This window comes from Camellia sinensis, chromosome 9, assembly GCF_055761805.1.
Source record: "Camellia sinensis isolate YWXY chromosome 9, ASM5576180v1, whole genome shotgun sequence".
Classification (NCBI taxonomy): Eukaryota; Viridiplantae; Streptophyta; class Magnoliopsida; order Ericales; family Theaceae; genus Camellia; species Camellia sinensis.
The window spans coordinates 158097261-158169349 of NC_138969.1; the positions used below are offsets into that span (position 1 = coordinate 158097261).

At 36.0% G+C, this 72089-nt stretch overlaps 3 protein-coding genes and 1 non-coding gene across 4 annotated transcripts in view; 1 reads left to right on the forward strand and 3 right to left on the reverse strand.

Moving 5' to 3' along the window:
* Positions 1-20020: 20020 nt before the first annotated feature.
* Positions 20021-20093, reverse strand: TRNAV-UAC (transfer RNA valine (anticodon UAC)). The gene has a single exon. It is a non-coding gene; the product is annotated as a tRNA-Val (tRNA).
* Positions 20094-21693: 1600 nt separating this feature from the next.
* On the forward strand, positions 21694-31084 carry LOC114318033 (tetraspanin-19). Its single transcript, XM_028264874.2, has 6 exons — positions 21694-22082; positions 26178-26277; positions 26767-26847; positions 27102-27206; positions 27300-27496; positions 30567-31084. The coding sequence occupies exons 1-6, from the start codon at positions 21916-21918 to the stop codon at positions 30664-30666; spliced, it is 750 nt and encodes a 249-aa protein (XP_028120675.1). The 5' UTR covers positions 21694-21915; the 3' UTR covers positions 30667-31084.
* On the reverse strand, positions 29134-32961 carry LOC114318032 (sphingolipid delta(4)-desaturase DES1-like). The gene is made up of 2 exons (XM_028264873.2): positions 32686-32961; positions 29134-30238 (listed from the first exon to the last, which is right to left on the reverse strand). The coding sequence occupies exons 1-2, from the start codon at positions 32836-32838 to the stop codon at positions 29405-29407; spliced, it is 987 nt and encodes a 328-aa protein (XP_028120674.1). The 5' UTR covers positions 32839-32961; the 3' UTR covers positions 29134-29404.
* A 35586-nt stretch (positions 32962-68547) lies between these two features.
* LOC114318034 (E3 ubiquitin-protein ligase AIRP2) overlaps positions 68548-72089 on the reverse strand; it is a 5379-nt gene continuing 1837 nt past the window's right edge. Inside the window, exons 2-5 of the mRNA XM_028264875.2 lie at positions 72011-72089; positions 71802-71868; positions 71480-71714; positions 68548-69129 (exon numbers count right to left, since the gene is read on the reverse strand). The exon at positions 72011-72089 is cut by the window's right edge and continues 72 nt beyond it. Coding sequence (XP_028120676.2) covers positions 68919-69129; positions 71480-71714; positions 71802-71868; positions 72011-72089 — 592 coding nt within the window. The 3' untranslated portion in view covers positions 68548-68918. The remainder of the gene's footprint in view (positions 69130-71479; positions 71715-71801; positions 71869-72010) is intronic.

Here is a 72089-nt window from a genome sequence, read left to right on the forward strand (position 1 = left end):
CTACAGCGGCAACAACTTGCCGATCACTTTCACCCTTTTTAAGTGCTGGAGCCTCTTCATGGAGAAACCGGGCCAAATTTAGAGTTGTAAGATAGAACAGCATCTTCTACTGTTATCTCTTAAACTCAGTACCGTTAAATTTTTTCCCTTTTTCTCCATAATTTATTAGTACTTGAACATGGTTTTGGATAGGGACCGATGTTGGTGTAACAATTGGAGTACCACTTCCAGTTGCAATTTCAGTTGTAGTAGCCATAATAACTGATTACAAAAAATCAAAAAAATAAATCACAAATTAATTTTCTAGTTACTAAAACTAGAAAATAAATTATAATAGCAAATAATTTTATTTTCCTTGTTACTAAAACCAGAAAAATAAAATACCACAATAATTTTCTGTAACACTAAATAATATTCTGCAATTGTTAATGACACCAGTATATTACTACTAGTTGTCAAAGAAAATAGACAGTATATTACTACTATCTGTCAAATAGTTTATAAATACTATTTGTATTTTCCAACCAGAATATCACTTTGTGAAAACAGAGAAAATTAAATACAATAAAGATACAACAAATGAGATGTCTTAAGATTGTATTGTTGGACAATCTTTACTGTATTTAAATAAATTAAATTTTGTTGTGTACTTAACAACAACTAGAATATAAAAGAAATAAAGGAAATGAGAGAATTTATTTGATTACAAAAATCAAACTAGAAATAAAAAAAAAATAAATAAATAACAGATTTTATTTTGTTACAAAAACAAAATTGAAATCTAATTTAAATAAATAATAATAACACCGAAAATAAATTAAATAACTTACTTGATTAATTCTTGAATAATAATTATGATCAAGTCCAATGCTCAACACTGTGTCCTTAAAACAGATTCGTCCTCTCCACGGTGCTTTTAGAATACGGACGTCTATCTCCCAAAATAAAATGATCAACAGCAAACAATAGCAGCACTACAAAATTGTTTTCCCAACGAACACACTATATGTTCAAACTCTTTCTCACAGAAATTAAATGCAACAAAATACAGAGAATTATAGCAAAGGAGAGACGTACGAAAATTGTTGAATCAAACATCAAATGAGGGCTGGTCTATTTATAGAAGTAATGGCACCCTTTAACTTTGAATGGAACAGGTAGCATACCTGTTTGAACAGGTACTGCACCTGTTGGGTTTGAATTGGATAGATAACCGAATCTGTTTGAATTTGAAAATTAAACAGATTTGAAATCTGTTCGGGTAGAATAGATACGGTTTGGACAGAAATTCTGAAGAGGTGCAATTACAAAATTTGAATTTAATTTCCAACCAGAATTTTGAAATAAAAACGGACAGATTTTATTTCAAAATAAATCAAATAAACTCAAATGTTTTTGGCCTAAAAAGATTAGTATTGGGTCGGACAAGCCCAACCCAGCCCGCTCGACCGACTGGACAAACGGACGGCGGCGGCGCGTGTGGTGATTTTTGGGTCCAATGGGTCTAGCCCACTTTGCCCATAACCTCTCCCTTCTACAAACTTGGGGTGCCCCTTAGGGCCCTCCCCAAGTTATAATTCCAACCTATATAAACCCATTCAAAACTTCCCACCAAATCAATGTGGGACAAGTCATTTACACAAACCTTAAGGAATTTCTACCAAAACTCCATTTCCATGGAGCACACTTTGGCTTCAATTTTCCATTCACTCGATAATGGTTTTGAGCAACCAAATATACCACGTGAATCACAATGCGGCATAGAACGCGTTTCCACTTTGATTCGCGAAAATCGACGCACGGATCCCACCTAAAAATTAAACCAAAGTCTAGAGAAAATCCTGTTTTCCAGAATTTCAAAACCAGTTTCTAACACTTTTTAGCTGGTTCCTTGTACATGAATGGTTAAATTCCAATTTTACCTGAAAATTCTTCATTTTTATTTTCATTAAACTGTGGCCGAGAAACTACTGTAAGGAACATTACATTTGTAATGAAACGTTTACTTTTACAACAACGATGTGGTTCTTCTTCTTCAGGAAGAAGGTAATACCTCTCTGCTTCTTTGGAGATATAAAACCACTTCTTATCAATGTGCACATAGTCATACATGGGTTTGAACATTGGCTGGCCTTGAAGACTATTAGTGTAACAACCCTCACACTGTTTACCGACTAAACACTGTTTACCGACTAATGACTGACTGATTACCGTTAAACTGAATTGATCATGGCTGATAATTGAGCTGATTAAAAGTACTGAACTGACTGACTGGAGTCTGGAATTAATTGACTGACTATATCTGTTTAAATGCATAACCTATCTGTTTGATTGTTTGATCTGTTCATGTTTTATGTTAAACTGCTAATTGAAGGCCTTATCGGCGGCCGAACCGGGAATTGGTTAGTGTATTATGATCCTCATAATTAATATGATTTTATGGTATATTTACCTGAAAACTGATTAGGTATGATTAAATTAGATTAGAATAAGCTAATTGAAGAGTTAGACTTATTTACCATCTTGCCATTGCTAGTGGGACCCTTATTATATCATACTAGAGCCTTGTACCCATTGAAACAAACATCTTCCTCAGCCTTCTTCTTGTTCTAGCCGACCATGAGAGGGAGAGAGTGAGAGAACTTGTCTTCCATCTTGAATTTTGCTTGCTAATTGAAGAACTTGAAGGTTGAGTGCATATTTGAACCTCTAAACTTGCATTCAAGGAACCTAGGTATGAATTTCATCCTTTTGATTTTGTGTTTGAACTAGTTCTTGCATGGTTCATGTCTAGTTGTAGAGCTAAGTCATGAATTGGTCCATTAATGGTGAATTGAAGCTCAATCTTTGCATGCATGTTGGTATTGTTGGATTTTGAGTTGAGTTCATGGCAAAATGTTACATGCATGTTCATAATTTTGTAATGGTCCATGTTTTCAACTTGTTTTTGGATCAATTGGCTCCCTAGAGCATCAAATTGAAGCTTTGAAAATGATTTAAGATCATGCATGTCATGTTTGAGGATTGTTCTTGGAAAATGGTTTGAAATTGGGTTTGAATAAAACACCCTTGGGCTTTGATTTTCTAAATTGAGTTTTGAAACATGGTATTCTATGTGTTTAAAAGAGTTTTCCAAAAAATTGGCCCAAGAGGATCGAAGTTTATGCATCTAAGCTTGGTTTTGAACCTGGAGCTCGAATCTGGGATTTCCAGATTTCAGTCGTCCGCTCGAGCGGGGGAAGTGCCGCTCGAGCGGGAAAATCGAGCTCCCAGCATCTTGCACTGTTTTACAGTCCGCTCGAGCGGAGTAATGTACGCTCGAGCGGAGACCTTTGTCAGCATGTCCGCTCGAGCGGGGAAACCCACGCTCGAGCGGGACCTCTAATTTTCTGAAAATGTTTTTTTGAGCGCATCTTTGTATCCTCATCCCATTCTAGGCATTCTTAGGCCTAGTTTAAGACATCTTAATGAGGATATAGATGTAGAACACACCGAGGCATTAGGGGTTAAGTTATTATCTTTCCCAACTGTGTAGCTTAGTGTGTGTTCGATCTGTTGACTGTGTAGGGTTGACTTCCGAGGAGACGCTCTAGCTTACTATAGCCCAGAACTCTGTGAGTAACATTTGTGTAAAGATATGTTCAAACTGATTATCTTCTGAACAATTAAACTGAACTGTTTCTGAACGGTATTGTTAACTGAATGAATGAATGTATGACCTATATTCTGAACTGTATTGTGGCATCCTTAGCAACTACTGTTATTGACAACTACTGTTACAGAGATCTCTGTCGGTTCCCATGTTAGAACCACTACTGTTTACTGATATGATGGCCATCATTCACTGTTTGGTCTATTAAGACCAGGTCTATTAAGACCTATTGTACTGTTTAGCTATTGGATGTACCACATATGACTGTTATAATCTGTGAAACTTGGAGCAAAGTGTTGCACGGAACTAAGTGCTACAAAGTGAGCCACCTCTAGAATCTGTGCGAGACACCTCTTGAGTCCATAAGAACTGTACTGTTACTGTACTGTCACTGTTACTGTTACTGTACTGTTACTGTTACTGCTACTGTACTGCTACTGTACTGTCACTGTTACTGCTACTGTACTGCTACTGTACTGTCACTGTTACTGCTACTGTACTGTCACTGTTACTGCTACTATACTGCTACTGTACTGTACTGTCACTGTTACTGCTACTATACTGCTACTGTACTGTCACTGTTACTGCTACTATACTGCTACTGTACTGTTACTGTTACTGTTACTGCTACTGTACTGTTACTGTACTGTTACTGTTACTGCTACTGTACTGCTACTGTACTGTCACTGTTACTGCTACTGTACTGCTATTGTACTGTCACTGTTACTGCTACTGTACTGCTACTGTACTGTTACTGTTACTGCTACTGTACTGTTACTATATTGTTACCGTTACTGCTACTGTACTGACACTGCTACTAGTACTGCTAACGGATGTGCCACGTACGATTACTATGATTTCTAAATGACTGTTACGGCATCAATATGAGCCACAAACTGACTGGCCGTTATACTGAATCAATGAACTGTTTAAATATTGAAAAGACATTCATCCTAAACCTCTTTACGTATTATGTTATTCACTGGGCTTTAGCTCACTGCTTATATATATATGTAGGTGTTCAGGCACTGGACCGCTGCTAGGAGCGTCAGGCAAGTTTTTGTTTTGTCAGCCAACCACTGTGCCTCACTGTGAGTTCTAAGCCGTTCAAGCTTCGGCTTTGGGGTGTTTTAATATTCCCTGTCCGTCCCTGTAACTGTTTTGTTTACTGTATAGACTGTATAGACTGTTACTGTACCGTTTAATAGGGATTAAATCCCTGTTCTGAATGATTGTGCATGTATGTGTAGACTGTCACAGCTCATTGGACATTGTTCATTTACTATATTGGCTTCCGCCAGGCCCTGTACTCTGTTTTACTGGTTTACTGTTAAGCAGGCCTTCGGTAATCTCGGATTACTGGCCGGTTACGGTGCTAAACCCATAGGGCCGGGTTTGGGTCGTGACAATTAGGCTCAAGCATTGAAAGACAAAATCGGAGTCTTGCTCTCTTATTCTCTTCAGATAGATACGGCTTCAATGCATTTGAATGCAGCATAATTTTGCCTTCTTTAATTCTCCTATGAACTGTTGATTTTGGAAAATTCAATGCCTTTGACAATGAGCGGATATTGGTTCGACAACGAAGAGGAATTTCAATGACTTTCCCAAAGTTGAGTTGAACTCGCTTGCAACCAGAATTTGTTAATTTGCTAGATACATTGACCATTAACCCATTTTCCATACAAGCTATTCCTCTCTGCCATATACAACAAACAGTTTTTATATGGACAGAGAACTTCGCAGCAACCTCAGTTTGACAACCCCTTTTCAATTTTCCATCCTTACTTTGTATTAGCAGAGTTTCAAAAATTGATTGGTGTAGATGATTTGTTAGATTTTTCTTTGTTCTATGATGAACACAAGAAAGAAAAACAAGGGAACTAGCAACAAAAGAAGTCTCAATTATAGAATCCATGATGGATTAAAATGGATCAACATTTAAAGATAAAAACATGAGACAATAAGCTGGAAGAGTTAATGAGATATAGAAAAGAAAAAGAAGCAGATTTGGTAATAAAGCAGAACAAAAGAGTTTGCCTTTGTGAGAAAGAATGGAGTAGTTTCTGTAGTAACATGGAATTTTAACTTGAAAAGGAAACTTTCAAATTTTATTTAGATACCCTACTCGCTTAAATTTGGTTTGATTCACAACAAATTGCCGCCAAAATTTTTGGACAAATTTTCTTATACACTATTAGTAGTACTTCTTTGACCTTAATTTTAAATCAAAGGGTATTTTTGGAAATTTAAAAATTTTGAAATGTAATAATTGTAGCATAAAAAAAAATTAGATTCCCCAAAAGGGACCAATATTTTGGGACGGAGGGAGTATATATATATATATATATATAAATAATAAATAAAATAAATAAGTTCGTTCCATGGAAGGCTCTCTATGGAAAGCTCTCTATCTCTCTCCATGGAAGGCTCTGCTGAAGAAAATTAAGGCTGGCAAGAAAATGAAGGCTCTTTCTCTCTCCATGGAAAGCTCTCTTTTCATTTTTCCTTTTGAAGATGCTTAGTTTGGTTTCCAAGGAAAATGAAGGCAGCAAGGGTCTGAAAGAAGATGGCCGGACGTTCGGCCGATCAACTAGTCAACTGTAATTTTTTTTTTCTACTTGAAGGGTCCAGACGTCTGAGGGACAATCGGTCAAACATCTGGCCAGGCGACCCCATGGTACTTCCCCACGTCTCCCTCTCTCTCTCTCGTTAGCTAAAACGGTAGCCACAGTTAACACACAATACTAACCACTGACACTAACACAGCATTTATCTAGTTCATTGTTGATGCTCTAATCCTGTCAACCGATACGCTGGACTGAATTTCCTTAGAGCCTGAGACCTTTCCCACTAATCAAACGAATGGCTGAGATCACTCCTCGCCAAATTGAAAAACAAAGAATCAAAAAATTCAAAAAAAAAAAAATCAAAAATTCACTTCATGTGTGACCTTATTGTTTAATAGGTTTTATGATAATTAATGACATCTTTTATCAACACTATCAAAAAAATTACTGATTATTAATTTTCAGCGGCAGTTTGAAAATTTTGTCACAAAAATTTTAGTAACAGTTTAAAAAAAGTCACAAAAAAAATCATTAATTTTTAACTTTCAACAAAAGTTTAAAAAATTCGATACAGAAAAACGTCACTAATTATAAAATTTAGCAACAATTTATAAAAAAAATGTGACCAACCATTTTTTTTTTGGTCACAAATTGGCAAGGAAAAACAAAACAAAAAAAAAACAACAAATTTACATATAGATCTTAATATGAATTTATCGTCTAATAAATTTTATGATAATTAATGATTTTTTTCATCAAATACTATTAAAAAATTACTAATTTTTAATTTTCAGTGACAGTTTAAAAATTGTCACAAAAAGTATCATTAATTATAAATTTTAGTAACAGTTTAAAAGAATAGTCACAAAATATTTATTAATTTTCAACTTTCAACGATAGTTTAAAAAATTCGTTAAAAAAAAGCCATTAATTGTAAAATTTAGCGATAATTTATAAATAAAAAAAAGATCGTGATAAAAAAAGTCACTAATTGTCAATTTTAACAACATCTGCAAAAAAAAAAATATCACAAAAAGTTATTTTTAGCGACAATTTTACTAAAGTCTTATTGAAATTAATTAAACTATTAAGACGTATTGGTAGTTTACCCGAAAATATTTTTGGTAGTGTTTGGTAGAATTTTAGAATTATGATTTGAAAATAGGTTCGTATTTTAAGTTTGTAAGTTTTGGAATTTTGATTTGAAAAGAGAAAATTTATTTGGTTATAATTTTTGAATTTTTGATGTGACATGTGAAATGAGAAAAGTTGTTTGGTTATGAGTTTTGGAAAGAGTTTTCTAAACTTAATTGAAGAACTTATAACTCATAACTAAACACACAACTCCAAACTCTATTGAAAATTTTATTTAAAACTCATAACCAAATTTTTTTTAAAACTCAATTAAAAAAAATAATTTGTCATTTTGGTCTAAAAAAATAATTTCGATGTTTAAAAAATATCAGAAATAAATATAATAATTTTTTTTCCCAAATAACAGGTAGCGATTGGCAATTGGGTGATTATTCAATATTTCCGGAATATGAACACGTGATGCTCCATAAGATTTTGATTGGTAGAGGGTTAGGGGCCCACAATTTATGTTGGGAGAGGGGAACAACGTGAGATTCAGTAATTGGTAATTGGTTTAGAATATGATCATATGATATTCCGAGATTATTCAATAATTTTCCTTGGCAATTACAAAAAGAATAAATAAATAAATTGTTAGAGAGGATGACCGGCTGGACATTCGAGAGGATGTCCGTGCGGATGACCATATTACTTTACCTAACATATTTCAAAATATATTTTGAAATCATAATTTGTAAACTCAAATCAAACATAACATTAGAATGTAAGGGTAAAATTAATTTTAAAAAACTCTACCAAACAAGGCCTTTGTTTTCCTTCGTTTCAGTCGGTGAAACACAACAGTGTGTGTGTGTGAGTGAGAGAGAGAGAGAGAAGACGAAGGAGTAAGAGGGAAGGGCCTGAACAAGGAGTTCACTGCATCGTCATTGCCGCCATCGACAAAGCCACCATCGTCGGTCGATGAAGCCATTGACGAAGAAAAAAGAGGATGAGAAGAATCTGACCTCTACCAAAACCCTTTTCTTTTACCCTCTTTCTCTCTCTCACCTAGATCTGGTTTTCAGAGCCCAGATCCGAACACTAGCATAGATCTGGAGATTTTACTCAAATACGTGAAGAAGAATATGTTGATGATGGAGAAAACACACTTGATGGCTTCAACTTTGGGTTCATGGAATCCTAACCCTAGAAAACTATGAATGAACATCTTGTTGAGGACAAAAGAAGAACACTTGCAGCCATTTTTTATCTCTTTCGATTATGCTCTCTCTCTCTCTCTCTCTCTCTCTCTCTCTCACACACACACACACACACACACACACTTCAACACTACTCAGACAAAGAAGAAGAAGAAGAAGAAGAAGAAGAAAAGGATGAGGAGGAGGAGATCTCTAAAATTTTCAATTTTTCTTGTTTCTTTCCCTTTTAGCTTTGCTTTTTGATCCATTTGAACTTTGAATTAGTGGTGTCTTCTCTGTTTTTTCCATTAATTTTTTTGAGGCACATGTTCGGTGATTTTAAAAATCTCTTATTTCTTCCTGTTCCCCAAGCTTTTGTTTTGAAAAATTGTTGCAGATTGGTTTGAAAAATTGTTGTAGATATTGGGCTTGAAGTGAAACGAAGGAAAACAAGTTTTAAATATTTTTTTTCTTCTTTACCAAAACGATGTCATTTTGACGAGGAGTGATCAAAGCTCTTCATTTCATGAGTAGGACAAGTGTCATTCCCTAAGCAATTCACTTCACCAGATACTTTATAGGATCTGAATGCGATTAAGTGAGGGGATAGTAAGGATTTTTTTTAAGATAAATTATCAAAAGGTTTTAATAGTTGGATTTAATTCTCATTAAAATTTTATTTCAGAGCAAGTTATTTTAATAATTTTTTTGTTAAAATATGAGATAAAAAAAATTATATGTTTAGAATGATTTTTTAATTTTTTAAGAAAAGATGTGCAAAAAATAGAGAGAAAAATAAATATTTGACTTTTTGGTATAGGTTATAGGCTTTTTGATTTTTTTTTAATAACTTTTTAAATTTTTAGTTAAAACTGTTGTATGGAAAACGAGGCCTAAGTCTTATTGAAAATAAGTCATAGTAAAATTATCGCTAAAAATAATTTTTTGTAACTTTTTTTTGCATATGTCGTTGAAAATTGACAATTAATAATTTTTTTGCCATGATTTTTCATAAATTATTACTACAACTTACAAGTAGTGACATTTTTCTGTGATAAATTTTTCAAACTATCATTGAAAGTTGAAAATTAGTGACTTTTTAAAACTAAAGCAGGTGGATTCTCAATTCTTGAAAATTCTGCCTTCTTCTTGACTAGAGAAGCTCTTTTATAAGCCAAGCAGATGACTGTGAGGCTTGTGACGAGCCTTGCAAATGACTGTGAGGCTTGTGACTTCAAAAGCTGGAAAATAGGAGGCACTGTGAGGCTTGTGACTTCAAAAGCTGGAAAGTAGAAGGCACATGGGTGCTATGGGCAACTTTCGGTGACTGATAGAAAGCTGTCTACTGTTAACTTCTTTTCTTTTTTTTTTCTCATGACTACTCAGTTGACTGATGGGGAATCAATATATATATCAGCAGTTTTTCTCAAAGTAAGAGTAGTAACTGAAACTGATGTATATATATGGAATCCAATGACTGTTTTAGGCATATGGGTCCTAAGCATCTTGAAATTGTGAACCATATGGATCATGACTAGTAGAGGCTTTAGATAAGACTGATCCATCTGAAGCATCATCTTCATCTTATGACTTAGTTTGGGCCAATAGTAACTTTGCAATCTGAATAATTTCTTCATTACTAGTCTTAGACTTTGGTTTTGACTTGGGCTTTGACTTGGATGACTTGGTTTTTGAAGGCCCAGAACTGGCTGTTGGGCTTCCAAGTCTGACTGTGGTAAGAGGAAGTAGACTTCCTTGAGTGACTGAAGCAGTTGGGTTCTGCTGAGAAGATTTAACCATTGCAGGAGTAAGAGCATGAATATTGATTGGAAATTCTTGCTGGACTTGTTCAATAATGCGTTGGACTTTGAAAGCATCCCACCATTTGACAAAATACTAGCGACTGACTAGGTTATTGAAAATATTGTATTGCCATTTAAATATCTAGGGACTTTAAATTTGGACATAAAATGGAGCAATATAGGGAATTGACTTTTATGTTGACTCATTTTACAAACTGAAGAGAAATAATTGACTTGTTCCATTAAATTAGTAGGAATAATTTCTGGAATGGCACCATGTTGAGACCACCATCTCAGAAACCATGAAGGAAATTCGGACTTGAATTTATGGTCAAAAGAGAAGAACCAGGAGTGACTGTAAGACTCATTTTGAAGAAGAAGGATCTTAAACTAGGCATCAATATAATCGTAGTAACTATATTGTATCTTGTGATTGGGAAGGTCGCGAAGGAGAAAAAGGAGACCCCATTCATCCATGCATACAATATTGTGTATGTATAAAGAATGGTAAATGATTTTACTAGCATTAACTCGGTCATAGATGGGTTTGATGACTATGAACTGGTGATGAAAGAGGATGTCTTTATAAAAAATAATTGACTTTTCTGGATGGGAAGGAATGAAATGCCATGTAGAAGGGAAATAGGATGTAACTAGTTCATTGACATTGTGAATATTTTTATGAACTGGTTCTTTGTAGAAAAGATGGACTACTTGGGGTTTAGGAACATAATCTGTTCTTGTAGTTCTGTATAAATCATTAGAAGGCATTGGAGTAATGGGCTGACAAGTAAAGGGATCTGAAGCAAGGGCAGAAATGTAATTAGGTTTAAGAATGTTACCAAAAATTTGGTATCTGTTGACTAGATCAATTGGAAGAGCAACAATAAGTTGACTGGTTGGAACAATGGCAAGTTTAAAAGGAAGCTTTTGACTTGACATATGTAGTTGAACAAACAAAAGCTGATTAGCATTCACTGAGGAGATCTAACTTATCAATATGGAAATTGAGAAGATTAGTGTAATGGGAAATCAAATTGTGTTGACTGCGAATTTGCAGGAATTGTAAATAAGGATCTTGGTCAATCATTTTTAAATAGGTTATTTTGAAGGAGCAACAACGAATCAATTTGCGATATCAGGTGACTGCTAACTTATGTGTAGAACAATAAAGAGTAGGCATGATGCACTATCCCCTCTGTAAAAATTCTCGGGTAAGGAAATCAGGGATAGAATTTTGACTACCAGGAATGTACTCAATATCAAAATCAAAAATACTTAAAATAGATTGCCAACGGGCAAAAATATGTTTACTAGCAATATTTTGAACATCTTTTTTTAAAACATATTTAGCACTTTTACAATTAACACGTAATAAAAAAAATTGATTTAAAATATCATCTTAAAATTTACTAATATATAATACAATAGATAAAATTTCTTTTTTAATAGTACTATAATTTTTCTGTGCTTTGATCCAAACACCAGAATGAAAATGAACAATTTGTTCAGATGACTTAGGAGTGACCTTCTAAAGGAGAATGCCACCAAAACCAACATTAGAGGCATCAGTTTGAATAATTTTGAATAAATTTTCAGTAGGAATACCAAGACAAGGCAAAGTTTTGACATATTTTTTGACTTGTTGCACAATAGCAATATGACTGGGAGACCAGGGAGGAGGATTATCTTTCAATCTATCAAAAAGGGGTTGACAAATTTTTCTAAGGTCTTTATGAAATTCAGCAATGTAATTGAGGGAACCTAGGAATCGATATAACTGGGTTTTGTCTAAGATTTCATCAGGAAACTTAGAAGCAAACTCAATAGATCGACTTATGGGGAGAATGGTACTTTGGTAAATATCATAGCCTAAAAATTGGACTTTGGTTTGAAATAACTTAATCTTAGGTACAGAGATAACTAAACCATTATGTTTAATAATCTCGATGAAGGAATGGAGATGTTTCCAATGTTCATCGATTGACCGGGAGAAAATAAGAATGTCATCAATGTATACGATAGAAAAGTGACTAAAGGGATTAAATATTTCATTCATGATGTTCTGAAATTCACTATGTGCATTTTTTAAACCGAAAGGCATGACATTCCATTTGTAATGACCAAATGGCGTAGTAAAAGCAGTTTTATATCTATCACTAGGATGAATTTGTATTTGTCAAAATCCACTTTTAAGATCAAATTTACTGAAGATGGCAGCTTGGCTTAGTCTTTTAATTAAATCTTTTTTGTTAGGGATTGGATATCGAATCCATTCTAAAACTTTGTTTAAAGGTTTATAATTGATGACTAATCGTGGAACACCTCGTTCAAGTTCAATATTTTTATTAACATAAAAGGCAGACAAGACTACGGTGACTTGCTTTTACTAATGATATTATTTTTAAGCAACTCAGTGATTTCTTTTTTACACATTTCTACTAATTCATTATTCATTTGAATTGGATGAAATTTAGTAGTAATTTGTCTTTCATTAAAGTTTTTAATATAAGGAAGTGTAACTACATGTTTTTTCCTATACTAGAAAGCACTAGGTAAAGTAGAACAGACTGTAGTCTCTAAATGGGTTATGAATTGGTCAATTTTAGAAACAAGAATTAGATTTGTTAATTGAGACTCAACTCGTTTATATTTGACTTTTTCCTTAAGAAACTTAAGTTGTTTGGTTAATCGATAGACAGATTAGGATATGGAACATTCTTTTAATTGATTTAATTCTTTGATTTCACGAGGAGACAAGAATTTAAAGGTTACTGTTTGACTAAAAGCTTATGTTGTTATTCCATGATTAGTGGTAGTGAATGGGTATAATAAGAAGATAAATGGAGTTCCTAAAATGACTTTGTCTGTCATATTTTGAACTAAAACAAATGATATTTTAAAACAAATATTATTTTGACAAATATGTACTTTAGGTAATTTATATTTAATATGCATTTGACTTCCATTAGTAGAACTTAATTGTTCACTAGTTTTATGATAATATTTTGTGGGGATTAAAACTTCTTGGATACAATTTAAATCAACACCGGTATCAATTAGGGCTATGACTTCTATTTCAAAATCATTAATAACTAGCTTGACTTTAGAATGTCATTTTTGAATATTAATTCTATTGATAATATTTAAACAATTACTATCGTCGTGATTAGTAGTGCTACTATGAGATTTAGTCGATCGATTATCAAAGATGACTCAGTTAGCATTGTGACTAGAATTAGATTCATCTAAGGAAGTATCATTATTATGTTGAAAATCATTAAGACTTTTATTGATTTTTAATCAATTTCGTCTTCTAATGATTTGTCTTTAGTTTTTATTTCTTTAACAGTTAATTTAATTTGGTTAATTTCTTTCTATAAATCTTGTAAGGTTACTTCTTGATGATGAGCTGTTTTGAATCTTTCTAAAGTAGAAGTGAAACTGATAATTGGTTTATCTTGATGCGGTTTTTTATCTTTATTTATTAGTAAAGATTTTAATTTATTAGTATATTTTCGTTTCAAGTCAGAATTGTCTAATTTACTAATTAATTTAATTAATGAATCTGCTTCTTGATGGGATTTACTAAGTACAGTGACTTGTTTGCAGCAAGTATCATTACATCCTAGTTCAATTGGATCATCACCAGTGTCATCAGTGGGAGAATAATAGTTAGAAGTACTACTAGATGGATTAGGATCACTTGATGAGGTACTAGATGGATGTGGAGAGTGATTCAGGGTATTAGTTAAGTTAAATATTTCAAATATTTGACGTTGATTTTCTTCAGTAATTTGTAATTGGTTAAGTTTGTCCTTTATGTGTCCTTTAGCTTTAGCTTTACATTTGTTAGAATAATGACCATTTTTACCACAATTGTAACAAGTAACATCTTGGGTAGATTTTGACTTCTTAAAGTTTTTAGTTTTCTTATGGTATTTCTTATTAGGTTTAGCATAATATTTGTCAGGTGATTTAAAAGGTAAATATTTTTTACGATATTTCTTATAGGGTTTTTGGGAGGTTTTATTTTTCTGATTTTTCCTATGCAACGGTGCTACAGGAGGTAGACCATATTGTTCGCAGAAGCTACCTAATTCGTATTTAACTTTATGTTTATCTCTAGAAGCTTTTTGACTAAGTGGTTGTTTGGAAAGTGGGTTTTTATGTAGGTTTTTTTTTGTTGTAGGATATTATTGGAGAAAAAAATTTTGGTGTTTAGGAAGATAGTTGATTTTTTTGTGGTTGGATGTGATGTTTGTGAGAGAAAAAATGAAATGATTATGGGGTTGGATGCGATATTTTGTTTGGATTTATTTTTTTTTTGGTTTTGCAAAAAGTTTGTCTTTTAGTTGAAAAAATAAAAAAAAAAACCCAGCACACAAACTTCCCAAACACCACCTAAGTTTCATATTGATAAACATTTTTAATCATTCTTTTTGAATAGTACTAATGATATCACCATAGGTTAGATTATCATATTCAATAATACTAGTAGATTGACTAAGAACATCTCTAATTTTACGGGCAAAAAGACTAGGTAATCCATTATTAAAAAAAATTTCCAAAATGATTTAGTACAATCATCACTGAGCATAACTCTTGAGGTAAAGACATCTTTATACCAACGAAAATCACTTAATGTATGGCAAGTTAAATTACTGAGTTGATCATGGATGGAGAATGAATATTAATAGGTGTTCCAATAAAATGTTTGATTATAGTAAATATTAAAGTATTAATACCATCAAGTTTACTTGTTCCTATGTCTACATCAAATATTGGGAAGTCATTTTCATCAACTTGGATTGCATTTTGAATATCTTCACGCATATCCTGAGTTAGATATTTGTCCCACCAAGATTTAAGACAGATTAAAAAACATTAACAAATATAGTGTAAGTCCACCTATTAGTATCTACACGTAAGTCCCTCTTTTTTTTTTTTTTTTTTTTTTTTTGGATCAGTTGTGTGGGGTTGCCTATCATTGTTATCCCTTTGAATTTAGATAGATTGAAAAAAAAATTAGAGCAAATTTTATTTTACTCCGTTGTGGTTTGGGTCATGTGCAATTTACCTCCCTAACATTTGGAAATACTCACATAAATCCCTTGTGATTTGTGGACTGAAGTGCACCATTAAGTCTGTTAACGATTTAATAAAAAAGACTAAAATACTTCTGTATTTTCGTCATTTGTTTGGAAGGTAAAGTGCACTTCAACCCCCTATGCTTTATTCTATGTGCAATTTGCTTCCTCGATCTTTGAAAAATGAGCATATAATTTCTTTATGTCTACCACGTATTTCATATTTGTTGCTAAGTTGAATGGAATGTTTAACGGTACACTTTAGTCCACTAATCACAATAAAGTTATATGGTCATTTCCAAATGTTAAGAGGTAAACTGCACATGATCCAAATCACAGGGGGTAAAGTGAAATTTGCCCAAAAACTAATTTGTATCTGTTCATTTAATTAGCGGAAGCAAATTGAACGGATCGTGCAGTTTAGTAGATGGAAGCATATAGGTTTGGTGATTTAAAGTTTATTGTTTTGGACTTTTTTTTAAACTATTTTTTCAGTAATTTTTTATTATTTTGAGTTCAAATATTTTATTCTTTATATTTTATAATAAAAATAAAGATTTAATTTTCATATTTCATAAATAACAAATATAATTACCAAATAGAAAGTATTTTTCTTTAACACACAAAACATAAAAATATAATTTCATTATTAGGCCCATTTGGTAACTTTACTATTTTAGTGAGTTTTTTTTTTTTTTTTTGGGTAAATTATAAATACACCTCTTCAAATTTGTTTAAAATATAAATTATTCCTTGTGATATTGAAACTTACATCACGTCCTTCCAAATTACTAATCGCGTGGTAAAGAACTCATTTTATTAATAAATCATTAAATCAAGAGTAAATTACACTGACCTCCCCTGAGGTTTACCTTAATTACAGGGACCTCCCCTGTAGTTTTAAAATTACACAGACCTCCCTTACTTTTGAAACTAATATACAGATACCCCATTCCCGTTAAAAGAGCATTAACGACGTTAACTTGACAGTGAAATTGACCATAATATCCTTTAACCCATTGTCTTCCCCAAAGACCTAACCCACTATGTATCATCAGCATCTTCCTCCCTTTACTACCCATTTCTGCCATTGTCTTCCTCACACTCTTTTCCCAAACCTCTCTAATCAAAAACCCAAAACCCAAACCAACAATAACCCGATCAAACACACACTTTTATTTCGACAATTGATCAAACACACCGTTATTTCGACAATTCAAGGGCTTAAGCAAGGAATCAAGGGTTCAAGACACACATTGTTATTTCGACGATTGATCAAACATAGATAATTTGACATGCACTCTCTCAATCAAACACAGATAACCCGATCAAACACACACTCTCTTCCCAAATTGGCAGTGCATACATAGATAATTCGAGCTCGTCTCCGAGTGTGGTTTTGATTGAGAGGATGCATCCCACTGTTATTTCGTTGCCTCCGCCGATGATCGAATCCATGGCTCTCTCTCTCTCTCTCTCTCTCTCTCTCTCTCGCTCTGTGTTTACTTGATCACAATTGTTCTATGCTTGGCAAGAACATGTCCAACCCAAGTCAAATCAGGTGCAAAGATTCAAGACTATAACAAATCGAGATTGAAGTTCCAATTGACATGAGATATGTTCGTAATCCAGTCGAGAACTCTGCCGCTTTCTCGCCTCCTTGAACCTCACATCTTCTCCTCATCGCATCGCCACCATCGCACTCAACCACCACTGCGATCTCTCTATTTCTCTCTCACTCTTTCTACAACCATTGCAATCGCCATAATTGTCATCGCGATCTGCCATCACAGCAACCCTCGTGATCAGATCGCAACCACTGTGACACTAAGCTCCTCAGATCTAGGGTTTTTTGTGGTAGTGGCAGAGATGGATAAACTAAGAGAGAGAGAGAGAGAGAGAGTTCGGTATGGTGGTGGCGGCATTGGGCGGAGGTTTTGGAAAGGGAGGCGTCGGGGCAGCGGAGGATGACGGAGAGAGAAAGGCAAAGCAGAGAGAGAGAGTAAGAGGTAAGAGAAAGAGAGAGAGAGAGAGAGAGAATGAGTACAATGATATATATATATATATATATATATAAGATATGTATGTTTATATATATATATATATATGGGTACATATATATGGACATATATGTATGGGGAGGTAAGGGCAGTATTGAAATTTGAACAATAATTTTGGATGAAATCAACCAAATCTATTTGAATTTGGACGGGTGGGTAATAGAAGGAGGGTATCTGTATATTAGTTTCAAAAGTAAGGGAGGTCTGTGTAATTTTTGAAACTGCAGGGAAGGTCTCTGTAATTAAAGTAAACCTCAGGGGAGGTCAGTGTAATTTACCCTTAAATCAATTAATAATTTTTAATGATATCAAAACTGTCTCGCTCAATTTTCATCAATGAGAATTGGGTGGTATTTTACATCACTCTCATCGATTCGACCAATTCACATGATCCACCTGCTAACCACGGGTTAGTTTGATCAGCGGTTAGAAATTTATAATCCACCTTCGAAACCGTCTCACTCCGCTTACGTTAATATATATTTTTTTACCTTGAATAAAATATCAAATTAAAAATCAGTGTGAAAGAGATGTAAGATGTGAAATTTATTACAAATTAGTATTATATATGAAAAATATTATGTAAAAATAGTCATTATTATATATGTGAAAAATGTTATGCAAATTAATATTATATATTATTGTAAATGTTTGATGATTGTTTAAGATTTTTTTTAAATTAACTAATAAATTAAAATTGCTCAAATCACAATTTAATTATTTACCAATCCGCCATCAAATCACACCGAAGTGCATCATGCACCCCTTACTTTAAATTGGGGCAAATTACATATACACCCCTCGAGGTTTGGCTAAATTACAGATACCCCTCTGAGGTTTCGGAAATTACATCCCGCCCCTTGAGGTTTGTATTTTCATAACAATTTGCCCCTTGAGGTTTATATTTCATAACAAATTACCCCCTAATTTCTTATGCAAATATAGCATTCAGGGGGGAATTCGTAATTTCTCAAACCTCAGGGGGGCATCTGTAATTTAGCCAAACCTCAAGGGGTGTATATGTAATTTGCCCTTTAAATTGTGATGTTTATTGCTTTAGGAATTATCATGCTTTAAATCAAGGCAAATGCTAATAAGGAGTGTCCCTTGGACATTAATGGGGTAATATCACATAAGTGAACATTTAAAAAAATATTTTCCAATTACAAAATCCGTGTGAGATGAGGCGACGGATACAGGAGCATCTCTAACCAAAATGTTTATTTTTCGAGATCAATGATTTTTGTCTAATAAATGTTTAGTTTACAGTGTTCGACCTTTCACTTATTTTTAAAACTCTTTTTATCTCTGTCCTGATACTAATTAACATCGGGAAATTTACATGTCGGTGGGAACTTAAAAAATTAATTATAAATTCATGAAAAAATTTAAAATTTTACTTTTTAATATTTATAAATTTTTTTACATCTCCCGTCTCGTTCTACTTGACCCTCACCCCGATAATATTTATTAAATATATTTATATCATATATAATTTATTTATTTTCATTATAAAAAATTAAAACACTAAAAAATTATACTTAATTTTAATTTTTACTCATTTATTTTTTATCTTATAACTTATAATTCTCATTAAGTATAAATCGTAATTTGTAATATACTATATTATCTATAATTTTTATTAATATTCTCATTATTCAACTTATAAAATTAACATGTCTCCTGTCCCGCTTTGCCTGTCACAGTCACTGCCACTCCTCAATTTGCTCTACCTCGATATGATACAAGACGGAGGCAAAATACTATAAATCCAACCCTTGACCATCTTGATTTTGGTACTAACCAATAATTTTGTCCCTTAAAAAGCTTATGTATTGAATCATACCAATATGTAACTTGAAATACGAAACCAATATTGCCTCGGGTAGTGTCCCTTGTAATTAGGTCCGTGCAAAATACCGTCCAATCCGTTAAAATCGCACCGATCCGCATCAATCCGCACCGCTCTAACCGCTAACCGCGGTTTAAACTTTAAAATTTATAATCCACCAACCGAACCGCTCCGCTCCGCTATAGTTAATACATATATATTTTTTAACCTCCAATGAAATATCAATGTAAAAATGAGTGTGTGAGATATTTAAAATATGAAATTTATTACAAATTAGTAGTTATATATATGAAACATATTATGTAAAATTACTTTGTGTTGTATATCTAAAAAATATTATACAAATTAATGTTATATATTATGCAAATGTATGATAATTAGTTAGAATATTCTTCAATCCGCCAATCCGCCCAAACTGCATTTTGTCAATCCACTAATCCGCCAACCCACCATTCAATTTGTAATTTTACTCTCAAACCGTCCGAATCGCACACGCACACACCCCTACTTGTAATATGTATCCTTCCCAATTTTTTAACAAAAGTAGTAAAGGAAATCACAAATAAATGGGGCAGTAGGAAAAATATTTATTTTCATGAGGTGTAAGTCTCTTGTATATGATATTAGGTTTTTTTTTTTTTTTCCTTTGTTTTTTGTATATGGTGTAAGTTGCCTATATGTAAAATGGAAAAAAAAAAATTAAAACGACAAAAAAGTAAAATGTTGCTGCCCAGGATCGAACTGGGGACCTTTAGTGTGTAAGACTAACGTGATAACCACTACACCACAGCAACATTTGTGCTATTGTTCTTTTCAAATTATATATCACCTAATTATTAGGGGGGCAACTAATCAATGGTATTAGCTCCTAATTTTATGTGAACAACTAATGTGCTTGATAGGACATTGGATGATCAGCTTTGATACAATCTTTGATATACATATATATATATATATATAGAGAGAGAGAGAGAGCGAGAGAGAGGGAAGAGGGGGGGCGTGAGAGAAACTTGAACCAAAATCTTCCCATCTCACCTTATTTGTATATAAATTTCTATTTTTTAAGCATATTATAACTAAAACCAAGAGGTATTTTAAGAATAAGTTTAAGAATATAGAAATTCATAAAAATATATATAAGATTTTTTAGTTCCAGGTTTTATCGAGAAATTTTGTAAAATTTTATCCCTTCATAAGAATTATGTATTTTGTCTATTTTTTATTTCTATCTTTTGAGTAGAATGTTAAATAACAAATGCAACATGTATGATCTATGGCTTGGTTTGGGGAGTGGATTAGCTTTTTGACTTTTTTAGTTATTTTAGCATGGGATTAGAAAGCCTGATTTGAAAAGGACTTTTGACTCTTTTGATTTTTCGTGAAAGAAACAATGTAATGATTATAGGTTGAATGTGATGTTTTGTCTTATTAGGTTAAAAAGTCTATTTTGTTTTTTTGACTATTTTAACAAAAAATCTTCAAACCCGACTTCCCAAACATAGGCATAATTCTTGGACCAAATAAATAGGGATGTGGCCAATCAAGCAAATGGCACTAGTAGGAATCAAACGACGTGAGCTTCAATTTGGTGAGTTGATGTAAAGTGTCGTTCTAATTAGGATCCTTCGACATGCCATGGACTCTAACGTTGTGTTTTCGCTGGAGGATTTAATGAGGGATTTAGAAAGGAAAAGGAAAAAGTTAGGTGAAATGTGAATAAAATATACCTACATTTCACCTAGTTTCACACATCTTTTCCATTTCTCTTTCCAAATCCCTCTCTAAATTCCTCAACCAAACACAGCATAAGTAAATTTTATGAGATTTTATCATTTTTTAAAAGATTTGTGACTTCAATTACTCTTAGTGTAAAAGTGAAAATTTGATTCTTTCAAATCCACCATTATCATAGCAGAATATTAGTAGTTTCTATAAATATTTTCATTTTTGATAATTTTTATTATATTCCCTTATTTATGTTGCTTGTTATGAGGAATTTCTGATTTCTGGTTGTTTCCTTTTATGTTAGATTTACTTTTACTACTAAATAATCATTGGAACCCTTACAACTGAATAGTTTTAAAGAATTAAATAATTTCGAATTTTTATTTTTTCTAACTTTGAATATTCGTTTCAAATAAACTATTATTGAGCATTTTCTCAATATTTCTTGTGAATCAATATAAACTTAAACAGTATCTTGATTCTAATATTCATCTTTGAACTATCTCACCTTCTTGGAAATAAAAACAAGAAAATGTACCACCCCCATGGACAAAAACAAACAAAGACCACAATTTCTTGGAAATTTCCCACCTTTCACCTCATGCACCCAATCATTCTCCTTTTGACCCTCAACTTATTTGGCTCCAAAATTATCATATAATAACTGTTGGTGACAAGTTGGAAAAAAAAACAACTTAACTACTAATTATATATACTGCTTAAGAAATCGAACTTATAAATTATCATCTTTTTCATAGTTGATCAATGTACCAAGTTCATTTGTACCATGGACTTACTTTAAAACCTTAAGAGTTAATAACTGTTGCATTTTTATGTGTTGTATGTTTAATAGCTAAGTGACTGAGAGCTTGATCGTTTGGGTTGTCAACAATGGCAAGAACTGTGAAGAGTTGCCTGCAATTATCACTGAAACTTGTGAACTCAACTATGGGAATTCTAGGGATTGCGACAATTCTGTATAGTATGTGGATGGTTAGAGCTTGGCAGCTTGACATGGAAGGTTCAACTTCTCAATCTCACAACTTTTATCTTCCATGGTAAGCTCTTTTATTATTATGCAGAAACGAGAAGTTCCTCTGCTCTTTTTTCTTTTCTTTTCTTTTTTTTTACAGTCATTATGAAAAATGTTTTATAGAAAATATTTTGTGTTTGAAAACAATTGTTTGTGGTTGTGGCGGTGGCATCGTCAGTAACACTGTGTTTGATTAGGAAATATGAGAAGAGATTTGAAAAAATAAAATAAAAAAATGTATGAAACTAGCTAAAATATAAATATTGTTAGTATATTATTGTATATTAGTATATATTTTTTTTTGATCGGCTTGTATATTAGTATATTAGTGTTAGCATCTTTAGTATATTATGTACATCTAGTAGTGTTATTCATAATTGTTAGTGTATCATTATGTCTAGCTTTCATAATGAGTATTCCCCCTTTGCTTTATGCTTTCGGTGCTAATTGGCACCATATGTATCTTTTCCTCTCTATAAAAGAGAGTGCACATCTCCTTATAATATATACAATAACATACAACAATCAATAATAGATACATTATTCTCTGTATTTCTCTCTTTATACATTGAATTTAACATGGTATCAGAGCTAGGTTAACAACCTAGTCATTCTGTTTCACCGGCGGGCGGCAGTCTCGCCTTAGCCGCCCGCCGGACCTCTACACATACCTTCGCTCCGCTGCCACAAATTCCATAACTGAACTGAACTCTTGTCTCTCTGAGGGAATAATCAACACCTTCACACCAGTGAGGCCGTGGATATGGATCGCAGGTCCGTCTATGTTGTAGCTTTATCTGCATTGTCGTCGCCGGCGTTGGAGGTCAATCTCCGGCCACACCTCCTGTGGTGTCCGCTCCGCCGGTTTCAGCTCCACCACCGACCACTCCACCTCCAGCTACACACACACGGGCACACACCCAGGTCAACCCGTATGTCCAAGGTCCAACTGATTACCCCTACGGTGAAAACCGTATGTCCCAGGTCAACCTCACACACCCACACCCACACCCACACTCTCTCTCTTATCTCTCTCTCGGGTTGCATTTTGCAAGGGGAAGCTGAGCATACACACAGAGCTTAATACACACACACACCACCAACTTCATCTTCTCCCACACGGCAGATCCATGCACACGGGCACACACCCAGCTCACAGACCCCATTCACACACTTATCACAACCAAGGGTAGCCCACACCCAGCTCACAGACATCATTCACACCCTTATCACACCCCACGGGTAGCACCTTCACACCCAGCACATACACACACAGCTCTCTCTCATCTCTCTCTAGTTGGGTCTCTCACGAGACACACCCATCATCTCTCCCTCTCGGCAACTCTCTCTTCCGGAAAACACACAGACAACCTCACCACCCACAATTCATCAACTTCTCTCTCTCTATAGCTCTCTTTCGGGTTAGAGCACACAGCAGCCCACACACGCAGAGGGAGGATCACACAGGGGGACACAACACACACTGTCACTCTCTCTCTCTACTCAAGGCCACCCACCACTATGTCCCCTTTTCAACCCATCTTCCCCACTTTTTGCACACATCCATACTCCTTTTTTTTATTTTTAAACTACTCTTCACCTTTTGCTTTTCATCCGCTTTACTTTTTCCATCACCACACACTACCAGCGCACATGCTTTCCATTTATATATTATTATTATTATTATTAATATTAATATATATATATATATATATACAAAAACAAATACCACACCCATTGCAGGTTTTCACCAAAACCGTGGGCCACGAAACCTTTTTTCATTATTATTTCTTTGCAAAAAAAAAAAAAAAAAAAAAACAGCAGAAGACGCAGACGAACTGCTCATCACACTCATTTTCTTCATGTCGGGGCTCACCCCGATCACCATTTTACACAAAAAAAAAAAAAAACAACCCACCCACACACAACAGCCTCATCCACAGGCGGGATTTTTCTTCTCTACTCTGCCGCCGGTCTTTTCCTCTTGCCTCCGTCCTGGGCGGCCCTTGCCGGTGTTGCCTCCGTGTTTCCCACTCCACTGGGCATGATCACTACTCCCTGCTCCTCCACTGCAGCATATGGCGGCCCTCCAAATCGGAACATAACGGTGGCCTTCCGCTTCAGCTCCTTGTTTTCTCCCTTTAGCACACTTATCTCTGCTCGCGCATCCTTATACATGCGCTGGAGCAGAGCCAGCTGGGCGTTTAACTGCTGCACCTCATTTGTCCTACTCTGCAGCCGGTGCGACAGGTTTGTGACCGCCGTCATGGTCTCCACACATGACTTCAAAGTATACTGATTGGCCTCAATATCCGTTTGCACCGCCATTTTTTGCTCCACAGACCGCATCGGAAAGTTCAACGGAGCAAAACCAGAGGCGCTTGGTTGAGGTTCACTGGCCACCGCACCAGTTATCTCTCTTGTTGACTCGTTGAGGTCGGGAAAGAGAGTGAGCAGACCACGGGACGAAGAGGCCATATTCTGGGTAGCTGAACGGGAAGGCGTGGCCATGTTATGGGTTGCTGAGTGTTTCAGAGACGGGTTGGTTACAGAGTGTTTACAGAGTGTTTCAAGATTTGCAGCTCTTAGCGACAAGCTCTCAGAGAACGAAGAGGTTTCAACTGGTTTGTTATGCTTCCAAGCCTCAGCCTCCGCTTCGGTTTATAAAGACCATGATGAAGAGGCAGACACGCGCATCATGCGCCTCTCGGTGCTCGCCGACAACTTGGGCGCGCCTTTTGATGGCACGTCTTTTGATGGCACGCCTTTTTATGGATTGGGCACGCCTTTTGATGGCCCGCTTTTTGACAGATTGGGCACACCTTTTGAGGGCGCGACTTTTGAGGGCTCGATGTATATATACATGTATATCTTTTGGGCAGCCTATCTACACACTCATACAGTGTCTTCTACAACGGTCAACTTTCTCACTCCCTTTGTTTCAACCTCAAATAGGTTTCTATCTTCACACCTCTTTGAGTTTGAAGGGGGGTTATACATATATCATGTATCATGGCGAGCATGGTTACACACCATGGGAACCATCCAAGCCACCACATGGCGCACTTCCTAAGTCGCCCCCTTGGTGCACCACCACAAGCTTCTACAACGGTCCGGCATGACCCCGTAAACTGTCCCGACATTGATTCCGGTCAGCTTTTACATCGGTCCGGCATGACCCCATAAACTGTCCCGACATTGATTCCGGTCAGCTTCTACAACTACAACGGTCCGGCATGACCCCGTAAACTGTCCCGACATTGATTCTGGTCAGCTTCTAAAACGGTCCGGCATGACCCCATAAACTGTCCCGACATTGATTCCGGTTAGCTCCTGCAACGGTCTGACACAACCATACAGTGTCTTCACCAACGGTTCGACACGACCATACAGTGTCTCCTATCCTATTTTATTTTCTTTTATCAGTTTACTTTTCTATTTTGTTACTCTCTCCAAACTCAAGTTGGTTAGTACCTATCCTCCTTGAGTTTGAGGGGGGCTGTTAGTATATTATTGTATATTAGTATATTAGTGTTAGCATCTTTAGTATATTATGTACATCTAGTAGTGTTAGTCATAATTGTTAGTGTATCATTATGTCTAGCTTTCATAATGAGTATTCCCCCTTTGCTTTATGCTTTCGGTGCTAATTGACACCCTATGTATCTTTTCCTCTCTATAAAAGAGAGTGCACATCTCCTTGTAATATATACAATAACATACAACAATCAATAATAGATACATTATTCTCTGTATTTCTCTCTTTATACATTGAATTTAACAAATATATTTTATTCATATTTCACATACCTTTTTCCTTTCCGTTTCCCTTTCCGTATTCCTTTCCAAATTCTCAACCAAACACAGCATAAGAGTTTAATTCAAAAAATATTTTTTGTCTTTTGACATTGAAAAATATTTTTGCGTTCACTTTATTTTTCATCTTATGAAACGCTGAAAAATGCAAAAAATAATTTTTAGAGAATATTTTTTTGCCAAAACAAACCATCTCATTTTTCTTTTGTTTGGTGTGAGGAATTACTACTACTTGGACAGTTCACTTGTGAAAATTATTAAATTTATTTGATGAGTGGTTTGTTTGTACTCGTAAAAATTGCAGGTTTATTCATGCATTTGCTGGAATTGGAGTCACCTTGTGTGCCATAACATGCCTTGGTCATATTGCTGCTGATACTTGTAATATTCATTGCCTTTCATGTGTATCCTTCTCTCTCTCTCTCTCTCTCTCTCTCTCTCTCTCTCTCTCTCTCTCTCTCTCCTTTGATACTTGGGGAGTCTTCTTAGGCTTGAGAATAGGTTTGAAGTTGAAGATATCACATGTTATAGCATCAATAATGTATGTGCATAGAAAATTTAATATGTGAAATAAGCCTAGAAACATAGAAAAATGATCACATAATTAAATACAATATTTATGGATCGACAATCTTTTTAAGTGGATCTCAGAAACAAAATCTTATCCATTGTTATGTGTTTGTGTTCTGTGTTCATTTTTGTATTTAGTGTAGAAAATTCAATGTACAACCTATATTCATTCTGGGTGCGATGAAGATAACACTCAAAACAAATCCGAATCAAACATTAATTTTATTTATTTTTAAAATACTTTTCTATGCACCTAACTAACACTACTCTATATGCATTAGTGTATTCATGCATTGAATATGTTTGACCTTAATCCAACAAAGTATATGGTTGAGATTTTTTTCCTTCTCCTGGTGGAGACTGCATTGGCAGTAGACATATCCCTAAATTCTGATTGGGAGAAGGTAATGTGTTCATTTGGTTGTAGTTTTTGTTTTTATTTTTATTTTATTATTTTCAAATATAAAAACGATGAAAAGCAACCGGTGTTTTTATTATTTATGCGAATTAAAAACAAGTTTTGGATATTTCTTAAAAAAAAGATTGTGTTATTTTCAAAACAAATTTCTGAAATAATTTTCAAAAACAGTTGGCTGATGACTTCTCTATTTCTCTTCCCATAATTCTGTCCTCACTTGCTGTGATTTTTGAACATCAGGACTTGCCTGAAGATCCAAGTGGGAGGTTTGATGATTTCAAGGATTTTGTGAAGTCAAATTTCCACATTTGCAAATGGATTGCGTTGTTCATTGTCTTTGCACAGGTTACCTTCATTATTATTTATTTTTGTTTTCAAAAACAGAAAAAAAACAAAATATTTTGAAAACAATACCAAACAGTGTTTTCCCATCTGCAGGGATGTTCAATCGGATTGGCCGCGGTTTTAAGAAGTCATGAGAAAGATGAGAGAAGAAAGTATGAGAGTGAAGATGATTATGCACAAGCCAGGCTTCCATTTCTAGGGTACCCTGTGCAGCCTCTTCCTTATACCGCTGCAGACTTGCCCTTTGACTCCAACAAGAATGAGACATGGAAGTTCTTGACTTCACCCAAGTGATTCAATGTCCTCAACTTCCCTACCATATCTCTCTTTTCCATTTTTTCAGTTGAACAAGTGAATCAAATTGCAGCTATTGTTTTCCATCAGCTTCTACAAAAATGGATTGCTTTATTTGATTTTTCACAAACTGTTTTTATTTTTATTTTTTAGATGAACTCAATCCTAACGAAGTAGTTACTCTATAATCCAATGAACTATGATTACTTAAGATCAGCTTGGCACGTTGTGCGCCTAAGCGAAAAAAGAAAGTGCTAGCTTTGTTATGCCAAAACCTAAATATTAAGTCAACAACACTTATCAATGCCACTTCTGTTGCATCCGTCTTCAGGAAGATCTAGTTATAGGTTTTCACTTATTACTGAGAGAAAGATTTGTTTCTGGTTGTATGTTGAGAACTTCTATAGTGTAACTCATTCAAGGGGGCTTGTGCATCTTAAAAAAAAGAGGAATAAAATTTTAAATTTTTTTTACTAAAGACAAAAAAAAACATTAAAAAAAAACAAAAAGCAAAGAAGTCAGAAAACAGTTTTTAAAAACCAAACCAAACCAAACAAATTGGAAAAACTTGAGATCAATTGTACCGATTCTTGTAACTTTTGAACTCATAAAATTGAGTCATCATAAGAACAAAAAACGGAACAACCCAAACCAGTCATGGTTAAGCAGGCTATGTGTTCATGCTTGGCAGCCTAAACTGTTTGAACAAACGCTCATATGAGCAGTGCATGTTGAAAATTTCCCTAGAATTTTATTCATTATATATACAGAAATTATCTACATCGAAACATATTAGGAGGGTTTGAGAGAGAATTTTAGATTCTTACCCAAAAAAACCAACGGTCCACTAGGAAGTCGAAAAACCAAAGAGAACATGCTCACAGAAGCTATGTCTAATGTCACATGTATTCGTGTGTGTGTGAAGTTTCCCCTTCTCTAAAATGCTTGATTGGTCTGCTCAACAAACATACAAAGTGCAGAGAGAGAGAGATAGAGATAGAACAAACATGTTTATGAACCGTATATGTCACAGCAACACACATGAACACTTCTTGCAACACAGATCAACACAACAAAAATTTCTTTTAAAAATTGGTAAACAATGAATTAATCCCTCACTTGTCAATCTAAAACTATAATCTATAATACCGATCTCCCTCAAAACTGCTACAAACAATAGAGTTCAGAAATAAAAAATGGTAGCAAGTAGTAGGGGTGCAACTTGGGCGGGCTCAACCCGAACAACCCGAGCCCAGCCCGAATTTATTTAGGACTTGAACAAAATATTTTCAAATTCGGTACCGGCTTAGGCAAAAATTCAGAAGCCCGAATTAAATTTAAACGGGTTTGGGCAAAGACGTCAAACAACCCGAGCAACCCGAAGCCCGAATTATATATATATATAGATATATAAAAATATTAAATATACATATAAATTATTAACAATTACATGATATTAAAATAATTTATATTATTAAATCATATTGAATATATATTATATATACAAATAACATAAAATCTTACTTTTTTTTTCTTTTTATTTTCACTCATAAATTGTAAAGACTACTATAGTAGTATCTCTCTTACATTATATAAATTATTTATTTTGATGGTATTAATGATTTTCTATAAATAAATAAAAAATTAAATAGAGTCAAATTTTAATAATTTAATAAAGTAGCTGCAAAAAAAAAAAATATTCGTTTACAACTCGGGTAATTTGGGCAACTCGGGCAATTCGAGTTTAACTCGGGTCGGGGTTGGGCAGACAACCTCGGGTTACAATTCGGGCTTGGGCGGGCTTGGACATGTCTCAGCATAACTTGGGCTGGGCTTGGACAACCTCCCAACCCGACCGAACCCGCCCGAGTTGCACCCCTAGCAAGTAGTATCTCACAAAGCATTTATTCAGATTTCCTAGTGGCCTTGGTTGATAGCGCTCTCTTCATCCGGCTAAAGGGTCCAACTGATCGATCCATAATGTACATGTAAATTACCTGGCTCCAAGATTTATACGAATCCATACCCTCATAATATTCCGGAGCGATCTCCTTCACCTTGTGAAGCTTGCTCCCTGCAATTCTGGGGAAATCATGGTGTTCATTGTGGTAACCTACGCTCCATGTCATAAGATTCAAGGGACCGTAGTATGAATAGGTCTCTTGATCCTTGTTAAACACATAATGCTCGGAAATAAAATGACCGGCCATTGGGTGCATCCCACCGCCAAGGAATGTGGAAAGGATCAAATAAGCAAGAGATTTCCAACCCCAAAAGTAAACCATGGAAGCATCAAGGGCTAGTTGGATAATCAAATTGATGAATTCCCACAAACCCGGGGGTTTTGGTTTGAGGAAAAGAGGCCGGAGAGCATAGAAAAAGAGTTGGAGAACAACCCAAATCGATTTTGCAACAACATTTGTCACAAGATGGGCTTCGGTGAGGCTGGGAATGTCCATGTCTATGCCATCGACTCCTTGGAAGCGATGGTGCTCAAGGTGGTATTTTTGGAAGGTGACTGACATGGGCACACCGATTGGGAGGTTGGCGAAAATCCCAAGCCAGCGGTTGTAGACAGGAGTAGAGAAGGCAAGATTGTGACTGAGCTCATGAATGGCTAAGAAGAGGTTGTGGTTGAGAAAAGAGCCAAAAAAGTAGGCCATCATCAATATCTTCAACCACCCTGCATTGTCGAGGTAAGTAGCGGTCCATAGCTGAAGTAAAACAGCCATAGTAATCTGCAATACCACAATTTTGACAACTTCAAATCAAACCTAATTGACATAGATGTTAGTTTGAAGAATAATTGTACACATCAATCAAATGTAATTGACACATGTTAAATTTAAAATATGTTAATTTGAAGAATAATTGTATAGATATAATTAGAACACAGAGAGTTCTGCTTAATTAATTAAATGATGAGTTTTCCAAGCAACAAGTAAAGATGTCTTTCCATGAATTCTAACATGGACAAGATGAATTCTAACAGAAATTGATTTCTTGAAAAACAATTCCAGTTGTGTGGTTTTTACATAAATCTGTTGGCTTTTTACTTTTCCACAGGTGTGAAGCAGAACGGATCTTTGATCAAACTACTTATGTGAATCAATCATCTTCTGAAAACCCAGCACCATATCTGGTTGTAAATTCCATACCATTATGATTAGCACATTATCATCATCGGTAATTACATTGATGTTGAAAAATCACATTATCATCATCAGTAATTACATCGGCAAATACATCTTTTTGATGTTGAAGAATCACAAAACTTGATAAGTATTTTTCCAGCAATAGGGATGCAACCAATTTGATGCAGGTCTCACATGAACAAAAATCATTAATGGGAGGAATGACTTTAGTGGATATATGTTTAAAGAATATTTATGTATTTTAAGTGCTTAAAAAGTTGTGATTTTAAGAGTAAAATTTAATGTTTTATTTGTTACGATGTAGAGTAGGACGTATTTTAGATACTTTTGGAAACTTAAAAAGTTTTATGAAGCCTCTAAATAAGTCATATGGGTATGAATGCAAATTAACCCTTGCAGATGAATAAACTTTAACAAAATGTTTAGAAATTCTGTCTTTCTGTCTTTCTCATCCTCACATCCTTCTCTTCTCCATTATGTCTCTTTCCTCTCTCTCATTCATATTCATATCTCGATTCTTCTCTCTCTCTCTCTCTCTCTATGTATATATATATATAGAAAAGTATCTTCTCTATGTTCTATTTTTCCTTTTGTGTTCACTCTTCCTATGTCAATCTCATCATGTGCGGCATTTTTTTTTTTTACGCTATATTTGGTTGGGGAATTTAGGAAGGGATCTGGAAAGGGAAGGGGAAAAGGTAGGTGAAATGTGAATAAAATATATTTACATTTCACTTAATTTCACACACCTTTTATCTTTCCCTTTCTAAATCTCTTCCCAAATCCCCCAACCAGACACATTGTTAAGGAATCCAAAATATAGTTTCCCATTATTGTCCATCAAAAGGGGTGACAATTGGTTCAATGGTTAAGACTTAACCTAATAACCTTGAGGTTATGGGTTCAAGTCTTGGAGCCACCACTTTGTGCATTATGCCAAAGGTTAGATGTGTACTCAATATTTCCCTTCACAAACACACATTAATGTATACTAATTGGGCATTGTTTTTGTTTATTATTGTCCGTCAAAATTCTCAAGAAGTCCAAGTTACATTACATGATGATTTTTTTAAATCCAAAAAGCAACCATAACCGAAACAAAGTAAGCATAACCATTTGATTTAATGCCATATCTATGATCACGAACAAACCAGATAAATGAATAGCTCAAAGCATACATTTAGGCTATGTTTGGTTTATAGATTTGGATAGGAATTTGGAAAGAAAAAGGAAAAAGTGTATGAAATGTAATTATATTTTATTAACATTTTACCTGTCTTTTTTCTTTCCCTTTCCAAATCCATGAACCAAACACAGCCTTAGGCGCTAACCCTTTTTCTTTTTTGGTAGGTTTAAAAAAAAAAAAAAAAAAGATCCTAGTTTCTTCTTCTTCCTTCTCTTATCATTGTTGACTTCTTGTTATTTGTTTTTGAAAAAAATAAAGTTAAATTAAGGAACTAATCATTCAAATTAGACCTAGCTTCACAAAACAAAACAAAAGAATCTATAATAGACTTGAATTATCTTATGCCAAACCCATATAATGAAAAGAAAATCAGAAAGTTAACCACTAAAAACCAAACTTTTTGCACCAAATCTAAATAGAAAAGTGAAGTCAGTTTCAGAAACTTGAAAGAACATGAAAAAATGCTAGCAAAAGGGCAATGCATTTTCAATAACAAAATCGACACGATATAACATCCACAATGTGCTGAAAGACAATTGCAATTTGCAATGCACATAATATAATACAAGAACAACAGCACCCAGAAATCTCTTCACCCACCACATGCATAATTTCAACCAGTAAAACTTACACCAAAATAAATCCATAGATTAAGACCTCAGATTCACCAACATTCTCACATCATTGTGGGTATTATTATAACCATAGAATTATGAATAACATTCTATCTATCCAACAAAATTAGTCAATTTTTTAAACAGACATGAGATTATACATTTTCATATCGATTGCAAAACAAACAATCAATCAATCCATGTATATATATATATATATATATGTATACCTTGAGAAAAGCAAAGGGATCGGGGCCAAAGAGCTGTCGGATTTGAGGGTACTGAGAGAGGATCTGACGCCTGCGAGAAGCATGAGGCTCGTCCGTGTATGACCAGAAGAAGTCCATCGCCATAACTCCTTCTCTCTCCTCTTCCCCTCCCATCTCTCTCTCTCTCTCTCTCTCTCTACAAACCGTTTTCTCTCTCTGTCTCTCGCCTTTTTTGTTTTTTCCTCTGATCTTTCGTGCTCCTCTGTTTCCTCAAAATTTTAAAAACCAACAATCACTGCTAAATTAGCGCTATATCATATATATTAGTAGGGTTTGGTTATGGTGTGTAACTTACACCTTACACTTTATACTTTACATTTATACCTTATATTTATACTTTTTGTAAAAAATTAAACCTTACACTTACACCTTTTTTGAGGTTGCACACCATGTGCAACTCACTTACACCTTACACTTACACCTTATACTTATACTTACACCTTACACTTACACTTTTTGTGTAAGTGGCACATGGTGTGCACTTGCACACTTAAGAAAACTCCATATTAGTAATATTTTTTACCATGGTATATTAGCCCCCTTTTGGTAAAATTGTGAAATAATGATTATAGTTTATAATTTAATAGTTTATAATTTATAATTGTGAATATAAATTAATTTTTGATTTATAAATTAAACTTTTTCTCCCTCACTTAAAGAATAAATTGATTTTTTACTTACAAAAAGCTATAAGTTGTATTGTTAAGCTGAACCAAACACATCAAAATAACTTAAATTAAACTAAAAGCTAAAATAAGCTGAAAATAAGCCCTACCAAACAGGACCATTATAATGATTTTTTTTTTAAGAGAGTCACATTAGTATATATATTTTTAATTATATAGAGTTCTATATCAATTCAAATTTAATTTAAATTATACTGATTTTACCTATTTTATATAGACTCTATTTTGACAAATATTTATTTTTCATATATTTTTCATCTTAAATTGCGATATTCTGCAAATTCAATACCAATTTTGCGTTTCATTTTTTTTTTACCTTAATTCTTTCAAGTGTATTAGATTTCTTTTTTATGCTTACCTTTTTTTTGTTTCATGTTTTTCATATATTGTTCTACGAAAATGTTTTGTAGCTCGAAAATGTTTCCCCCCGAATGGCCCGAATTTTTTAAACGATGTCGTTTCAAAAACTTTCCCAAACACTTCTCATCAGACTCCAAAACCATCTCTCGCTACTCGCTACTCACTCTCTCCTGAGAGTCGACTCCATTGGAGCCCTTAATCTCTTCCAAGTCCCTCTCATCTCTCTCTACTCACTCTCTCATCGAGCCCTTAATCTCTTCCAAATCCTCTCATCTCTCTCTACTCACTCACTCCTCGAGCCCTTAATCACTTCCAAATCCTCTCATCAGCTACGGGTGTGGACTCGCATAACAGATCTTCAGCTACGGGTGTGGACTCACATACGGCGGTGTCGAGTAGCAGAAAAAAAGGTACCACAACAAAAGGTAAACCCATAATCGCAAAAAAACTAGGGTTTGTGTTTATATGTTTGGATTTTTCTTCAAGTTGTGTTAGGGTTTTGGTTTTTGGTTGAATTTGTAGATCATGAAACAGAACCTTATCAATTAATGATTGTTTGTTAGGGTTTGGGCATTATGGGTTTTGCTTTCAATTTTTGATTGTTATGTTGATTTTGATTGGATTATGGTTAAATAATATTATTGGGGATTAGATGGTTATGCAGCTCTTTTGGTTACATTACTATTAATAAAAAAGTTGATCGGATTGTAGTAGATAATGGCCTCTTTTAAGCTCTTGAGAAGGTGTTGTTGGGGCTGATGTGTAAATAATTGTTGTTGATAAGTCCTGCACAGTGTGAGGTCTATCAATTTCCATCATGAGTTGGGAGGCCATAAGAGGGAGCTAGTGCAATATTCTGCTCAGATCTTAGTTTTTTTTTTTTTAAATGCATTTTTTGATATTTGGTAGGGAATGTATTAAACAGAATATATATAGGTTTTCTGCTCTAGAATGAACCCAATAGGCCATGCAACAATCCCCCAAACCCAATTTTGTAACTATTTTCATTCTAAAGGAAACTAAGAATCAACATTTAGTCAATAGGAGCCTTACATCCCTCTCTTTGCAACCACATCACTTCAATTTAAGCACAACTTCATTTCTTAGGCGCAAGTCAAAGCACCTTTGATATTTTAGTAAGGTGAGTTGTTTTAAAACTTTCGTGTAGATTACTTCAATCTAGGAAATAGCTGGAAATTCTAGAGGGTTGCCTTTGGAAATGTTTGTTTTAAAACTTTCTTTTCTTTGGATTGAATTCAATTCATATGGGTTTTTCTTTGGATTGGAAATGTTGATTTTGAGGTTTGGACATATAGCAGTTAAGGTCTCATATTAGAGCTTGGAATTTTGGAAAACTAAATATAAATTTTGGACATAGATATGTATGTATCATGTCTGTGCTTTCCATTTTGTATGCGGATTACAAAATGGCTTGTTCCTCTAGTAACAATAGCAACATAAGATTGAAATCAAGATTGTGCGATTGTGGGAGAACAGCTGTCATTCACATTGTGCGAACCAGTCAGAATGGAAATAAAGGGCGTGTGTACTTTGTGTGTCCATCGAAATATGTAAGCAGTATGGAAATTTGTTTGGAAATTTATTAGCCTGATTTGATTAACTGATTGTCATGCATTGTAGATTAGTGAGGAACACTGCAATTACTTCAAGTTCGCAGATAATAATGATGACGACGTGATCTCCAATGCTACACCTCGTAAATCTATAAGAAGTGAAGAATTTAACGATCGTAGCACAAGGGTTATGAGGTGGATAATGAATTTCAGGAGCATGGTAGAAGGCTTCGAAAGGTGGAGATGAAATTGAATGTGATGCTTTATGTCATTGTATTTTGTATTGTTTTCTATTTTATAATGTAAATTACTGAGTTGATAGCATTTGGGGAATTTGATGGATGTAGTTATGGATTGAATGGACTTGATGGATTGTGGGTATGTGTTGTGCTTCATTCAATGTGGGTAATGAAAAACCTGTTATGTTTTCAATTATTGTTGATAGGTTGTGTCATTTGTTGGTCTATGCTTCACTTTTGGCTTTGGATCTTGATTTTGGATCTCACTTTTGGGTTTGGATCTTGTTTGATGTTATATAATCATTCGCTTGGATTTAGTGGATTCATAATGATTATTTTGCAGTTTGTTTACTCTCTTACTTAAAAGAAAAAAATGATGACATTTGGTGCTTGTTCCTGCTTGATGTAATATGTGTGTGTGCATTGTTTGACAAGAAGGATATGGAAAGTTGGCCTTTGCTTCTTTGCCATGGAAAGTTGGCTACTTTAGCAGAGACAAATTCTTCAATGATCTTGATGGTGATTCTTGTGCTACAACCTTGTAATATTGACACCTTTACATGACATTTATCCCCATAAATCAAGTTTGAGCGATGTCATTAGGCGGCTCTTGTAAAATATTGGTTTGACTTTGTAAATTATTTTCACCTCAACTTTTTTCTTTGAATTTACAATGGTATTAAGAATATCATATGCCTACCTCATGTTTACCATTCTTTGTCTAAATGTTTCAGGGGATCTGTTTGTAAACATATTTATACTTTTATTTCTTGTTAGTTGAGTAAAAAGTAAATCAAAGAGCCATGCAAAAGGATCATGGCAATGCCACAGCAGTGCCCACTGGACGGTTTCGGCACCCTAGATGCTCAAATGAGTTTGGTAGCTTAGTTTTACCATTTAATTCTGTTGCTTAATAAACCTGTGAACACATTGCTTCTCAAACTATGTAAGCTTTATTCTGCTACTTGTAAAAACCTATGAACACATTCTGCTGCTTGTAAAAACACATTGCTTAATAAACCTGTGAACACCATCTAAAACCTTGTAAGCTTCATTCTGCTGCTTAATAATCCATTACAAACAGAACCTGAACTATAAATACCATAATATACAGAACCTGCTCAAACTGCTGCTTCATAATATACAGAACTGAACATTGCTTCTCAAACTAGTACAAGGTGCTGCTTCATAATATACAGAACTGCTGCTTCATAATATATAGAACCTGAACTGCTGCTGGAAACAGAACTTGACAGATTCATCATTTACAGAACCTGTTCAAAATCAAATATAACCTGTTCAAAATCAAATATAACCTGTTCAAAATATGCAGAACCTGTTCAAAATATCCAGAACCTATTCAAAATATACAGACCATGATAGAACCTGTTCAGAATCTGTTAAGAATGAAATATAACATGTTCAAAATATGCAGAACCTGTTCAAAATCTACAGAACTTGACAGAATCGTAGGTTTACAAACATAAGTTCACAAACCTGTTCAAAACATAAGTTTACAAACCAATGTTATAAATACCATAGAACGAAACTAAAAAAAAAAATTGGCCGATTGGATCCGCATGTATATTGAAGTCCACAAAGGTAACTATCCCAAGTTTACAAACAAAAGTGATAAATAACATAATACGAAACTAAAAAAAAAATGGAGCCTTTGGATCCACATCTATATTCAAGTCCACAAAAGTTGAACCATCTATATTCGCCATTCTTGATTCACTGAATGATGAGCTTCCAATTTTGTCCACCATTTGCAATGCGCTCTCTTGTGTCCCATCCATACAAGGAAAATAGTAGGATTGAGCTTGCGGCACCTTACGATACATAATAACAAAATATCATTAATAAGTCCAAAAATTGAAATAAATACCATACAAAAAATAGTAGTGAACCATGAAACACATACCCGATCGTACGTATTGTCTTCCATGCCGTCCGTACAACCGAAATTCAACTTACGAGGTTCACATTGACCCATCTTACGACCCTATAGTAACACACATTGGTGAAAAAGTTTGACAAAAATAAATTTTGAAATTTACATACAAGCAGAAAATAAAAAATACACCTGGACTTTTGGTGCCTTTTTATTCTTTCCCTTCAACCGATTCACTATTTCGTCCACCTTGCTCACCTTCCATTTTGTACATGGACGGCCTCTTCGGTGAGCAACCAAAGGACTAAGCACCTTGCGAGTAGCACTAGAAGGTGACACATTACTACTACAAGGTGGGACAGTACTACTAGAAGGTGGCACATTACTCGCACAACCAGATTCATATTTTCTTACTCTTTCCTTGATTTCCCTCAACCCAAGTTGAATGGCTTTGTGTTTACCATCATCATTGGAAGCAATTTCTATAATTTCATCCAATGTCTTGTGGTAGTTATCATGTAACTTTGCATTGTGGGCAGCCCCGGATTTCATGTATATCGTTGGAATACATGTGTACCCTCTTTCTAAATCTTTTCTCCATCTCGGCATAATGTACTTATCTGGAACTCATAGATGCACCTCTCAATGAGCACACTAAGGGAATGGGCACATATGATCCCCTTAAACTCAAACCACCGACACACACATTGCATTTCAAATTTCAATTGAAGTAAAGTAAACAAGAAATTCAACTTTCTTCATTTTCTCACCCACAAGCACAGCTTCCTTGACATGATAAGTACAAATGGATCCCTCATTCATCACAAGAGTCGCATGACAATACAGTAGTCACTTCAATTCTACTTGAACTTCTTTAAATTTCGCATTGGTGTAGGCTACACGAAATTGTTTCTCAAACTCATACACCGTTAAGCAATCATACAATTTGTTTCGAGATTTGAAGTCTGCTTTGGTCTCATTCTCCACCTTACTTCTCAATGCATTGTCGTACTGTTCAACAAATTGCTTTAAAATAGTCTCTGAGTTTATATAGCCATCAAAAAATGCATTCATGCTCTCACTTCATTGTATAGTTGACATGCCAGCCCAAAATATATCTTTCACATAGGCAGGAATCCACCTATGTCGCTCACCATATAATACCCCCAACCACTCGTTGTCATGGAGGCTAAACTTTTCAATCATCGTTTGCCATTCCTCATCAAATTCATCTTTTCTGAAAGAATCATACACTGCATTTTGTAAAGCGAATTTGATGGCTTCATATTGGGAATATCCTCTCAATTTCTCCGAAATTTTCTTCAATATATACCATAAACACCAACGATGTCGAGCCTGTGGAAAGACAATTTCTATGGCATTTTGCATGGCTCTACACTGGTCAGTTATAATAGCTTTTTGAGGAGTAGTTGACATGAAATTTAACCATTCTTTGAATAGCCAAACAAATGTCTCTGTGTTCTCATTACATAATAGCCCACAACCAAACAAGATTGACTGTCCATGGTGATTAACTCCTACAAACGGAGCAAACGACATATCATATTTGTTTGTGAGGTAGGTGGTGTCAAATGAGACAACATCCCCAAATGCTTTATAAGCCGCCCTACTCCTTGCATCCACCCAAAACAAGTTCCGTATGTGTCCATCTACATCAAAGTCAATTACAGAATAGAAGTTTGAATTTTCTTGTTGCATCCTATGAAAATAAAATGCAACTGATTCGGCGTCTCCTACCCCAAGCCTCAATCTTCTAGTATTCTCAATGTGGTTCCTTATATCTCATTCATCAAATGTTAATGCCTCATATCCCCCCGCTTCAACAACTATAGAATGAAAATTCCTAGACACCCCTATTCGTGTTTCATCATTTATTTCTAATCTTCTTTTCACAGGAGTTAGAATCCTTTTATTCATTGGAAAATGTCGTGAGTCACGAGGAATCAAGTCATGCGTATGCTCAAGCACAACTGTAGTTAACTTATATCTTCCATCCTTTTGTAAAGTCCCTCTTACCTTCGCTTTACAATCAATTTTTGATGACAAAGATGGTTTCAGGGGGTTTACTTCTGATCTTTTTGTCCTCTTCTGCGCCCAAGTACATTCAATTCCAAAGTATTTCACCTTTCCATCATCTCCAACATTTTGTGTTCTATAAGCTATAGCAAATCCAAGGTTTTTCTCATATTTTGCATAAAACTCGTGCACTTCTTGCTTTGAGGTAAAGCACATCCCCTTCTTAGGTTCTTCAATTTCACCACTCTCATTTAATGAAGGATTGTTCTCTGGTTCCTCAACTTCCTCACCCCCACTCAATGTAGGATGGTTTGAATCAATGTCCATTGTACCTTCAAACTCAAATGCAAAGTGTGAAACAGTTTCTATACATCACACAAATTCAGCTATAGACACATCCCAAAACACACATATACATCACACAGATAGCAATTTTATTTTGATTATTGCAAAGTGCTGTGCATAAAAGTCTAGAAAACATGGAACAATAAAGTGTTGTCCATATGTTTGCACTAGTATGTTAGTTATCATTGGGTTGAAGTAGATAATTGGAACATAGAACAATAAATTTGCGTCTACTTTTGAAGCACTGTAAAATACACTTACTGTTTAATCTAAGACATGTTTTTTGGGACTTCCTCTGTTTATGTAGATTAATTAGCTGAACTCCATAGTTATGAAGATTGAAAACACAAAATCAAAAAAAGATGGAATACATAAAATAATTGAGTTTTCAGAATTAAAAAAGTTGTGACTAAAATTAAAATTATTTTCCCCACTATCAAGAACTAAAAGTTGTGTTCCTAATTTCATTTCATCAACAAGAACAAACATAGATTCACATTTCCCCACTGTCAAGAACAAGAACAAAAATTATTTTCCCTACTGTCCACTACATTACATTTCACATATTTATTTACCACAAGCAGTATACAAACTGAAAAATCCCCACATTCAAGCTTAACAAAAAAAAAATTATAAGAAAAAAAAACTAAAAAAAATACGCACCAGCAGAGATTGACGGACAGCACAGTGATCGACGGTGGGTAGAGATTGCTGGACGCCGAACAACACAGTGACTGACGCTCGGCAGAGTTTTTCACTGGTCGTCGGTGGTCACCCAGGTCGGTGGTTAGCACCGATCGATCTCAGCGGTGGTCGCTCTCATCTATTCTTCTTCGACGGGCTCCTCTCTCTCTCCTCTCCTCTCCTCTCTTTTCTTCTTCTATTTCGCGCATGGTGTCAACTGGGCCAAACATTCAAAACTCACATTAATCAATTTGGGGGGATTCAGGGGGCTCGTTTCGAGCTACATAGTGGGGCTGATATCCAATACTAATTATATATTATTCTATATTATGAATTTAACATTTAACATTTAAAATTTATAACAATTCTATATATGAAATTATATTTCATTTTTTACATTATTTTATATAATTACAATTCATAGGAAAAAAATTTTACACAACAATGATACTTTCGAGAAACCTCAAAAGTTTAGATTCATTACTTGAGTTACTTTTTCAATTGTTAAACAATAAGTTTTTTTATATTTTGACATCATATTACAGATGATTAATCACTTCACACACTGAGATGTATCTATCGTTTGGATTTTTCATTATTTTTTCTTTTGGGGTTTAAATATTATTATGTGATTCTTTCTTAATTAGTCATTGCTAAATTTCTTTTCCATAATTAATATTTTAATTTAATTTAAAATGCTTATTTTATAATGTTATAATTTAATATATATATATATATATCATATAAAATCATTATATGATAATTCACGTACAACATATTTATATTTAATCTTTTTAATAAATTTTATATAATTTTTATTTCTACATATTTTTATTTTTCAAATGACTATAAAAGAAAATTAAATAGTTAAAATTATTTTTAATTTTATATTACTAATTCTTCTTCTAATTTAACTATTATTTTTAATATCAAAATGAGTATTTATTTAATTATTTTATAATTTAATATATATCATACAAAATTATTATATGATAATTACACTTTTATAATACAATAGAATTAAAATTATCAAAATACGCAAATAATTTATCTAAAGTTAATATATATATAAGTATTCGAGTAATAATTTTATAGAACGATACCGCTAATATTATCAAAAATAACACACGCATTGCACGGATCAATTACTAGTATATATATATATATTGAGAAATCTATGGTGCACACCAGGTGTACTGTATATACTAATAATTAAAAAATAATAATATAACTTCAATTTTTATAGTTATAATTAAAAAAAATTCATAATTAAATATAATATGAGACATAATAAAAACAAATCATGAATTATAATGAAAATAATGTAATAATTAAAAAATAAAATGGTTATAATTAAAAAAAATGGCATAATTAGGTGCATATAATATATCATTTTTAAAGGGGACATTTACATACAAGTCCCATTTTATAAACTTATAATCCATTAAGTCCTATATAAAATTATTTGCTCCTTCAAGTCCCATTAATTTTTAATAGGCCAATTTACCCTTCCAAGACCTCCTCGCCAACCAGACACACACACACACTCTCTCTCTCTCTCTCTCTCTCTCTCTCTCTCTCTCTCTCTCTCTCATCCTCACAGATCCAGTCTCTAGTGTCCCCCGTATGACTCCACCTTCCCCTCCGTCCAGAGCGTCGTCGACTCCAGCACCGACCTCGACCACGTTAACCTCACCGCCCAGAGCTTGGAGTGGCTTGACGATTCCACCGAAAACGAACCGAAACAGGTTTGAGAAAACTCCGTGAGACTTGTCGGAGGATTCAGATGCAGAAGAAGCATCGTCGTCGGAGACTTAGGGCTTTGACATCGCCGATCTTGTTGAAGATCAGGAGCAAGATTGAATCGAAATGGTCGATCTCGTCTGATGATGATGAAGTATAGGGTTCTGGGTAGACTTTGGTGGTCAGATCTGGACGAACAGAAGGCATCTGAACCAATATATATATATATATATAGATAATTATGTATACACAACTATATAGACAAAGAGAGTGGGGGAGAGTGATGGGATTTGGGATAGTAATTGTGATGCCAAATTGAGAACCTTCTCAATTTATAATATTCTCAATTTTAATCATGAAAAAATTGAGAAAATTTTCAAAATTGATAATTATAAATTTTTTAGATTTGATAGTTTTGATAATATTTTCAGTTCATACTAGAAAAAAAAATTGAGAAATTTCCTACTTTTGATAATTATAAATTGAGAACATTCTCAGTTTTGAAATTGTGAACATTCTCAGTTTTTGGATTAAAGAGTAAAACGTCTTTTTACCTGTATATGGGACTTATTGGTTCAAAAATTGTTTGATAGGGCCTAAGCTACCACCAAATGTGTAGATAGGACTTTTAGGTAATTAACTCTTTTTAAAAAGGGTGTATATTAGGATTTCTTATATAAATTACTAGTTTACACATGCATGTGTATGTGGGCTATTATTATAGTATGTTTAAGTTTTGTATTTTAATAATTTTTTAAAAATTAAAACATTGCTATATGAAATTGAATAGAATAAATCATTAGATATATAATAAAATTATATAGTATGATATGTATATTTTTTAATTTGTTATACACTCAATGATGTCGACTCCAATTCTATTACCATATCATTTTGGGTGAATTTATGATGTCGACCCAATAATTTGTCATACACCCAATGATTTGTTATCATTTTAGGTGAATTTATGATATCATTTTGATTTGTTATACACCCAATTATGTCGACTCCAATTCTATTATCATATCATTTTGGGTGAATTTATGAGTCTTTAACATTTCTTCCGAATTTATTATAAAAAAAAATTATGATATGTAACTTTTTTCAATAAATAAATATAAACCAAATATTAAAATAATTCTCTTATCTAAAAAAAACTACTAAGATAAGTCACCAAACTAATAAAGAAGAAGAAAAAATACACATATATACAAATGACTAATTTTATTAATACATAAATTATACTTGTATAACAAATAATCAATTTTATTAATAAGTAAATTATTAACAATTTTTAATGATAAGAAAAATATTTTTCAATTAACCCTTTTGTTAAGAAATAAATCATTAAGTCAATTGATCATTTGTAATGATATGAGAAATATTTTTCAATAAACAATTTTGATAATTTATTATTGCATAAGAGAATAGTTTTTTTTCCCTTGAGTATTGTGTTAAATTAAAATTTATAACAAACGATAGTTGTAATTTCTAATATTATAGTACTAGTTCATATTTTAAACAAATTTTATGAGTATATTTGTGTGGTAAAAAGGGTTTTAGGAATACTCTTGGATCCAGGTAGACGCTTTTGATCCTATGGTTGCTACCTCAAAAAGGAATAAACACTCCGGATGGGGGTGCCAGAATTAGCACTCCGACGAACAAGTCAGTATCCTCTCTAGTTTTTACTTCTATTTTAAATTATCCCATTTGTTTTTACGTATCTCAGTTTGGCTGTAGCTCCTCCTTTTTATATTGCATTCTAGGGGCCCACTTTCCCATCATCACCTTTCATTATCATATCTGGGACCCCCAGATATGCCAGAAGAATTACGGAATACTCAGTCCTCAGATATATTCTACTCGGCCTTGGTCTTGTTCAGATAGGTCTGGTCATGTCGAGTTATCCTCACCAGTTTTCTCAACTCTAGACATCCTCTTTGAGCAACTCAAGCGGTTAGATTTACTCAGCCCCCACAATTGCCCCCCAAACATCTAAATTATATATTTACTTGGCGTGTTTGGTTTCTTGGCTAGTAGATCAGACAATCCTCAAAAGTCAGAGATACGGCGGTTGCACTTCTCTTCATACTGATTTGTCATAATAGACGCGTTAATCATTACAGCTTCCCGCCTCTTCGTATTTTGACATTCATTTGATGTGATTTAAAATATGTACATCCGTATACTCTTGAAACGAAAGGTCATCCTTTGAGCATTCTTCATTCCAACCTTCTTCAAGACCTCTGCAACCCTGCTTCCCACTGTTCATCTTCGTCCTCAACCTGTAAGTCCCCCTCTCTCTTCTCACTCTATTCTTCATTTCAGTTCCCTACGTGTTTTTGCTTTGTTTTGTTTTATACACTTTGTTTTCATTCCATCTCGAATGGTGAGGCACTTGAAAGCTCTCCTCTCAGAGGATCGAGTTGCAGTCTTCCGTTGTCACTTTTCGATTCCAAACAATGTCCACCTATTACTTGTCGCAAACAATGTGGTGGATATAGAGAGGGTTAACATGAACATGATTAATTTCCCACTCTTGGTAATCGCTAAGGGTGGAGTCCGATTCCCCCTTCACCATTTTGTTAGGGTTGTCCTACATTATTGGGGACTAATTCCCTCCCAACCTAATATGAACTTTTACCGAATAATCATGGGTATAGTAGAATTGAACCGCCGACTAGGTCTTAACCTAGGGATCCCAGCTATTTAGCATTGCTACGTTATGGTGAAATCAACCGGTCGGCAGGGCCGCTACTTTCTAAGAGCCAAAGACATTGATCACCACTTGGTGACTATGCTCGCCAGCTCTAGCAAAATGGTTGACGACGTTATGGTCACCGTCCGAGGTAATTGGAAATTCAGCGAGGGAGAAAATCGCCAAGACCCAGTGCCAAGGCGAAAAGGCGAGCCAAGTGGCCGACTATAAATGTTATGTTTTGCATAAACAATTCATTCAGCTTAACTGTTGGATGTTGAATTCATTCTGTCTTGCAGGCAATGACTTAAAACGAACATTGACATTGCCGAACGAAGTCGTCCTTAAACAAGTGAAGGCAGTTCTCAATTACAAAGGCCGTGCAAACTTTCAAGGTCAAGGGCGAGTGGCCCATGTCTTCCTGAAGTACGATCCTACCTGCTCTACTTTCTCGGCCGCAGATAATATCCCTTTACCGAGAGATGAACGGCAACTTACTGCACTCATATTCCCTAGTTTCAAAAGCCTAAGGGATATTGGCGCCGAGGGTTCTGACTCTGACACCAGCGAACAAGTCGGCGAGGACGCGCAATTAGAAGGCTGTGCAAAGGACCAGGAGCTGAACAGGGAGATTGACTTGGCATTTGAGCACATCAACCCTGATAATTCTGACAACCCTTCTACTTTTGGCCGAGTAGACTTATCCGTTCCCGAGGACGATATTTTCATCGGTTTGAAGGATCTACCAAGGGTCGAATCGGAAGCCAAAGAGATAGGAGGAGAATCTCTCACCCAATTTACCAGAAGACGGAATGTCGAAAGGATGGTAGCCAGGCAAAAAGGCGGCGGTTCTAGGGGGAGTCGAGTAACTCCAACAGGTGAGGTTCCTCTAAAAGGGACAGCCAATCGAGAGATTGTCACCGAATTGGCTCTTCAGCCACAGACAGAAGTTATTGAAGCCGATCTTCAAGGGCAGAAACGATTTGCTGAGATAGGCCCCGACCCATCTGAGGCGTCGATTGATAAACGACCTAGATTAGAAATGCTGCTCGTGACTGATAGTTTATTCGAGCCATTCATCATTCAGCCACGAATGAAGAATGCGTCGGTTCCATCTAACAAGTCAGCCATCAAAGACCTGGCTGTGGCCCTTAGTGTGGCTTTGACTCTCTCGTTTCCAACAGACAAGGCAACTTTTCGTGCCGAATCAAATGTCAATGCGATTGCTCTGGCAGCGCAATCGGCCATACTGGTAAGTTTTGATAAAATGTCTAACTTTGTAAAATATCCTTTTGAATCTGACTAAAGTCTTGACTTTATTGATGTCAGACGGCAGGAAGGATTGTCGAGATCGGTCGACGGCATTACGATGCCATAGAGCGACTCGGTATACTTGAAGGCCAACTTGAAGTTGAGACACGCAAGGTGGTTAATGCAGTGGTCGATTTGTCCGTGGCGACGGCTAAGGCGGAGGAAAAGCAGACGAAGGCCGTTGCAACTGAGGAAAAAGCGCAACACGCTGACTTGCTTCGTAGGGCTGCTGAAGAAAGGGAAAATTGGATAGACGATTCCCTCAAATCGGCTCAAGAGGAAATATCAAAACTTAAGGCCGACCTTGAGGTGGAGAGAAAGGCGAAGAAGCTTGTTGCGGCGGATGCGGCCAAGGCTTTTGCCGCCAGAGAGCTTAAGGCTAAGGAATTATATGCTGATGAAGCCGTGAAGTTCGAGAATCGAGGTTTCAAGCATCGATGGCTCAAAGCTTTGCCGGCCACCAACGTGACTCTTGATCAGTTGATTCCCAACGAGCAATTGGAAGTTAAATCGCTGGAATCAGATCCAGAGGAATTCGACTTTTGAGCTGCCGTTTTTGTAATAGATATTTTTGTTTTCAACTGTTTACTTTGATCGGCCGTTTTTGTAATAGATGCATTAAACGATTTAGGCATTATACTAGGGCCATTTTCATGTATAAAGTGTCGATTGTACCCGTGCAGTTTATTAATGAAAATGTCCATTTTGCTTATAAATCTATGAGTATGCCTTATTTGGTTAGTAATAATAAAAATAAGAATAGGAATAATAAAAATGAGAAAATTACCAAGTGGGGCAATTGTACTAATTCGGTAGATACATGTTAAAGCTGAATCGATTAATAAATCTGCTCTTGCCCCAGCATATCACTGAGCGTAGCCGCCGAACACAATTTGAAGGTAGCTTATGAGGTCAGATGGGGCACCTGTCTGAATTCGGCAAAACTAATGAAGAGCCGAATAGATTAATAAATCTACCATTGCCTCAGCTGATCACTGAGTATAACCGTCGAATACAGTCCGAAAGCAGCTTATGGGGTCAGGTGGGGCACCTGTCTGAATTCGGCAAAAATAATGAAAAGCCGAATATATTAATAAATCTACCCTTTCCCCGACTAATCACTGAGCGTAATCGCCAAATATAGTCTGAAAGAAGAAGGGGTCAGATGGGGCACCTGTCTAAATTCGGCAAAACTAATGAAGAGCCAAATAGATTAATAAATCTGCCATTGCCCCAACTGATCACTGAATGTAATCGCCAAATACAGTTTGAAAGCAGCTTATAAGGTCAGGAACTAATGAAGAGCTGAATAGATTAATAAATCTGCCCTTATCCCAGCTGACCACTGGGTGTAACCGTCAAATATGTAGATAGGCGAAGAGAGCGAACGCTTCGTAATCGTACCCGCAATTAATATGCAGGGTAGCCAGGCACGTATGGGGCCTGTGGACTCTTTAAATAGACGCTGGTAAGAGTGTGACTGATAAAAGGAATACCGGTGCGACCTCAACGATTACGTACGTCTAGCAGAGTATTCTTTAACAGTAAAGGCGAAGGAAAAACACTAGTTGATCTAGAAGCACAAATGAATCACGGAACCGGTGGAGAATCTTCTCGTACGAGTAAAATGGCGTCGGAGGAACGAGAGAGATATTGATCCCCTTATTGTCAAAGCAGGTCCTTAAGAGGGGGTGAGGTAGAAAAATCACCCAGGAAGGGGGCGCAACAATGAGGGAACTTTAGGATTGGGAGTACCCATGCCTCAACACGAAACGAACCAACTAGGCCACCACGCCCGCTAAGTTTTTCAGTGTTTGTTGGGAACAAACCAATAATCGAGGCAGATTCAATTATTCGTGATCTGAACGTGACAGTAGAGTTTGCTAGGCAAATATTTCCACCCAAAATACAGCAGTCAATGGTTGGTCGGGCTGATTACGAAATTTTTTGAGAGGATGTCCATGAAGCGGTCAAAGAAATATATAGTTCCTATGAGATATGCATACACCTTCACGCCGCACGAAGAGAGATCAAATAGAAAGACAGCCCCATTCGGGACTTGGAGCGCCGCGCAGAAAAGGCCGAGATCAAGCTGAGAAGGCCAAGGCTGTCGAGACGTAATCGGCGGATCAAACGAACCCAGTTATGACGAACAGAGTAAACTAGCATCTGCTTGATCATACCATAGCCGATCGGGACACAGCAAGCATGTTCGCAAAAGAGGTGATAAGAACGCGGGCCTATGAGCAAGGCTTTTTCGACGGCCGAAAGATCAGCATTGAGAAGACCAAGGAAAGTTAGCGGATGACATTTGTTGATGCGAGAATTGTGACATTAAGCACAGATGGATTAAGGCTTTGCAAGCAGCGGGTGTCGATTCGGCGTCTTCGTTGTACCAAAATTACAAGTTCCCCTTCGAGGCTTATGAGACCGAAAAGACTGATAACGAAGAAGAAAGTGCCAAACAGGAAAAGGCCTAGATAATCAGAAAGACATTGTATTTCTTAGTCTCTGGTACCCATGTATTTGTATATATTGTTGTAAAGAATAAATATCCTTTGTGCGTATTTGTTTGATATTTTGGTTGTTCCTGTCAGAAATGTATGTTTGTGGTTCCATGTTATCTTCTTGCTCTTGGTCTTTTAATGCACCTTTAGAATTGTTTTTCGATTAACCGTTGCAGTTTAATTACAAACTTTTACTAATTTAAGCAATGCTGATCTAATAAACCTTGCAATGAACACTCCGAATTCGGTGCCTATCATGATAATGCACGAAAAGTGCTTCAAATTCAGCGTCTCTGCTTTGGCCAATCGTGATCATGCATGAAAAGTGCTCTGACTTCGGCGTCTCTGGTTTTGCCAATCGTGATCATGCACGAAAAGTGCTCCGAATTTGGAGTCTTATTCGACCGATTGTGATCAGGCACGAAGAGCGCTCTAAATTCAGAGTCTTATTCTTTGGTTTGGCCAAACATGAGCATGCATGAATGGCACTCCGAATTTGGAGTCTTGGTTATGGCCAATCGCGATATACACAAAGGATGATCCAAATTCAAAGGCTTTTTCGGCCCAAACGTGAGCATGCATGAAGGGAGCTCTGAATTCGAAGTCTTGGTTATGGCCGATCATAATATATACGAAGGGCGCTCCGAATTCGAAGACTTTTTTGGCCCAAACGTGAGCATACACGAAGGGCACTCCAAATCCGGAGGCTTATTCGGCCCAAACATAAGCATGCGTGAAGGGCACTCTGAATTCGAAGTCTTGGTTATGGCCAATCGTGATATACACAAAAAACGCTCTGAATTCAGAGGCTTTTTCATCATTTAACCATTTTCAATGAGACCGCAGTAAAGAAAGCATATTGTATTATGGAATACGTAGATGCATACATGTTTGTATAACAGTAAAAATCAAAAACGAACTAGCATGTCGTACAAGTTGGCTTAATGATAAAATTTACACAAGTGGATCAAATTCCAGGGGCGTGGTAAACTTCTGTCAGCCATGTCTGAAAGCTTATACGCCCACGTCCCGGCAATCAAATCAATCTGGTAAGGACCATCCCAGTTGGGGCCTAATTTATCGTGTGCCGAATTTTTAGTAGCAGGAAGTAGGGCTGATCGCGGGTCGGTTTTGTCCGGGTGCGGGTCAAAACCGACCCGACACGCACACATGCGGGTTGGAGAAAACAGACCGGCAACCGCCTGCGGTGCGGTTCGCGGGTTGTTCGGGTGGGTCAGTTGGTTGTGCGGGCGGGTGTGGTTCGGTTTGCGGTTTGGGCTTTTTTTAAATTGGGCTTAGTTATGATATTAATTTGAACAAATTTGACATGTTTGGCTACTTTTTAAGCATTTTTTTATTATTTATGGAAAAGTTATAAATTAAATTTCATGATAACATAAATGCCCATATAATGATATAATAAATTTTACATTATTCCAAAATACAAAAATAATTGATAAAACTAATTACAAACTAAAACATTAAAATTCACACTAAAATCAATCTCCATCCATCCATAATCCAAAGCTTACCTAAATTTTACATTCATCCAAAATGCAAAAATAATAATAATAACTAGTTATCTCCATCCATCCATAATCCAAAGTTTACCTAAATTTTACATTCATCCAAAATGTAAAAATAATAATAATAACTAGTTCTCTCCATCCATCCATCCATAATCCAAAGCATACCTATTAATCCAAAATGCAAAAATAATAATAATAACTAGTTAGAAACTAAAATAAATTAGTTTTCATCCATCCATCCATCCAAAATCTAAAGCAAGCTTACCTAAAATTTAGTGCTCCAATTAATTTTACATTCATCCAAAATAAAAATAATAATAATAAACATTAGTTACAAACTAAAATAACATTGTCTACAAACTTCATCCAAAATAATTTCAAAAGGTGGTATCCATCCAAGGCTTCACTAAACTCTTTAGGTCCATCTTCCAATGTCCAATCTCATCCAACAATCTGCCAAAAAAAATTCCAATGAGCCAAATTAATAAATATAAATAAATAGATATGAATAAATAAACATTAAGCTGATCTCAACTAATTAGAAAAATCTCAGACATGAGCCAAATGAACATTAAAGTTCAATTATAGCATCTACATTAGACTTTGGGGTTGAAGAGGAACATGGCTCCAAAGTACCTAAAAGCATGAGTCAACAAGAGAAGATAAATAAACTTGCATAGTAAAAATAATAATAGACTTAAAAATGAAGAGATATTCACATATTACCTGAGTCGTATTGCTCAAATTCCTCCACATCATCCATTGTTTGTCGAAGAGAAATTGGAATGTTGCTTTTAAGCCAATTTTGTGTGCATACAAGAGCTTCAACCATGGAAGGGGCAAGTGAACTACGGAATGGATCAAGGATACGTCCCCCGGTACTGAAAGCTGACTCCGAAGCAACGGTAGAAATGGGCATGGCCAACACATCCTTTGCTATTTGAGATAACACTCTATACTTTGTTGCATTATTCTTCCAATATTCCAATATCTCAAATGTCTGATTTTTTGCAAAATGTTCAACCTCGCCCAAGTACTTGTCTAATTCCGACTTGCTTCCACTAGTGAAGCGCCCTTCCAAATATGAATTAAATTGGGACTCCATTTGAGAATCCAAATCATCCTCATCAATCACCATTGTCTCCACTTCAGTCACCCTCGAGACACTCTCATTTGATGAATAAATTGTGGCATAATGGTTGTACAAACGAGTCAAACAAGAAACAATTTTGTTCACCATCTCATCCACCTTCCTCTTTTCTCCATTAAATATATTTGTAAAACAAAACTCCAAGTATGCTATCTTTTTTATAGGATCAAGAGCAACAGCAACATACAACAACAAATTAATCTTATTTCCATCCCCCCAATATTTGTTGAACTTTTGCTTCATACTCATAGCCATTGTGCACAAAACATCATCATTGTCCAAAATTAATTGATTAATTGTGCTTTCAATTTTAAACATCTCTTTATAAAATGCATTGGAAGTAACAAAAAGGGACCCGGAAAATTTCTTTGTTGCAAGGTAGAATAGTTTCAGAAATCTCACAAACAACCTACATTTTTTCCAATCCTCCTCATTTGGAATCCTCCTAATCCCACCATCAACATCCTTGAAGTAAGTTTCAAAATTGGAGTCTTCATACTTCAAACGGTTAAAAGCCTTCTCAAACTTTTCAGTAGCCTCCAACATTAAATATGTGGAATTCCACCTTGTTGGTACATCTAGGCATACAAGAGCAGTAGTCACAAGTTTTAGATAGGCCGCACACTTCTTAAAAGCATCTTGCCGATTAGGAGAAGACCTCACATACCTAACCGCAAGTCTAATATTTGCAATAGAATCATCCATTTCTTTCAATCCATCACTTACAACAAGGTTTAGAATATGTGCACAACACCGCATATGCAAAAACTCATGCTCCAAAATGGTCCCCTTCCAATCTTTGGTATTCCTTCTCAAGTTTTGAATGGTAAGATTGTTGGAACTAGCATTATCAACAGTTACAGTGAAGATACTATCGATGTTCCACTCAAGCAAGCACAACTCAATTTTTCTACCCAAAGTTTCCCCCTTGTGATCTTCAACTTGTTGGAAGTTTATGATTCTTTTTTGTAGTTTCCAATTATCATCAATGAAATGAGCCGTTAGACACATGTAACACAAATTTTGAATAGAAGTCCAAATGTCCGTAGTGAAGCAAATTCTACGACCCTTCATCAACCTCCTCAATTTATCCCTCTCGTTGTTGAATATGTTTGTCACCTCTCTTGCTATGGTATGACGAGATGGGATTGGTGTGAATTTAAGAACGGCAACATTACAAAATCTTTTAAACCCAACTCCCTCCACAAATCGAAAAGGTAACTCATCAATAATCACCATCTCGGCAAGAGCCCTTTTACAAGCCTCAAAACTAAAACTTGTTGCCACAACCTCAACACCCTCTTCGACATTTTGTTTTGATTTAAAACTCAATGTTTGTTGCCCATCTTTATCATTGTTTGGAAATTGTTTGCAATTAGGGGTATGACTTCTCAAATTACTAGTCCCATGAGTCCTAGAATCGGCCATATACTCTTTAAAACAATACTTACACACTGCTCTACGTTTCCCATCTTCTCTTATAACCTTATCAAAATGGTCCCAAACCGAGGATGGTGCTCTCCCACCACTACTCTCACTCTTTCTTTTGTTCGGGGGTTTAGGAGGCTTAGATTCAGATGGGGAAACATTAGTTTGAGAATTAGATGATTCTGGTGGAACAATAGGGCTTCCGGTAGATTCAAAACTAGCATTGTTATCTTTATCCATTCAAACTGGTAATAAAAAATTAAAAAAGTATGAGATAACAATTAAGTCATGGATGGTATTAATAATTGAATCTAAACCATAACAATTCTAGCAAAAGCATCAGCTATTTTCAACATGAAAATAAAATAAATACGATCTTATAAACTTGAGTCTTATAAAATAAACCATCCACATCTCATTCACCATTTTTGTTTTCAAATTTCTACTCAAGTTTATAAATCAAATAAATACAGTCTTATAAACCTTATTAATATTATGAATGTGACCTACATGCTACCAATTTTAAATTCACAATATACATATGAATTATGTATGTTATAGTTTTTTATTTGTCGAGAATGAGTATTCAATAATTTCCCTACTTTCATGGATTAATCATTATGGTTCTTTCTCCTATTTATAAAAATGATTTAGAATAATTCCAATGGTAAATGTAAAAATAATTTTGCTAAAGTGTAAAGAAAATATAACCAATTCTCATTTTTGGCTATTATCAATTTTTATTTTATTTTATGATATTGATTAGTTGTGTTGATGTGCAAAGATTAAAGTTGTGCAGGGATTTGCGAAAAAATAACAAAATAAAATAAAGTAAAGAAAAAAATTATATGAACAAAGGAATGGAATGGATACAAAATACAAACAAGATTTAAAGAATTTATTAATGAATTAAATTTTAAAAAAATTTATTCGATTACATGCATTAGGTGCCTGATTTTTCTCTTCCTAATAATTTTTTTGAAAAAAAAAAGATGGGTACCTAAGCTTCAACCGCAGCTTTGTGAATTCGTATATCCTTATAAACCTTATTAATCTATTCATCTTTTGAAAAGAGAGGGGAAAAAAATAGAATCCTAAATTAGAAAACAAAAAACGTAATGGAAAAAAAAAAGATTAGGGAAGTGAGGTTTTATTTTTGTTTCAGGACATGAAGGATTCCAGGAACAGCCTTAGAAGATACGATGATGCATCTTTACTAGAGATTCTCAATAAAAAAGTTAAGTTGGAAGCATTTTTTTTGAAGAAATTAAAAATCTAGTGTATTTTTGAAAAATAATTATATATGCATGAAAAAATTTATGACTTTAATAATTAAAGTTATAAATTTTATTATTAACACTGCACTGATTTGTTATCTCTCTCTCTCTCTCTCTCTCTCTCTCTCTCTCTCTCTTTCTCTCTCTTTATTTTTTTATCTCTAATTATCCGGAAGAACAGTTGTGAGAATTAGTAGATGATTGGGAACCAAGCATTTTAATCAAAAAAAATTTTTAATTAAAAAGTCACAATAAATTATTAAATTATTTTTTTTACTTTTATATAATTTTTTCTTAAAATATTAAAAAGTGACTAAAAAATCAAACTTCCAAACCAGCCCTCAATATTCCTGTCTTTGTGCGTGTACATACACCATGCAGCATTTACAGCCAGCCAGATCACACCTGTTACATCTCTTTTTCATATTATTTTATTTTTGTTTGCAAAAACATAAAATACAAGTTTCAGATCCACATCTAAGTTTCAAAAATCTAATGAAAGCATATCCACATCTAAGTTTCTGCAGATCCACAAATTTCAAAAATCTGGCACACCCAAGTTTCTGCAGATCCACATCTAATTTCAAAAATCGAATGAAAAAGAGACACAGAGAGAGAGAGAGAGAGTGAACCGTATAGGGCTGTGTTGTTGCCGATCGCCGGTTGATTTGCTGCTGCCGATCGCCGGTTGCTATGCTGCTGTCGATCGCCGGCGTCTCGCCTCGCCGCCGCCGCTGCTGCTGTGCTGCTGCCGATCGCCGGCTGCTGCTAGCTAAGAAGGGAAAATACAAAAGGGGGAGAGATGAGAGAAATAGACGGGCTGGGTGGGTTCAGGCTGCGGGTAGGGTAATAAATAAAATAAAGGTTTATTTTGTAATATATTATATATATATATATAAATTATAATAATACGCGGGTCGCGGTTTGCGGTTCGGGTAGGGTCAGAACCGCAACCCGACCCGAACCCGATTTTTGGCAGAATTCTTGACCTGCACTCGCCCACCTACCTATATCGAAACCGCCCAAAAGGCTGCGGGTAGGGTAGGGTCGGGCGGTTTGTGCGGGTAGGTGGGTTCTGTGCCCAGCCCTAGCAGGAAGCACTTTCTTGAGGACCAATTCTCCAGGTGCATAACGACGTAACTGCACACGTTAGTTATACGATTTGGTGAGCTGCTGCTGATACAACGCCATGCATGCACGCAAGAGTACGATCTCAGCATTTCTCAATCAAAGTCAGATCTAAGGCCAACATCATGTTATTACGCTGTAGACGCGCCCGCGTGGGGCCTCATGCTACAGTTCGGACTCGATTTGTGTCACGGTTCTTAATCTGAACCAAAGAGTCCAAATCTGGCAAATCGTTTTGAGAAACAGATTTTTGAAAAAGTAGTGCCAAACATGGACTGCTTTGCCAGATACAGAGTCGCCACCTAAATATTTTTAAAATGGGGAAATTTAGGAAACCCTGACTCGGTGCCGAAGGCCACATGTCCGTCATCACCGGAGTTGTCTCGGCTCGGGAGCTTGGGTACGATCGGGGAAGGTCAGCTATGAGCACCCCCTTTCGCCCGGTCCGAAGACCGGCCTCTACTAACCGTGATATCCGTATTTGAAAACTTTATGTGTTCTTATTCCATTTATTAGCCTAGAATTACTATGTTATGCGCGCAGCAAACAAGTATAGACTAGATTGCCTAATTTGGAAAGAATCATTGCATATCCGTTTGTTTTGAAAATGTTTTAAAATTTGCTACTCGCAAGTAGGCTAAAAACACGGATTTCAATGAGTTTTTCCAACTCAAACAATCCAACCTTCGCCCACAGGCATTCAAAACAGTTTAACACATAAGCATCTAGCCGCATGGCAAGCATACTGTCATGTTAACATTCACACACATGCGATATGCTAAAACGGAAATACTTACATCGTACTCCGTGCCAAAACAAAGAACTCGTTAGCAAACATGCATGATCCAAGTCCATGTTAAGTGCCTAATGCATCGCATACAAAGTGTTGTTAGAATAGGCTCGGCTATCCTAAACATGTCATGTGAAAATGCACAATTATCACGTATTCAGTTTGGGAATTGAAGTATTGATGCAATTAGCATGATGTACCGAGCCTAATGTATGTAATACAAATGCATGAATGCACGCATGCATAGCATAAGGTATGCTAATTTAAACGTGCCCTAATACTAACCATCAAAGCAGGTAAGTAAAAGGGAAGAAAGAAGTGGGGATTGGAAGACATACACACCACCCACGCACACTTATTACAGATTTGCCCTCGCTCGGAGGGACCAAATAAATATTACAAATTAATTAACTACGCAAGCTAATTAATATTACAAATTAATTAATTTAATTGACAAATTAAATAAATTAATTAAAACAGGAAAATCGTCTCGGGAAACGTGCCGCCATGCATGGGCTGCCTCTGTTTTCCTTCCTTTCCTCCTCTGGAGGCTGTCAAAGCCTCAGGACTGATCCCTTGGACAGAGGGGATCACCACCGGCTGATTGAAATTGCCACCGGCAGTGTGGTATGGCCATCGGCACAAAATTGAATCTGTCGGCAGAGAAATTGTTGTCGGTCGGCACATTACACTGCCGGTCGGCAGAGTATTCCTGCAGAACCTGCAACTCACAGCAACAGAGGGCAAGGCAAAGCATGGCAGCACAATTCAAAGCATGTATGCACCAACCATGTCTCTTATCATTGTAATGACTCAAAGGGACATGTGCCTCGGTTCCCGGACCACCAATCACGCATTTCCATGCATGATGGCCCAAAGAACCAAGTATGCAACTTTGATTTCAAATGTATGCAAACTAATCAAACAAAACTCCCAATCCCTATCACCCAAGTCAAGGGACAAGGAATGCATGCAAGATGCAATGCAACCTAGGCACACAAGCTAAGGATGCAACGTGGCATGGCAAGGCACTCATGCAAGCATACAAGCATACATATGGCAATGCAAACTAATGCTAAGATGGTCTTATACATGAATTAGGCAGCTCTAATAAGGCCTAAAACAGTGGCCATAGCGCTAAAAAGTGAGGGCTAAATGGCATACACACACACATGCACATAAGGACCAACACTTAAGCACAAATCAAGCAACATTCAAGCACACTTGAAAGGGACAAACATGAACAATTAGCATGCATTATAAGCTTTGAAATCATGCCAATACATGGTGCCAAATCCTATTAAACAAGACAAGTAAATGCATACAAGCATGGTCCAAATACTTGAGGCAAGTCATGAAGCTTTGAAGCATGTTTATCACAACAAACATGGCATGCATTAAGCAACCTAAAACAGGTTTTTAGCACATAATATAAGGCCCGAAAGACCACTTAGATGGCATCTAGATGGCTCAAAAACAAAGGCATGCAAAGACACCAAAACATGGAGCAATGCTACACAAGCTTCCAAAGCATTAAAGAGGCATGCAAGGCAATCAAACAAGCATGGAAATGGGACTGAAATGGCATATAGAATGATCCCAAATCACCAAAACAATGCAAAGATGCCATGCTACACATGCACATACTCAAGGCCAACAAGCCCAAATACAAAGGAGCTATATCAAGCATGCAAAGGTCAACCCAAACGACTATGGACAGAGCTAAAACATGGCAAGATATGCACAAAATCTTCACAAGACTAAGCCTAAAATATGCTCCAACAAAGGCTAACAACCTAAGGCACATTAAGGCAAAAATAAGGCATTACATGGCAACTATGCTAAGCATGCATGGAGTTCCAAAACCAACCTAAGATCATGTTATATTATGGATATATAAGCATGAAAAACAAACCAAACATGCTCAACACACACTCAAGCATAATGCTTCCTTAAGAGGCCAAAATGTGTCCTTTTCAAGGACAACAAGGAGAGGGGGTGGCCTCTCCTTCTTGGGACTTCAAAGCATCATCTTCACCACTGAAATCCCTCAAGATTTCAGTGGTGAAGAGACCTCAACACCAAAATCCCGGAGCTAACACAAAATGGCTCAAAATGAGGCCTTTTGAGGCCTAAGGGTGGTCAACAACCCTCAAAAAACAAAACACTCTTAATAAACAATAAAGAGGGTCTAAAAACAGAACTTTTTTATGTTATACAATAAGCACAAAAATAGCTCTAAGATAGGTATAAAATCAATGCAAAAATGGGGAAAAATGGGACTAGATTCTCACCCTTGAAGCCTTCTTCACAAATGATGCTCCAATGGCCTCCTTTGGCTCCAAACCAGCACCAAAACTTCAAAAAAAACCCTTTAGAACCTCAGCTCCAAGAGGAAGGTGAAACACTAGGTGTTTGTGTGCAATAGTAAGACACAAAGCACCTAGTGAACAAAATGAGAGGGAAAGAGAGCTAGAGTGTGTATCTAACTCTAACCCTAGAACTCAAACCCTAACAATGGCTGTTCTTGCTCTCAAAAAATCCTAAGTCTCTAACCAAGCCTCCTCCCTTTTTTTGCCTTAGAGAGAGCCTCTCTCTATATTGTCTTGTAAAGCTTACAAGACAAGCTTTGCAAGAGGGAGATCCCTCCATACACGTGTATGGAGGGGAGCAAAGACAAGACAGCTGTCTAAAAATATCTGCAAAAGCAGATGAACAGCAATCGGCCGGCCAAAAATTCCATCTTGGCCAAAAGGAGTGCCGGTCGGCATCAAATAGTGCTGACCGGCAACAAATAGTGCCGGCCGGCAAACTACATTGCCGGTGGCAGCAAAAACCAGCCGGTGGCATCTAGCCACTGCCGGTGGTGGGTGGGGATGGTCTACAAGCCCCACCCTGCCTCTCAAAGGCAAGATGCAAGTGTTTGGTGCAAAACCAGACACTAAACGGTCAAGTTCGGAGATCCTGAGGCAAGGCGCGCGAGCCGAGGCCTCCGGGAACTCCAAACGAACACAAACATGGAAGACCACCGCGTGTTCAAACAGTGACGTCCAAGTCTTGAGGACAGTCAAAAATGGGGTGTCTACATACGCCCCATATCAAAAACCTTTGATTTCAGTGTGGGCAGGCCAATTTCAAGAAGGATAATAGCCTGCGTCCCAAAGCACAAGGCAAACGCCGTTTCTCTAGTAGACCGCCTCGGAGTAGTGTGATGAGCCCACAATACACTAGGTAACTTTTCAGCCAACTTTCCTTTGACCTTCTCCAATCGTTTCTTGATGTCGTTCCAAGATCACTGTATTAGAGGCCTCAGCCTGACCGTTGCTTTGCGGGTACGCCGGTGAGGAAAAATAGGGATGGATACCGTATGTATTACATAACTCCCGATAGACGCCATAATTGAATTGGGTGCCGTTGTCAGATACCAATGCTCTCGGTATGCCAAATCGAGTTATAATGTTTTTCCATGCAAAGCGTTTAACATCAACATCTCGAATATGTGCCAATGCCTCTGCTTCGAACCACTTCATGAAATAGTCTGTTGTCACAATCAGGAATTGTTTGTTTCCCGAAGCTCGCGGTAATGGTCCGACGATGTCAAGTCCTCATTGAGCGAACGACCAAGGACTAGTAACGGAATTTAATTCTTCGGCAAACAAACAAGTTAATGGGGGAAAAATTTTGATATTGTTTGCATTTCTTTACGTATTTCTCGGCATCAGTACGCATGGTCGGCCAATAATATCCCTGTGTTATGGCTTGGTGAGCCAATGAGCATCTTCCAAAGTGAGCACCGCAACTACCTTCATGTATTTCAGCCAAGAAGTCCTCAACTTTGTCTGGGTGAATACAATCCAAATACGGCCCAGAGAGAGATTTTTTGTACAGCTTTCCCTACGGATCCAAATAATTTCGCAGGGCTTTATTCCGCAATTTGTGGGCTTCTTTCTTATCTGTTAGAAACTGCTCTAAGGAAAAAAATGCGGCCATAGGGTCTATCCAACTCGGTCCTGACTCAATGATGTTAATCTGAACTGTTTCAAAAAAAGTGATACTCGACTTTAGGACGAACCCTACTTCGATGGTTCGTTTGACTTCTGAGTTAATGGCGGAAGCTAGGCAAACAAAGGCATCCATATGTGTGTTCTGATCTTGGGTTATCTAATTCAGCTCGTGGTGGTCGAATTTCGTGAGCAAGGAATTCGTTGTTTTCATGTAGGCTGTCATTTGGTCATTTTTAGTCGCATATTCCCCTTTTAACTGGTTGATGACCAACTTTGAGTCATAGAAAACATGTAACTACCATGCACTAAGATGAAGTGCATTAGGAAGGTCGGTTAGCAATGCTTTGTATTCGGCCTCGTTATTTGATGCATCGAAACCCAGTTTGACTGCCTGTTCGATTATTGCCCCTTCGGAGGCCATGATTACCACTCTTACCCTGCTGCCACGTTGGTTGGATGATCCATCACAATACATTTGCCAAATGTCTCCAACGTACATTCTCCAGTCGGGTTGAGGTTGAAGGTGGACTTGATCAAACTTGAAGTTAGCATGGCATCATGTGAACTCGGCTACAAAGTCAGCCAGCATCTGCCCCTTAATGGTCGTTCTGGGTAAAAACTGGATGTCATACTGGCCGAATTTCAAAGCCCATTTAGAGACTCGCCCCGATGCTTCCGCGTTACAAAGCGCTACTTGGAGAGTATAATCCGTTAATACCCTTATGGTATGAGCCTGAAAATAGTGCATCAGCTTTCTAGCAACCACCATGAGAGCTAGGATGAGTTTTTCCAGTGGTAGGTATCGTGTTTCAGAGTCAACCGTTGCTTTTCTTACATAGTAGATTGGTTGCTGCTCCCCGAGTTCTTCCTTTAATAGTACGGCGCTGACCGTCCAGTCGGATATCGCCAGATACAAGATGAGTGGATCGCCTAGCGATGGGGTTGCCAAGAGTGGCACTGAACGGAGATAAGTTTTCAAGCTGTCCAGCACAGCCTGGCACTTCGGTGTCCATTCAAATTCTTTGCCTTGTCAAAGTGTGTGAAAAAATTGTGCCAGCGATCCGAAGAATGGCTGATAAACCTTTTAAGGACGGTGGCCATTCCCATCAACTTCTAAACTTCTTTGGCTGACTAAAAGGAGTCGAGTTCTAGAACTGCTGTGATCTGCTTTGGGTTGGCCTCTATTCTGCGATGGTTCACAATATAGCCGAGAAACTTGCCGGATCCGATGTCAAATTCGTATTTTAAGGCATTCAGTTTCACCTTGTACTTTCGGAGAATGCTAAAGGTCTCTACTAAATCGGCTAGAATGGCGTGTTTTTCCTTGGATTTCACCACCATGCCATCGATGTATACTTCCATGGTACGGCCGAGTTGGTCCTTCAACATAGTGGTAACCAGCCTCTAGTATGTTACCCCCGCATTCTTCAGTCCAAAGGGCGTTACCTTGTAGCAATAGGTTCCCCTTGGGGTAAGGAATGCGGTCTTTTCTTGACCCTCTGGGTGCATAGAAATTTGGTGATAACCCCTGTAGGTATCTAAGAAGCTCACGCGGCTGATGATGCGCCGTTGCGTCCGCAAGTTGGTTGATTTTGGAAAGAGAAAAGTTATTCTTGGAAAAAGCCCTATTCAAGTCTATGAAATCCACACAGATCTGCCAAGATCCATTTTTCTTCTTTACAACCATGGTATTGGGCAGCCACGTGGGATAAGTTACTTCATGAATTACCCTGGCATTAAGTAACCTGTCAACTTCATCAACAACGGCTGATGCATACTTCGCGACTAACCACCGACTTTTCTGAATGATTGGTTTGACTTTTGGGTTGACGTTTAAACGGTGTTGGGTCATGACTGGATCCACCCCTGGCATTTCATATGGTGTCCATGCAAACACGTTGATGTTGCTGAGAAAGAAGGAAACCAACCCGCGTCTTTCAACTTCGTTCAAGGAAATGTCGATCATGAAGAACTTGTCAGGAACCCCATTGATTTCAACCTGATCAAGGTCTTCAGTTGCCTTCTCGCTGGGGTTTTCCCAATGTCTTCGAGGCTTTCTCAATCTGGTACTTCAATCGAATTCACTTCCAGTTCCTTTGGCCTTTTTGCTGCAGCAATAAGATAGCATGCCTGTGCCGATTTCTGAGAGTCCTGAATTTGCTCAATGCCATATTCAGTTGGAAAGCAGAGTAGTTGATGGTAAGTGATTGGCACAATCTACATAGCGTGCAGCCAGGTTCTTCCCATGATAAGATTGTACAGTGATAGAAGTTTGACGACCAGAAATTCCACGTCGCCTGATTTGATACTCGCCAGTACTGGTAGTGTGATCTTGCCCAAAGGGTACTCGGGGTTGGCGTTGAAGCTGAACAGTGGGTAATCGGCCAGTAGAAGATTCAAATCAGTGAAGCCGAGTTTAATGAATGTCTGGTAATATATTATTTTTGAGGTGCTTCCCTGATCGATGAGAACACCCTCGACTGTGAATCTGTTCAAGCATAGCTTGACGACGAGGGGATTAGCGTGGGGGAGAGTTACTTCATCTAGGTCAGTGTCGTCGAAGCTAATCTTGCCAGTTTCATGGGGCCGTTTGGCTAATGTGATTGGCTTGGATGGGCTAGATAGTGACTGAATTATATGTATTTGGGCTGGAGACGGTAGGCTGTATATCATGTGAATTACACCAAGTGGAGGTAAATCCGGCCGTAGAGCTACCGTGTTCGGTGGATTGTTCTTTCAAGTATGTTATGCTAGCCGGCCATCTTGCACCAACTCTTATAGGTGGTCCTTCAGTGCATAACAATTGTCAGTGTCGTGGCCATGGTCCTTGTGATATTCGCACCGCCTATTCCTAATTCTAGTATCATGGGGGCCTATCATCTAGACAGCCACTTAAAGAACGAAATATGCTAGACTTTGCGTAGGATCTTATTGATCGGCTTCCCTAATTCTGTATACTTCTTGTCCGAACGTCTGGTGCGCCTGCTATCCACTTGATATTGTTGGTTCGAATGGTGCGAACACTGCCCGCTTGATCGGCGCGAATCACGCCCGTTGTCTTGTTTAACCGGAATTTGAGGTTCAGGGCTCCTTAGTGGCACGGCATTTATCGGCTAAACCAGACCAGATGGCACCGATTTAACGACTTTATGTCAAGCCTTGATGCAGAGGGCATCGTCTTCTACCTTGCAGTACTCCTCAACTTTTTTCATTAGCGCCCAGACTATTTTGGGAGGCCGTCTGGTCAATGAACTTTGGAGAGGACTATGAGGATGTAACCCCATCTTAAAGGCGGTAATGGCCATAGAATCATTGTAAGCATCATCCACCAAGTTGAAACGCTCCCTATAGCGCGTCGAATACTCACGGAAGGTCTTTTTCTGGTTTAATTCGCATCGCCCAGAGAGAGTCGGCTTGTTTTGGCTGAACCTCGTTGGTGATGAATCTTGCCCTGAAGAATTTTTGGAGCTGATGAAAGTTTTTTATTGACGCCGGTTCCAATTTATAATACCATCTGATGGCCAATAGTCCCAAGCTACTTAAAAACATTCAACACATAAGGGCTTTATCATCAGCATGCAACATTATCGCTTGTTTGTAATAGTGAATGTAGTCCGTGGGGTCTGACTTTTCGTCATACAGGGTGAATATCGGTGCTTTGAACTTTTTAGGAAACACGGCCCTTGCAATGCGTCATACGAAAGGGTCGCGCATGCTTTCCTCATCCAAACCATCACTTTCTTTCCCTCGCCCGTATCGTACATACGGACTTTCCTCGAATGAGCTGGATACATCAACTCGCCCCTTCTTTTTGGGTTCCTGAGATGGCGAGTCGGAATCACTGCCACTATCATGTTTCCGATGTCGACGCTGTCAATCATCCTTCTTCTTCTCTGGCGATCGACCCTGGTCATGACGTGCGGCCTGTTGGGATTTGGCTACCTCTAAGTCCAATTCCTTACGTAAGCGCTGGTTATCGGCCACCATATCTTCCAGACGTTGTTCATTCTATTTTGCTTGATCCATGATCGTCTGCATAGTCTTCTGCATAGAGGTTGAGGGTGAGGTTTAAGCTACTGGGTCGAAGTTCAGGGCCCTTCGCGCGGTGATATTCTCCGGTCCAAGCATGTTTCTTGGAGTAACATCATCTCTTGGTATACCATCGTCGGCAATGAGTGAAGGATCATCTGTTACGCCTACCACGAACGCACTTGAGTATTCTCACAGACGGCGCCAATTGTGGTAAAAGGGGTTTTAGGAATACTCTTGGATCCAGGTAGACGCTCTTGATCCTTTGGTTACTACCTGAAAAAGGAATGAACACTCTAGACAAGGGTGCCGGAATTAGCACTCTGACAGACAAGCCAGTATCCTCTCCAGTTTTTACTTCTATTTTAAGTTACCCCATTTGTCTTTACGTACCTCAGTTTGGCTGAAGCTCTTCCTTTTTATACTGCATTCGGGCTCTCAATCACTACTGTATTCTATTTGTCATCAAAAAAAAAACCAGATATTCGAACTCCAGCCATGCATGTGACCATGCACGTGAATTACAATTTCCTTCCCACCCTATTTTACTTGTTACTTGATTGGGAAAATTTGATGGTGAATTGTTTTCGCAATGACTTTCGTTAAAATTAAATAAATAATAACAATATAAATATAAATATAAATATATATTAGGATTTCACTTTTATAACAAAATAATTTTTTAATCTTAGCAATTTAAATCAAAAAAATTTTATTTGTTTTTTAATTTAAATTATTCGTCTATTTTTATAAATAAAATTGCCCTAAAAATGATATTTTATCTATTAAACTCAATATAAGAAAATGTCAACATTACTATTTTTTCTTAAATTTAATGACTAAAATATATTTTTTCTATCAATTTTACATAATAAAAATAGATAAATTGTTCAAATTGAAAACAAATCAAAACATAGTTTATTTTGTTATAAGGATCAAGTCTTATGTTTTTTTTTGTTTTTTTTATAATTTCCCTAAAAAAATTAATACAGAAAAAAAAAAAGAGCAAATCACACAAATCTCTCTTAAAATTTAATATATATATATATATATATATATAAGAAGTTACACAATTTTAACATTATTATATTAAGTTTTCTTAAAGTTTTAATTTACTTAATATTTAAACCCATTTTTATCAATAATTTGTTAGTTATATAAATAAAAATTAATGTTTTCATTACTTTTATATTGAAATGTATATTTTTTTTTTCTTATTTATTCTTATGGTTGAATTTATCAATAATTTGTTAGTTATATAAATAAAAATTAATGTTTTCATTACTTTTATATTGAAATGTATATTTTTTTTTTCTTATTTATTCTTATGTTTTCAACCATCTGCTTAGTTTCCCTCCTTTTAACCATACTAGAACAAATGTAGATAAATTTATATTAAAATTATAAAATTTATTGTATTTTCTCATATCTCCAAAAAGATCATTGTAATTTACCCTCAAAAAACAAAAACAAAAAATTATTCAAAGCGTGAAAATTTTCAAGATATAACATCTTCGCCTAAACTTTTCAAATTTTTTTTGTATAGTCACTTTTTTTTAATATATATTTAAGATAATATATTTTTTGTCTATTATTTTAAAGTAAGTCTAGTAATATATATATATATATATATATATATGAGTGCATAGTTTTTATAAATTGAAAAAATAGAATTGAATTAAAATCAAACGTTTTTATTAATAATTTCAATTAGTAAAGATTAATTTTATGAAATTTAACTCATACTTAAAAAAAAAAAAAAAAACATTTGATATCTTTAACAATGTTAAAAATACATGTTAGCACAGTCGTGATAGAGGCCTCGAATTCGAGGTCTCGAATTTGGCTCGAACAGAACCAGAGGAGAGGGGAGGGGAGGGGAGGGGAGGGGAAGAAGAGAGAGGGGAAGGGAGAAGAAGAGGGAGCCGCCGGTGGGCCGGACTGAAGGGGGCCATAATCACCGGGGGAGGAGGAGGAGGAGGAGGCGGAGGCAACGGCGGTGCAGCTGCTGCGACGAGCTGGATCGGGCGACAATCGGACGGCTGGCGAGCTCGACGAGCTGCGACGGCGAGTCTTCAGCGAATCCGGACCCCCTCCCCTCCCCTTCCTCTCTCTCTTCTTCCCCTCCCCTCCCCTCTGGTTCTGTGAAGAAGAAGAAGAAGAAGAAAAAAAAAAAATGGTTTCGAGGCAAATTCGAGCCTCAAATGCGAGGCCTGAATCATTAATCACGACCAGAATTATCTATAATTTATTTTCACTTTTTGATTTTTTTCAGTTGCAACTCCACTAGAAAGTAATTGTCAATGGAAGGCTTCAAATGATTGCTTCACCACCACTTTTACAAATTATATTTAGTAATGATTATGAATCTCAAACAAAACAGTGGTGATACATATTATTAAAAGAATAAAACTTAAGCCCCCAGTGGGGTTGTGGTCTGTTTTCATTGGTCCAAAATATTTTTTTTTTTTTTTTTTCATTTTCTTCTCCATTGGCAGCCCCTCACGTGGACGTGTGGGGGTGCTAGGGTGCTTCCGTACTGGGAGTCCGAATCACGGCTCTTATTAAAAAGAGTATTAAGCCAGTTTTAATGAACTGGCAGTACAGGAAATAAAAATAAAAAATAAAAAATAAAAGATAAAGAGCAAAACATCAAATTAATTAAAGTCACAGTGTATTTAGAGCTATTATAGCTCATTGTTTTAGAGCTCTTAAACAATTTTCCAAACGAAAATAAATGATTCCTAAATGCACCAGTTGCCTATTGAGTGGTGTTTTAAGTTGTAAAAAATTAAATTTTTAATTTCTTTTAGTTTATTTTATCTTTTTATAAGTAAAAAAATATGAGAGATGATATGAGCTTTCCAAAAAACCCTGAATGGATGAATCAAGTATTATTACAAAATATATTCTTTGTATATATATTACATACTACTTGAGATTTGAAAGGGCTAAATAAAAATAAATATATAAATAGATAAAATTGATACATTTGGTAAAAATTAGTAGATCAGCAAACGATAAAAAATAGTCAAATTCATTCATAGAATAAATAATTATTTTATTTTATTTTATTTTGGATTAGAGAAAAATATAATAAACTTCTTACATTCATTTGTCTTCTAATAAAATTAAAACTAAAATGACTGAAACTAATACAGATAATGTAAACATATAATCTAAATAAACAAAGTAAAAAATATATCTAAATGTTAAAAAAATAATATTATTATTATTTTTTCATCTATACAACTAATTAATTAGTGATGAAAATAAAATTACAAGTCATAAATTTTTAAAAAAACTCTACTAGTATTTATTAATTTAAGTAGCCCTCATTGCGAGCGGCCCAATTCGAGCTACAATTTTGTCTCATAGAAATGCCCAGCCCGAGCTCGTAAAAATAAGGCCCGCTACACTTGGCCAGTATGTGGCTTGGGCTTTATTGGACTTCACTTTTGCAGCCCGATCTGATGCTAACCCTTAATGACGAGCATAAGTTATAACCTTAAAAATTAGATGAGGGAAGGTTTGACCCTATAAAAGAAACTCTATTAGTCTCAGCTAAATGAAGCCAATGCCCTAATACATAGTGTAATCTTCCAGGAGTTAGATGAATCAAAATTGCCATTTTGAACACGAGCAATTCCCAGTCTCTTACTTGTCTCCTGATTTTTCTTGACATTCACACATTTGACAACAAGAAAAATGCTTGGTAGCTCAAATTTATGTGGCCCGAATGACTCGAATGTAGCAAAATGACGTCGTTTTACCTCCAAAATAATATCATTTTGAGACATTAGAGCCATTCAGATCATGAAAATTCAAACTATCAAGCATTGTTGTGGCAACAATTAGAACAAGAAACACTACCAAAAACAAATTCAACAGCTGTTCCAGCAGCTTGCCAAGATCAAAGATATTCATAATCGAATGAATTTGTCTACTCTACTCAACTCAGCAATCATTTGACCCAACTACTTTAGGTCGGATACATAATCCATTCCCTCAAGTGGATTCTATCCCAAGTCATATCCTCAGTACAATTAGATGATTTGTAATCTGTGCGTCAATTGGTTCTAGGAGCCATCAATATAGGTAACAAGAAAGAAGACCAAGCCCAACAACGATGATATCTTTGTGCAAACAAACCCATTTAACATTGACATTACCAAAGATGTAAAATTTGACACACTTTTTTTTTTTTTTTTTTGATAAATAAAAATTTGACGGTGAGTTGAGTTAAAGCATACCAGAAAACATCCAAGGATCTTAAGTACGAGCTTTATTAATGTACAAGTCCCAAACCAAACAAGAACACACCAGAAAGATCAATCATCAGGAATGTATATAAATCTCAAACCCATCTCACAACATAACCTCAACTAGAGGCAAACAAAATTCATCTATCAAAAAAGGTGAGTATATTATTTGACATACAAACAAAACTTCAGGAGGCAATATATTCAGCAAACATGAAAGGATAAAAGAGAAGCAACAGAGAAACAAGAAGGTTTTCCGAAACAACGTAAGTTCAAGCTATACATGCATGTACAATTTGGTTAAATACATTTACAAACACCTTTCAGTGAAGACTATCTCACCTTCAAATCAAACCCTCTGCCCAGTGCCCACAATAACCAAAGTTGGGTTCCTCTAATCAGAAGCACTAGGAAAGAACTGCAATTTTAATCTAAATTGACCGAATGACAGTCTTTATGTAAATAAATTCTTCTCATGCGAAGTCCACAGTGGTGGATTTAAATGGGACCAACTGTCTATCTTAGATGAGAATCATAAGGGTCAAAAAGTGTATCAGGAACAACAAGAGGCAACTTATCTATGTACATGAACAGCCGTCTAAGATTTTCGCGTGTTATTGCTGCCATGTCAATTACATCCCTACCGTCCATAAATACCCAGAGATCACCGGAGTTCACTCTCTTCAAACTGTCACGGCAAAAAGGGCACGACTGAGATCGTGTGCGCCTGCAATATGTTGCAACACAATTTTTAGTCTCATCCATTAACAAAATGAAGAGACAGATTTATATCATGGCCTGGCAAAAAATACCAAGTTGAAGATTCTGTAGGGGCAGCATAGTTCGTGAAAAGAAACAATCAACATGGTGGTTTTTTATTCTGGATGTGCCCATTGATAATTTGTTCATGTAGATGTCTGTGGGTACATCTGGTTGATTTTCTCATTCCCACAAGGATCCATGTATCAGATAAATTTCCTTATTGTCAAACACGAGCTTAAGGCTCCAATTGGATAAGTGGAATTCAAATCAAGGGATTTGAAATTGAATTTGATAAAAGTAATTGAATAGAGGTACAGGAGAAGCGTTTTGTTATAATCCTTGAACAAGTAGTATCTTTCATGGAGAGATTTCAAATAACTATTTTCACCAAGTTATTTCAAATCCATCAATATAAAACTCTCAAATCCATTCTTGATATCTAAATCTAAAATGTTACATTGAATTGAAAGCTATATAATCTTCAAAATAGTGATGTCACCAAAAAAAATCATTCATTTCAAATCCACAAATGCAAATGCAACCTTAATCTTCAAATCATATCCAAATAAGCAATGGGCAGTTCCTTGTTTTTATTAAATACTTTCAAGTCTACGAATAACTCTGGAAAAGGCTGAAGTAACAGGTTTCAACCATTCAAACAAAAAAATGGTGCATCCTACACATCCTGATTGGGAAACTCATTTTGAACACCGTGTTACAAAATCATCATTTTTTAAATTAAAATTAGCAACCCTATATTATAAAAATTACATCCAACTAATATCCAATCAAGTAAAACAGTGACTTAACTACTTCGTTCTTTCACTGAGGTACCATCAACAAAGAAATGCACAGACAGTTTCAAAGCCCATCTAAAAAGAGCCATAAAGTATGAGAAAGATAAGAACACCGCTACTCACCACACAAAAACTGGATCTTCTTCCTCCCTTATTTCATGGCTTTTTGAACAAATAGATTGATAACAAATTTTAGGAAAATGTTTGAGGGCCACAAAATCAGTGGCTCAAATGGCTCAAAACTGCCAAAATGACGTCGTTTTGCGTTGTTTTGCATCCAAAACGACGTCGTTTTGACAGTTTTGAGCCATTTGAGCCACTATTTTTGTGGCCCTCTAGCATTGCCGCAAATTTTATTTGATGGGAGATCATGTGACACCCACCATTCAATGCACCTCCATAAGTCGGGGACGGAAGATTCGGCCTTGATTTATCCTTGTTTTATTTCATTTAGGCTTGATTTTAGGATTTCTTTAATTTTAAAAACCAATTATAGAATTTCATTATTTTGGGATTTATTGTGGGTGTTTGGGAAGTGGCTATTTTAGAGTTTTTTTGGCTATTTTAATAGGCTATTTTAGTTTTTGTGTTTGGGAAGACAGGATGGATTTTTATTTGAGTTGGTGTATTGAAAAATGTGTTGAAATGATGTTTGAAGTTAAAATGACAAATTTGTCCCTAACTTTACATTTTCCAAAATTAATTTGAAGGGGTAAAATTGTAATTTAGCTACCTGTCACTGTGACAGTGGTAGGACTGTCACAGTGGCAGCCACTGCCGGCCTTTTTTTAATTTTTTTTAATTAAAAAACTTTTGATTTAGGAACTTTTAGGCTAAATTGTTTTTGAGGCTATTTTAGCCCCAAATCTAGGTTCCCAAACACCCCCATTGTCTATTCCATATTTGGGACCCTGTGATTAGCCTACAAATACTAGATATATTATTATTGGGACACCATTGACATTGAGATTAAGGGGTTGTTTGGGATAACCTAAATAAGTGTACTTTTTGTCTTTTTATGAAAAGATGTGCAGAAAAGTAGAGAGGTCATGTGATGGAAAAAAGATAAAAAGATAAAAGATGAATTATTTTGTAATAGTCAAACTTGGCCTAACACTGCATCCAGAGATTTGCTACTGTTTAATTTCTTTGATTCCTTTTTTTTTTTCCCCTTTACTTTTGTTTTTGGTTCTGATAAGGATTTACAGAATCACTTACAAATAGAAGAGAGTCAGTTAATAATAAAAGAGAATTTTTCTTTCTTTTTGTTTTGGTTGGGGGGCGTGAGTTGATGAGTGAGGTACAAACATGGTTTCATTAGAGAAAAGTGATAAGTGCAATGCAAAGAAGTTAGAACCGTGAATAAGTTAATAGTTTATCACTATTAACGAGATAAAAAGAAAAGATGAACATGGGGACTGTTTTGGAAATAAATATTGAACCAATACTTGCACAAAGAGCGGGGCTACTTTCAAATTCCAAAGTTTCAAAGGAGGGAGAGAAAGAGAGAGAGAGTACCACTCGCGGTAGCATTTCAAGCACATGGCATGGTTGCAGTTGGGCAAGACAATCTTACTATTCATCTCCATGCAAATTCCACATTCTTCTTCTCTTTCAATGTCTATATCCGAATATTGCCTCTGTTCTTCATCATCTTTTCTTCTGTACCTTTCCATGCATACTGTCTTTTGCTTTTTGTCTTCTGTATCAGTAATCCCACTTTGAAGTTGCAGCAACGAGGGATAAATAATCGCTGGCCCAAGAAAATTCAGATATCAGAAACGAAATAGAGACTAGATGCCATAAATATGGATAATTGTGGTTCCAAACTAAAACTTACCATAAAATTCTCTTATACTTGCTTTTCTTTCATGGGTAGACATGGTTGTGGTGCCATCAACATAAACCTAAAGCAAAAGGGTACAGTCATAAAAATGCATAGTTGAAAAATAAATAAAACAGATAACCGGATTGATATCCAATTCTCAACCTTGTAAATTTGACAAAGAAATCAGAAATAGATAACCCAGTTGATATACGATTCTCAACCTTGTAAATAAGAATTCTCAGCAGTCCAAGGGCACCAGCAAGGTGGCAGTCTGTCCACTGTACTAGGAAAAGGAACAGG

Coding starts and splice junctions, on each gene's coding strand:
- LOC114318033 (XM_028264874.2), top strand. CDS start 21,916: ATGGCAAGAACTGTGAAGAGTTGCCTGCAATTATCACTGAAACTTGTG. Junction 26,278..26,766: donor ATATTCATTGCCTTTCATGT/GTATCCTTCTCT, acceptor AATCCAACAAAG/TATATGGTTGAGATTTTTTT. Junction 27,207..27,299: donor TGTTCATTGTCTTTGCACAG/GTTACCTTCATT, acceptor TCCCATCTGCAG/GGATGTTCAATCGGATTGGC.
- LOC114318032 (XM_028264873.2), bottom strand. CDS start 32,838: ATGGGAGGGGAAGAGGAGAGAGAAGGAGTTATGGCGATGGACTTCTTC. Junction 30,239..32,685: donor ATCCCTTTGCTTTTCTCAAG/GTATACATATAT, acceptor GTGGTATTGCAG/ATTACTATGGCTGTTTTACT.